This window comes from Schistocerca piceifrons, chromosome X (assembly GCF_021461385.2).
Source record: "Schistocerca piceifrons isolate TAMUIC-IGC-003096 chromosome X, iqSchPice1.1, whole genome shotgun sequence".
Classification (NCBI taxonomy): domain Eukaryota; kingdom Metazoa; phylum Arthropoda; class Insecta; order Orthoptera; family Acrididae; genus Schistocerca; species Schistocerca piceifrons.
This window is the reverse complement of record NC_060149.1, coordinates 742722600-742794688: the sequence shown is the minus strand read 5'-3', so window position 1 is coordinate 742794688 and position 72089 is coordinate 742722600. Positions and strand designations below refer to the sequence as shown.

General features: G+C 41.4%; 1 protein-coding gene across 1 annotated transcript; it reads right to left on the bottom strand.

Annotated features, from left to right (window-relative positions):
- Positions 1 to 16125: 16125 nt before the first annotated feature.
- On the bottom strand, positions 16126 to 55959 carry LOC124721839 (autophagy-related protein 101). The gene is made up of 5 exons (XM_047246967.1): positions 55558 to 55959; positions 50885 to 51046; positions 34880 to 35093; positions 16800 to 16966; positions 16126 to 16649 (listed from the first exon to the last, which is right to left on the bottom strand). The coding sequence occupies exons 1-5, from the start codon at positions 55585 to 55587 to the stop codon at positions 16566 to 16568; spliced, it is 657 nt and encodes a 218-aa protein (XP_047102923.1). The 5' UTR covers positions 55588 to 55959; the 3' UTR covers positions 16126 to 16565.
- Positions 55960 to 72089: the final 16130 nt, after the last annotated feature.

The following is a 72089-nucleotide window of genomic DNA, read 5'->3' as shown; positions in this document are numbered from 1 at the left end:
AGGCTACAATCCGACCTTTATCAAAATCAGAAACGCGATGGTACGCATTTCTTTTCCTAACACGAGACATCACAACAACGTTTCACCAGGCAACGCCGGTCAACTGCTGTTTGTGTATGAGAAATCGGTTGGAAACTTTCCTCATGTCGGCACACTGTAGGTGTCGCCACCGGTGCCAACCTTGTGTGAATGCTCTGAAAAGCTAATCATTTGCATATCACAGCATCTTCTTCTTGTCGGTTAAATTTCGCGTTGTAGCACGTCATCTTCGTGGTGTAGCAATTTTAATGGCCAGTAGTGTATTTGCATCAGCGATTCTGACATTAACTACAGCTTCCGACAACACGGCGTAACTGTAAGTTCTTCGTGATCGCGTGTATCTGTTTCCTATCAAGGATAATAATAGAGTTTATGTCGGCGGTTGGTTTATTGCTGTGTCCTTTGATGTTCGTGACAATCACAGATCACGAAGGATAAGTCCCAGCTTTAATCAGGTATCACACGATTTACTTTTCTTTCACATTTAACAGCTGCTCCGTTGTCTGGCTAAACCGTAAATGTTATTTTACTTCGTTCGAAATTCTGACTAGTACGTGAAGTCGGTACTGGAAAACTTTTAAAACTTCAGATCGGTTTGAAACAATCTAGTAGCGTTCAATAGGCTTACTACTCGTACTATTGCGACGTCTATAAGAGAGACTGAATTAACTAACACCACCATTGCAGTGTTACATTGTAGTCGCAGCGAACTTAACAGCTCGATGCGGCTACATCTCTCTTCTTGGATAAATGTTATCTCTGATCTATTTATGGTCTGGGCTTTAACCTTCGTAAAGAATATATTTTGAATTATTTATTTAAAGTTTCAGGCTTCGTTTCATCTGATAGTCTTTCATTTAGTCCTTTCTTTGTAATAAACGTTGTTAGTTACATAGTATTCCTGTTAGTCAAACTTGCAAAAGTGTTAATTTTGTTGTTAGTAGCTCCCGTCAATGTCAGGATAACTAATTTTGCTATTTCTTTTACTACCAATGGGCTTTCATTAGTGGTTCCATATCTGGGGTGTTGCACAATTCAGAGGCCAGCCGCTAGATTTGTTACCCGTAGTTTCGATTAGCATGCAAGTGTTACGGATATGCTTCGGGAGCTCAAATGGGAATCCCTCGGGGGGAAGAAGACTTTCATTTCAAAGAACACAACTGAGAAGGTTTAGAGAACCGGCGTTTGAAGCTGTCACCAACATACGTAAATTTCCCTTAGGGACCGCGAAGATACGAGAAATTAGGGCTCATGCGGAGGTACATAGACTGTCGTTTTCCCCTCGCTCAGTCTGCGTGTGGACCAGGCAAGGTAACGACTAGTTGTGGTACAGGGTGCTCTCTCTCACGCACTGTACGGTGGCTTGCGGAGTCTCCCTTATTTTGCGATCTTCCAAACCAAGATGTTCTTCTTTGTACTTTTTCGATGTCCTCCGCCAATCCTATCTTATGCTGATGTCACACTGCGCAGCAGTACTCCAAAGGAGGACGGACAAACGTATTGTAGGCAATCTTTTTAGTACCTGTTGCGTCTGCCAATAAAACCTGGTCTTTGGTTAGCTTTCCCCCAGGATATTATTTAAGTTATTTGTAACTGTAATCCCTAAGTATTTAGTTGAATTCACAACTTTTAGATTTTTGTGATTTATCATGTAACAAACTGAGCATATTCCTTTCAGTATTCTTGTCGATGACTTCACACTTTTCATTATTTACAATCCATTACCACTTATTGCATCATATATATATATCTTGTCTAACTCATTTTGCAATTGGTTTTGATCATATGATGACTTTACAAGACAGTAAATTACAGCATCATCTGCAGACAATGTAAGAGGGCTGCTTAGATTGTCTCCTAAATCGTTTATGTAGGTCAGGAACAGCAGAGGGCCTGTAGCAGTTCCTTGGGGAACGCCAGATGACAAAATGGTTCAAATGGCTCTGAGCACTATGGGACTTAACATCTGAGGTCATCAGTCCCCTAGAACTTAGAACTACCTAAACCTAACTAACCTAAGGACATCACACATATCCATGCCCCAGGCAGGATTCGAACCTGCGACCGCAGCGGTCGCGCGGTTCCAGATTGAAGCGCCTAGAACCGCTCGGCCACAGCGACCGGCGCCAGATGACACTTCAGTTTTACTCGATGACCGTCCATCAGTTACTACGAAATGTGATCTTTCTGACGGGAAATCATGAATCCAGTCGCACAACTGAGACAATACAAAATTGTTGAGGCTTTTGTGGCCACTTGTTGACAAACTGCCTATTGGCTTCTGTCTCGGGTTCTTCGGCCGACGGTCATCTAATGATTTTTCTGACGTTTCGCCAGCACGAGTGGCTGGCATTGTCAAAGCTTCACCCTCCATTGCCGGTGCAGAATCTCTCTGAATTTTCTGCCAGATTTGAAGACAGAGTTCCATTGTGGAAACTATTAAACGCTTCTCAAGTTGATGTCCATGCTAAGTTTCGATCTTCAGTAAAACTTTGCCAATCTTGGAGACTTTGCGTTATTTTAAATTTGGCATGGTTTTTTCGTTGATTTCACGACAGTGGTTTATCCTCTGTTGCGTACCATGGGGGATCAGCGCCATCTCGTAGTAATTTATTTATTATATATCTTTAAGTTGCTGTTGACACTATGTCACTGAATTTAAACCACATATGTTCTATGCTTACACAGTCAGGTTAGAAGAAGTGGAGACTGTACCTTAGGAAGGGTTCAAGCAAATTTAATCTGCTTTTTTTTTAAAAAAAATTGAGAAATTTTTCGCTTATTTTTGGTAGATTTGGATGTCACGGTATTCAGTCATGCTACAGTGATCTTGTCGCCACTAATCCCTGCATCCGTCATGAAACTGCCTATTTGATAAGCACTACTTGTTGCTAAGAGATCAAGTATGTTTTCACAACCATTTACACTCTGGGCGGGTTCCTGAACTAATTGTTCAAAACATTTTCGGATAAAATATACAGCACAATTTCGGACGATGTGTAATGCCTATTACAGACTTTAAACATGTATTTTCGCCAACATATCGAGGGTAGATTGAAATCACCACCAACTATAATTTTTTGAGTGGAGTGTCTATTTGAAATGAGACCCAAGTTTTCTTTGAACTTTTTAGCAGCTGTATCATCTGAGCCTTGGTGGAGAGGGGGGGGGGGGGGGGGATGGTTGGTAATAGGAATCGATTATTAATTTATTCCGCTGTCAAGTATAACCTCTAACCATACTAACTCACAGGAATTATCTACTTCAATTTCACCACAAGGTGAACTACTGCTGATGGCAATGAACACTCCACCATCAACTGTATTTAAACCATCCTTTGTAAAAATAACGATTTTAGCTTCAATGTTTTCTATTACTGCTTGTAGCTCTTGTTCTTTCTCAACACATCTATGACAGTTTATATTTACAATACTGATTGTTGCTAGATCTACCCTGGTTCTGTGTTTGCCCTGCATCCCTTTTAGACTGATACACACTCTGTGATTTCCCTGAGATCTTCTGAACTAAAATACCAACCAGAAGTCCCCTCCGCGCACCCCCCCCCCCCTACCCATCGGACACTTCTTGTGCATAGCAGACCCCTGGTCTATTAAGAGGAACCTTAAACCTTACATCCTCTGGTCCAAGTCGAGGAATCTGCAGCCTACACAGCAGTAGAATCGTCCAAACCTCTGATTCAGGGCCTCCAATCAGCTCTATACCAAAGGTCCACACAGTCAGTCCTGTTGCCAATGCTACATATGGTGAGCTCCACCTACATCTCACAAGCAAGACTAGCAGTCTTTACCACTCCAGATAATCAGCGAGAATCTCTTCCCATCCAAAGTGACAGACATCATTGGTACCAAAACGAGCCACCACCTGCAGTTGGCTGCATCTTGTGCTGTTCATTGCATCCGCACGCACCCATTCCACATCTTGAATGACTCCTCCCAATATGCACATGAAGTGCCCAATGGATTTATTCCCCTTCTCGGCAGCCATATCCCTATGGGTCCCATTACGTTCCTGAAGTTGGAGCTCCCAACTACCAGTAATCCTACTCTCTGTGACTTACCGGATCTTGCAGGCCTAGAGGCTTCCCCTGAAACAGAACAAGTGACTGCATCTGGCCCAGGATGTTTATCAGACACAGAGACTGCCTGAAAAATGTGTGTCAGATGAACTGGGGAGGCCCTTCGTCCAGACCCCTGGGAAGTCTTTCGTTGTCTGCCTCACCTTGGAATGGCCCCCCACTCGACTATGGGTGAATGATAAATCTCAGTGCAAGCAGGCCCAGGGCAGCCACCATAGTGGCCTTTCTGAAGATGTCAGAGTCATTGTTAGTACGCAACTCATTCAGTAATTACAGTTGATGCATCATGGACTCGTGAGAGGATTACAAAAAATTTATGCAGATCATCTGTCATAGCATGCCAATCAGATCATCTGATTACAGAATGTGGAAGATTTACTCCATACTAATTTCCCATAACAAGAGATCAACTGTATTTGCTTTGGGAATTATCGTGTATCGAATCTGAGGCGTGAAGTTCATTATGGTCACATGTGCCCTTCCTTGCGCTGCAACTTTCACAAACGTTAGTGTAGAAACATTATTGTTAGTAACAAATGTGATATGAATTTCGTCATTGTAGGCATTTAGCTGCAATCCTTTTCGTCTGTTTTAGGAGCAATGCATAAAGAATATGGTGATAGAAGTACGATTCTTAGTTGAGCTCAGAATGCTGTTGCCTAGCAAGGACGTGTAGTGTTTATATCAGCAGAACAGAATCCGGAGCCCAGTTTGGTCATCCTAATTTGTTTACCATGATTCTCCTAATTCATTTGAAGAGAATGTCAGCATGGTTCATTTGAAAACAGCATGGAGGAGAGCTAGAGGGGGCCATGGACCCCTTTTGCCTCCAGGTATGGGTGCCTCGCCAGTAGGAAATATAAAGTTTTGAGGCAGTTACAGAACACAGTTTTAATTGTTAGAGTGATGATTATGATGATTATCAGCAAACACACTGTGGAAGACATTAAGATGTATTCATGTTCAACAGACAGTTTGCCAATCCACTTGTAAATCAGTCTTCAAAATGTCAGTCTTGCTATGCATTTGCATGTGTCTGTTACAGTTTATAAATTGTGCTCATCTTTCAGAAGGAGCTATTGAGCCATTCTACAGATACTGACCAAATCTGAATGAAGGTTCTCACATATAGACCTGCAGAACAAAGAGTTTATGCAACAGACATACCCACCAACATTTGTTTTCATGAGGTGTGCACATATGAAGCAGGTAAGTAAAGTGACTGATTGGCTACATTTTGTTTACTGTCACTGTAGGTACAGGAAGAGTAAGGAAGACAGGGGCAAGCTGACAATGTTAAGGCTTAACATTTTTTTTTAGTTTATTTATGGAGCTTCCACATGTGCACTGTCGCATATAAGAGACCAACAAATATGCCACACAATGCTGTTGTCCCCCGGAAACATTGCAATAAAAGGCCACAACCACTCCTTCCATCACCCGAAATGCAAGAAGAAAAGAGCCAACTCCGACAGCTAAAAACCTATATGTAGCGTTGTCATCAGAAATAAACAACAGATCCCGTCAGAACTTTACCACACACCTAAATGAGACACACACTGTATCCAAGAACTATGCAGGAAAGAAGGGGCAATAAGACAAAAAATAGTGAGAATGATAGCAGCTGCATAAAATCGACATCCTACATACAGCAGTGCTACCTTCACAAAACCTGAGAGCCATAATATCAACCAACAGAATTGCCAGCAGCAGCAGCAGCAGCAAGTACAGCAACATAGAATTACTGACTACTGAGTATTGCACCTTTACTATAAAATCAGTATACAAGTCCCCTGGAGTGCTCAGACAGATTTTGCCACCAAACTTTGACAACCAGAAAACACAGTTCATTTCAGGAGACCTTAACTGCCACAGCACATCATTGGGCTACATAGATACAAATGAGATTGGACATATACTAGAACCAGAGCAATTGGCATACATAAATAATTTATCCCTTCCTCATGACCACAGGCAAGATCTGGAGGTGTGAATCTAACCCTAATAACTGTTTTGTAAGTGCAAAGATGGAAGACTAATGTTTCGAAAACATATACACACCCCTTCCTAAAGCACAACACCAGCTTATCATAATCCAAATATGTGCTGCTGTGTGAACAACAAAAATACCATGCCTCAGAAGGTTCAACTTTGAAAAAGCTGAATGGACCGAGTATGCCGCGGAACTAGATATCCCTACAGTAAAATAATCAACATTTTTTTCATGCAGTAGTGAACTCAAGCTACAATATCACTTTATCTGGAAGGTAGGGTGACTACTACCCACATATGACTTCTATACAGAAGAATGCTGAAGATTAGGTGGGTAGATCACATAACTAATGAGAAGGTATTGAATAGGATGGGGGAGAAGAGAAGTTTGTGGCACAACTTGACTAGAAGAAGGGATCGGTTGGTAGGACATGTTCTGAGGCATCAAGGGATCAAAATCATAGAGGGAGACCAAGAGATGAATACACTAAGCAGATTCAGAAGGATGTAGGTTGCAGTAGGTACTGGGAAATGATGAAGCTTGCACAGGATAGAGTAGCACGGAGAGCTGCATCAAACCAGTTTCAGGACTCATGGCAACAACAAGTGTGCATTCAGTACAGAAGATAAAATTTTTGCACATTTCTTCAATACATCTGTAGATACAGCTTTGATAATGTGCCATCTGTTCCCAATGTCTAATACATGTGGCATGATAGGCAAACTCCCATGTTATTGTTTTACGAACACTCTCACCTTTTTTTCTGCAAACCTCAGTTTCTTATTAGACGAGACAAAATTTGTGGTCACTGTAGCTTAGTCAGTTAGTAGCTAGTAATGGGGGTAACCAATCATGTACAAACCTGTACCAGTATCTTTGGTGAAAAATCAATTACCTTACTGACTGAAGCATAACAGTCACACATCCTCAAGCTTCTGCTGTCCATTGACAAAAATGTTATGCAAAATTTGGAAGCTACAAGGGGTACTGGTGGATGCGAATACACTAATCAGCCAGAACATTATGACTACCTACCTAATAGCCAGTATGTCCACCTTTGGCATGGACAGCAACGGCAACACATCATGGCAATGGAAGCAATGAGGCTTTGGTAGATCGCTGAAGGGAGTTGGTGCCACAACTGTACACACAAGTCATCTAATTCCTGTAAATTCTGGGGCGGGTGGTGTGAGCTCTGACGCCACATTCAATCACGTCCCAGATGTATTTGATGGGGTTCAGATCTGAGGAACTGCGGGGACAGCACATCAATTGGAACTTGGAACTCACCACTGTGTTCCTCAAACCACTCAATCACACCCCTGGTCTTGTATCATGGTACATAAACTTGCTGAAAAATGCCACTGCTGTCAATAAGCATGATCATCATGAAGGGATATATGTGGTCTGCAAACAGAGTACGATAATCCTTGGCTGCCATGATGCCTTGCACAATCCCCGCTGGACCCATGGATGCTCAAGTGAAAGTTTCCCAGAGCAGAACAGAGCTGCCACCACTTAGTCTCCGCCCCACAGTACGAGTGTCAAGGAGCTGTACCCCTGGGAGATGACAGGTTCACACCCTCCCATTGGCATGATAGACAAGGTATTGGGATTCATCAGACCATGCAACACATGGCCACAGCATGAACTTTCAGTGCTGATGCTCATGTGCCCATTTCAGTAATAGTTGCTGATGTTGTGGTGGTAATATTGGCACATGCATGGGTCGTTGACTGCGGAGGCTCATTGTTAGGAATGTTTGGTGCACTGTGTGTTCAGACACACTTGCATCTGCCCACCATTAAAGTTTGATGCTGGTTCCACTGCCTCTCTTGTTTTATCAGTCTTCCCAACCTACAGTGTCTGGCATCTCTAATGAGGGGTGGCCACCCAACCCCGTTATATGTCTGGACATGGTTTCACCTTGGTTTTGCCATAGTTTCACCATTTGTTGATGACACTTACCATAGTACTCCTCGCACACCCAACAACTCGTGCAATTTTGAAATGCTCTTGCCAAGCCTCCAGGCCATCATAATCTGCCCTCATTCAAATTCCGATAGATTGTGCACCTTCCCCATTCTAATCACGGCCAGCATCCCCATTCATACTACACGCACCATGTGTGTGTATGACTAGCAGTCATTCTTCACCAGGTGATGCTGCTATCACCCAGACAAGTTTATATCGACAGAAGATCGGTGTTCATAATGTTCTGGTTGATCAGTGTACACGTATATCACCATCCCACAAATGTACCGCAGGTGTGCAGTTCAAGACTTGTCTAGAAGAAAAAAAGCAGTCTCCCTTATTCTTCTGCATGTGTGAGGTCAGGGCTACCATCCTTCAAGCAATTGAAAACACCTGCAAACCATCTCTCTATAGAGCTCAATGGTGGAAGTCAGTGTATTGGTCAGTTTACAGTGTATCTGAGAGCTTCTGGAACATATGGATGAATTGCTGCACTCCAGGAACAGTTTGTCATATGACTTTTTTCATCACTTGTTGCAATCTAACCTTCAACACACTGTGTAATATAATCAGATTTCCAAAGTGATATGGGCACAAATTTAGATAAATGTTTCATCTTTGTATCTTCTGGAATTAGCACAACTAGAAGTCCTTCAGAGTCTCATGAATATTGTTACTCATCCAAACACAGTTCCTGGTATCAGTGGTATGCTTTTCTACTGTCTCCCAAAATTTTATACAAGACTTGGTAGGTACTCCATCTGAGTTTGGCGACTTCCCTGTTTTGCTGTCTGTCTTACTGATTCAAGAATCTCTTCCTTCGTGATGGGGGTGCATAGTGACCAATCATCATCTGAATTGAGCTTGTTTGTTACATCTCAAAAGGTAGAGGCTTTGAAAGTATTTATGTATTACTTTTAGGATGCCCTTCCTCAATTTATAGTTCTTCTACTATTCATTGATTCCTGCTTTTATTGTGTTTTAGAAGATGATAGAGGGATGTTGGTTCTTGCTCAATTTCACCGATTGCTTTCATTCTTACTTTCAGACTGTCCAGCTGTTGCAATTTGATACATAAAAATGTTAGCTGAACCTTATTAGTACTACATCTGCAACAGAGCTGGTCTGTACATCTACCATACAATTCACAGACACAAGAGTAGCAGATGTTTTTCATGTCTTATTTTACAGCTTGAAAAGCATATTAAAAATTTCCAGATCCTTGACTTTGCAAGTTTTGCATCTAGTTCAGTCCACTGATATTTCTACACTTGTTTTCGTACAGATGCACCATTCACTATTAAATTCATGTTATAATTCTCTGTCTAAGAGTATGCTGACATTCAGCTTCCATATCTCTCTTGCATGTTTCATTTCCTGTGGTTGCATTTTGATATATGTCATGTGACAGCATTGTTCAGAGGAGGCAAGAGAAGCTATTTCAGAATAAACTACTTTTGTTTTCAATGGCCCTGTTATATAAAATCTTTCCAGTCTTCTTATTGAAGCATTCACTATGTAGGTGCAATTTCATGTTGATTCATTTGTTGGTTTCCATGTGTCATGAAAGTCAGGGCTTTCAATGAGGGTCTAGTTATTCTGAAGTGTGTAAGTTTGAAGGTAATTTCCTGTGGGCACTCACACAATTACTTCCATCTTGAAAAATGTTTGTTATTTCTGTTTTATTTATTTATTTTTTATTATTATTACCTGAACAAGAGTGAGGGAAGGGGGAAAGGAATTTGCAGTGTATTTTGTGACAGATTTAAAATAGAAATTAAATATCTTCCAGTGAGTAAATTTACACTACTGCCACTGCAGCGGTGCTTCTCAGGCCTTCAAGAAACAGAAGAATTGTACAACCGAGTTACGGCATATAGTGCAACCATCTGAGGACAATTTATCATTGTTTTACCAAATGTCACTAGTTGAAATAAGGACAAATTGAGCAAGACTACGTGTCAACACAGTTTTTGGTAGCAGGCTTGAATGCCTGGTATCAGTGTTTTACTGTGCACCCTTACCGAGTGAAATGGAGCACAATGTGGAAATGAGTACAACTACCCTCTAGCAGTGCTAATAATTTCAGAAAACAGGGAAACTTACGAGCCGATGTCCAAGAAAGAGTTACTGGGTTGCCAACAGGAGAGTATCCTGGTTTGTCCATCCCTAGTAGTCTGGACAGACACAGAGACATATGAAGTACAATAATTTCTGGGGAAATCTGAAGCAACAGAATGTCAGAGGGTAGTGTTACCTGTCTATCCTCATTTTCAAAGGATAGGAATACAGTGGATATATTCGGTATACACACCAGAGACTGTAATTCTGAACTGCTGTTAAAAACACACAGGGTATGACTAAGACGGATGGAGTTAAAAGATAGTGAAATCCTAATGAATGAAATGGTTTGTGACATAGGTGAAACAATGTTCATCTACCAGCCCCAATTACGGTTATGATCAAGTTAACACATTGTTAGCTGTTTTGGCGAGAGAGACTCTTCTAGATACTGCCAGTCCAAAACCTAACATTTTTTAAATGATCCCTTACACCCAGATATCCCTCATTCATTAGATCAACTCAGACCAAAGAGTGTCATCAACAGACTTGTGATTTCACACACCTAAGTCTCTTCAGCTTGTGCTTGTTAGCTGGACAGCAAGACATTTGTTTTCACAATTATTTCCACATGTGTTCACACAGCCGCAGCAGTGGAGAGCTAAAGATAAATGCATTTTTTGCATCAATTGTGTTATTTGACTGTTCAGTCAAATTTACTCTTCACTTTGTCCACCTGCATGTTCAAAAGCAGAACACAATATTGCATATGTATTTATCTGTTGGCAGCTGCCGGCCAGTGTGGTCGAGTAGTTCTAGGCGCTTCAGTTTGGAACCGCGCAACTGCTACGGTCACAGGTTCGACTCCTGCCTCGGGCATAGGTGTGTGTGATGTTCTTAGGTTAGTTAGGTTAGTTAGGTTTAAGTAGTTCTAAGTTCTAGGGGACTGATGACCTCAGATGTTAAGTCCCTTAGTGCTCAGAGCCGTTTGAACCATTTTGTTGGCAGCCCATGTCACCAGGAAGTTACACTGACCTTATATGATCACAAGAATCACTGAGTTGTAAATTAAGTATGGGACCTATTTTCATTTGATAGATACATTATGTGGCCACAAACAGATAAGATGGGGTATGCTTCTGCAAATCCACTCTGGCTACCCTGATTCCATTCAATTTAATCCAACCATATATCCACTGTAACATTGTAGACAGTGGCATTGTTCTTTAGAATATTTGAGTGGTGAATCAATGATTTGCGAGTAAGGGGTTAATGGGCACGAGACACTACATCACAGTGTGCAATAAGTTGGGAATTTCAGTCTGTCGGGGACTGTTTCCAGATGGCCGAAGTGGTTGAGGTGACCACTACTGAGAAGCGATAAATCTGGGTTCGAGTCCTGATCCTGCACAAATTTTCAGCTTTCCCCATCACATTAACATAGTGCCCTGTGCGGCAGGAAGTCTTGAATTCACATCCATCCCTTCACTTTCTATCCCCATTCTCTATTTCATATACCTTGTGTTTATCAGGTGGAACTTCAAACAACAAATTATACATTATGGCAGACTGTAAAACAAAACCAGCATAAACAATAACAACTGTGTTTACTGAAGCATTATCACGCTAAAATATAAGGAAACTGTTGGTATTTTTTACTATTCTTTCACTAGCTACAGCACTGATATTCTTTTTGTAACATCATCCATTTTTCCTTCATTAATCAACCAATTACAAAGTAAGAACGCAGATGAACATACAATACTCCTCTGAAAGCTAAACTTCAGTGTTGTTTTCTACGAAAAGGAAGGAAATTTTCACTATAATTACTACTAAAAAGCTACACCATGAAGGGAAAGAGTGAGCATGTTCATTGTACGCGTGACTGCTCAGTAAGAAAGGCCATGGTACATAAATGCACACTACAATAGTCAAGAACAGACTGGCACCACTATGTCATTGAGCCACACACAAGAAAGGTTTTTTTTTAATTTTGAGAACTGAACATCCCAAGTGCAATGGAAAGGTAAGGATAAAAAAGTTAGCATTCCATTCTACAGGTCATGTTCAACTTCCTTACTTGTGGCTTTTATTAATATACAATCACCAACTTCCATCCCTCTCAAGGCAGTGTGTTTCTAGTTTCTTTGAAAGTTGTCTTCTTGTGAATCACAGCCCTTTTTTGCTTCAGACGGGCACATGGAGTGTGTTACTAACAGCTAACAGCTGGTGACAATTCACATTTGCAACCAATCATTGGCCCAGAAGCTAAATATGCACAAAAATGTTCCACTTTGTGTAGCAGAAGCGTGCTTTGCATATGTCAATCTGGGTGCCAATTTTCCAAATGTTAACAGGCATACCTAATCACCACAAAAGTGATGTGCCAAGTAACTTGTGTCCCTTAGGCACTACAAAATTCAACACTGCAAGACTTGGCTGTGGACACAAGATTACAAGCAACTTACAGTCTGTTCCCAGATGGATGAAACAGCACGAGTGTTACCAAGATTATCAAGTCTCTCTGTTGGATGGTTTATTTGGGAAGTAAAGGGACCAGACTACAGGGTTATCAGTCCCAAGTCTCTCAGTGATAAGCACTGTATACACCCTGTATGTGAGTGTCTTAAGTTCTATTTGTGCCAAGTACTTACCACGTATGAATCGATAAATCACTTTACATTGTAAAGAACAACTCGTGGGAAGTGTTGGGATTGTGAAACTTGAAGAGGATATTCCGAATGGGACATAACATGTAAATGACTGGAAAGAGCAACAGAACATGAATGGGATGTGGTTGTCTTACTCACAGTCAAGTCATGTCAAAGGTGCTTTATTTCAGTTTCTATAATAATATGCACACTACACATAGCTCACAATATTTGTCATGTGATATGGATGTCAGTAGACAGAAAGGTAGTCAGTTCTGTACGCAAGTCACAAACTCATGGTTTGAGCAAAGGAAGTGATATATACTAGGTGCAGAAATATAAGTTATAACCTTTCAGACTAAAAGAAGTGAATTTCTGAAATGTCGAAGTTGGTGCTCTTGTTATGAAATGAATTAGTGATACCATAGTGAATAATTAACATGAAAGCTGTGGGATTCCAAGTGAGTGACGTCTGCTGATCAACAGCAAAGACTTGAAATTGCTCATAGTACCAAAACTGGATTGATCCTGTTTGGCAACATATAGTCTCTCTGGTGACGCACATTATCTGTTTCACGGGCCAGGTGGATATCAATGTGTTGTTGTTGTTGTTGTTGTTGTTGTTGTTGTCTTCAGTCCTGAGACTGGTTTGATGCAGCTCTCCATGCTACTCTATCCTGTTCAAGCTTCTTCATCTCCCAGTACCTACTGCAACGTACATCTTTCTGAATCTGTTTAGTGTATTAATCTCTTGGTCTCCTCCTGCGATTTTTACCCTCTTACCAGCCATAATCTAGTCACCAGATTGCTGTATTATACTCCTGTGATGCTTTGTCCTCATAAGCATAATCTGTCTGTCTCCAGCACACCATGGCAGTCCTGAAAAACACTAACCATCACCTTTCTTGGTGAATCCACATATTTCAATTGCTTGATTTGCTCCTTTGCCATGTGTCATAGTGACACATTCATATGTGGTGATTAACAACTAAAGACATCATCTGCATTTGCCCGACAGAGCTGCAACATTTTTGGGCTTTTTGGATGCTTGAGAGTAGTCACAGAATCCACAGGGCACCAACTTTTGTGATGTTAAAAATGTCATGTACAATGTTGAAAACTGATGCATGACTGATTTTGGTTTTTTCTACTATTGCCTCAGTTGTGATGCATCAGTCTTCAAGCACCTGGGCCTTGACTTTTCTTGGGGTCCTGGTTCTTCACAAAAAGATGGGCTGCCTCTTTGTTCATCATCGGTCAGATTTGTCTGAAAACACTGGAAGTATCTGTTCCAACTAATCATTGCATCATACGATAGAGCACTTTTGCTGGACAATTCCCTGTCTCAAAAAGGATTGTTGCAGCATTGTTTTCCTTCAAATGCAGAAAACAAACTACCACATGATACTCCAATTTATCAATAGATTGTGTCATTTTGTTTTAGCCCATCTAGCAGCAGCTATTGTGATGGGGCTTGGAAATTTTTATGGGTACCAGGACTGCAGACATCTACCTAAAAAAAAAAAGGTAGATTTTATTTTTCTGATGTGATAATTAAAACTTAATGACTGTCCTCTTATTCACACTTTCACAATGCCTACAGCAGTGGAGAAAGTGGATATGGTTTTGGTTGGTTGGTTGTATCGGGGAAGGAGACCAGACAGCGAGGTCATCGGTCTCATCGGATTAGGCAAGGATGGGGAAGGAAGTCGGCCGTGCCCTTTGAAAGGAACCATCCCGGCATTTGCCTGGAGCGATTTAGGGAAATCACGGAAAACCTAAATCAGGATGGCCGGACGCGGGATTGAACCGTCGTCCTCCCGGATATGGTTTTCATTATGGCAAATGTCACCAAACTGTTAAACTGCAGTTGTATGTGTATCAGCAGCCTGATAATGTCAAGTCCTCAGATTTGTCATTGCAAACATTACAAGAACTTCAAGATACTAAGTATGCAGAATAAAATACTCCAATGAAAAATAACAGCAACTGATGACAGAAATACATCTAACTTTTTAGCAGTGGTGACAAACAATCACATGTCACTTTTCAAATTCAGTTATAGAGCTCCAAAAAGTGTCTACGAAAAATGCAAGGTAGTGCAGTGTTTCTAAACAGGATTGTGTTTATGGGTGAAGTGTTGTTTACATACCATAGGCAAGTCATTCTTCGAAATATGCTCTATTGGTCAGTTTAAAATACACACAAGCAGAGAGAAGTCAATAAACAGTCTCCTTGGTCTGTCAATGTGTTATGTAAGCTTTTCAAGAATTTTATCACTGGTCCCAATTTCATTGATAGAGAGAACTGCACCACCCCTCCCCCCCCCCCCCCTTGTCCCCCCACATATTTAATCATTTGGGATATCCCTGTCCCCCCACATATTTAATCATTTGGGATATATCTCCTGCACCTGGTAAAACTTTATGAAGCCCCTTGGGCTCCAAATTCTGCAGGTCTTAATCCTATTAGAAAAATGTACAACTACCGCCATAGTCACAATCACTGTGTGTATCCTTTTTCACGAAACCTTCAAAAGTTGTGGAAAATAAGGTCCCATATATCCATAGACTTTAACCCCCCCACTCCTCCTCCACCTTGTGATGGAAACAACAGTTGCTCTGCATATTAGCAGTTGGCCTTAAAAATGTGACTTGACAATGTTTACAAAGTACTGGAGATGAGTGATGAAGTACTGTTGTCTACCAGTGGTAAACATGGCTTGAGAGACAGAGATCCATGTGCCTTGTCAACACTAAGGGCATTTTATATCTAAGTTACCAACTAAAAAGATGGCCAGAGGATAAAAGATTTGCTATTATGAATAGATACATCTTGTACCCCAATAATGAAGCTTATATTGCCTGCAACAGTGCTACAGTGATTGGTGTGTGTAACATGTGAACCAGAAGGTACTGAAGATTTCACATAATGATCAAAATTATGCCTAATGTTGTTTGCTCTACCTTCAGCTATTGGCTCAGACATTAACCTGTTAACCTGTCAAAATATGTTAGTTGATGGAATTTTTTGTGGGTGACAATTACAGAATGCACGTAGTACACAGAATACTGCAGCCCTCACATGACTGTGTATCAGTTTTCAACGGTGTCTCAGAAGAACAGACTACACATGGAATGTCATCCAGTGTAGCCAGCTGTACAGAGAAAGCAAATCAGTGCCACCTCTTCATGCCACTGTTAATTAAGGAAACGTGGGTGCGCACACACACCCACATGCGCACAAACACACTCACGCAGGAGGGGAGGCCTGGCACATGCACCTGTGCACGGAAATACACAAAGCTGAAATTATACATCATTCATTTATTCAAAACAACAATGACTTTCAGAGCTGCAACATTGTAGTCAAAACAAATCTGTCAATAAACACTCAAATTAAAAACATTTAAGGAGAAGACCACGAATCAAGCTCCAGTTATAAATAATTCACTGTCACATTATTAACAACAATGCTAAAACTAGTTTCTCAGACCAACCCACACACCAATTAGTGAGTGATTACAAAACAACAGGATTGTTGGAAGATGGCAGTTATCTTCATAGCCTCTGCTACTCAACATTCTCTCTTAAAATTTATAAATGGCAGGACAAATACTATGTACACGAACTGCGCACATCACCTCCCTGACAAAAATATTCTTCTCACAATCACTTTCTTCACACATAGAACCAAATGTTATCTTCAACACAGACATTTCTTGCATTGATATAGAACTTAAATTAATGACTTATAGTGAAAGAGTTTCCTTTATTAGCTTTTTCATTGTAGTACCAACTGATGTATTTGATGGCCCTGATGTTGTAAATGAGACCTGGAAAAAATATACAAAGAAAACATACATAATAAATATATCACCTTTTCAGAACAAAATTAATTCAAAGTTTCTACTTTGTTACTGACTGATACGTACATACAATTAATGCATGTGCACACAAATCCTGAAACTATGATCATTAATTACCTTGAACAAGTATGGCTGTACATCAGGGTATGTTGTGTCAAAAATCAAATCCAGCTCTGACTGATTGGGCATTTTGGGGACATACTCATGCCTATTCATAACTTCTGCTATGTACAATATTTTTTCTGTCAGCATGTCACCAACTTTTTCTCGGCAAACCTGACGCTCTGAAAGTGGAAAAAGAAAATTAAATAATGGACAGCATGAAAGCACATACAAACACATCTACTACACATAATTAACAAAAATGCAGTTTAGGCAATAAAATAGCCACTCAAATTTGAGAGTTACAAGATGGCCAGTTCCTTTCCTATGCCCTGCAAAAAATCTATTACACACTGGAGATGTTTATTCTGTGCACAGCACAGTCATACTTGTGAATCTAATAACACTAACAGACACATTCCTGTTCTGTTCTATGGTCAATGTGTATTCTCTCTCTCAGATGACCACCATGAAACTACACACACCAAAAAATGTTTTGCATCACCCCGGTTTCCAGAACTCCTGAAGATAGACATTGACTGGATATTGTATCACAGACACAGGCCCTTTGACTGTTCAGAGATGTCACTAAACCTGCCCAAAGATGTAAACAACAATGCATGAGCAACACCTATTAGAGGGAGGGGGTCCAACAGCAGATCAGTTCCTGTCATTCCACCAGGAAGGAGGAACATGGCTCGTGTTGTCTGTAGTTCAACCATGCCTAGACAGTCAATACCGCGATTCGATCATGCCTGCATTGTTACTTTGTGCCAGGAAGGGCTCTCAACAAGGGAAGTGTCAGGGGCGACTGAGTGAACCAAAGCAATGTTGTTCAGGCACGGAGGAGATACAGAGAGACAGGAACTGTCGATGACATGCCTCGCTCAGGCCGCACCAGGGCAGTGGATGCAGTGGATGACCGCTACCTACGGATTATGGCTTGGAAGAACTCCGACAGCAACACCACAATGTTGAATAATGCTTTTCATGCTGCCACAGGACGTCATGTTATAACTCAAACTGTGCGCAGTAGGCTGCATGATACACAACCTCACTCCCGAGGTCCATCTTTGCAACTATGACACCATGCAGCACGGCACAAATGGGCCCAACAACATGCCGAATGGATCGCTCAGGATTGGCATTACATTCTCTTCACCAATGAGTATCGCATATGCCTTCAACCAGACAATCGTCAGAGATGTGTTCAGAGGCAAGCTGGTCAGGCTGAATGCCTTAGACACATTGTCCAGCGAGTGGAGCAAGGTGGAGGTTTTGGGGTGGCATTATGTGGGGTCGACGTACGCTGCTGGTGGTCAAGGAAGGCACCGTAACTGCTGAACCATACGTGAATGCCACCGTCCGACCAATAGTGCAAGTATATCGGCAGCATATTGGCAAGGCATTCCTCTTCATGGACAACAATTTGCGCCCCCATCGTGCACATCTTGTTAATGACTTTCTTCAGGATAACATCACTTGACTAGAGGGGCCAGCATGTTCTTCGCGCATGAACCCTATCCAACATGCCTGGGATAGACTGAAAAGGGCTGTTTATGGATGACGTGACCCACCAACCACTCTGACAGATATACGCCAAATTGCCATTGAGGTGTGGGACAATCTGGACCAACAATGCCTTGATGAACTTGTGGGTAGTATGCCATGATGAATGTAGGCATGCATCAATGCAATAGGACTTGCTACTGGGTATTAGAGGTGCTGGTGTGTACAGCAATCTGGACCACCAACTCTGAAGGTCTCGCTGTATGGTGGTAGAACATGCAATGTGTGGTTTTCATGAGCAATAAAAAGGACAGAAATGATGTTTATGTTGATCTCTATTCCAATTTTTTGTAGAGGTTCCGGTACTCTCAGAACCGAGATGATGCAAAACTTTTTTTGATGTGTGTATTTTCCATACTGGCCAGTTAAAATGATGCCAATATCTTTAATATCTTATCCTGAACAGCTATTGCATCTTAAATTTTTGTTGGTATTTGTTCTCCATATGATTACTTCATTCTTATCTTCATTGTGGTTCTTTAAATATACAGTTATTTTAACTTAGTTCTGTATCAAAGTTCACTCTATTGGAACCATTATTAACCTCTGTTTTTCCACTAATGTCCTGCACTCTTATTATTCACTCAAAGGCCTCACCAATAAATAAATAAATATATTTTTGCAAACCTTTACTCCTTGCACTGGTTTGCTTTAATGTTATTATTTTGTATTATGTCCTCTGCTTGGCTACATCTTTTGCCTTTTCACAGTTCCTCCTCCTCCCATCATCATCATCATCATCATCATCATCATTTCAGAACATTTACTATATTTGATCTTTTACTCATCCTTTCACTCAACCACCACATTTTGTAAACACCTTAAGTTTTACGTTCATCTCCTTCCACAACTAATAGTTGGCTCATCTCCATCCCCTGGTTAAATACTTTTCCCCGAGATGAATTTTTAAACATATTCTGATTTGTCACTCAGTGGTGGTGGTGGTGGTGGTTAGTGTTTAACGTCCCGTCGACAACGAGGTCATTAGAGACGGAGCGCAAGCTCGGGTTAGGGAAGGAAATCGGCCGTGCCCTTTCAAAGGAACCATCTCGGCATTCGCCTGAAACGATTTAGGGAAATCACGGAAAACCTAAATCAGGATGGCCGGAGACGGGATTGAACCGTCGTCCTCCCGAATGCGAGTCCAGTGTGCTAACCACTGCGCCACCTCGCTCGGTTGTCACTCAGTGAATGTACATTTACTCTTCATATAATTCTATTCTTCCAGAGCTGCCTCTTTCTGCAAAGGCCAGCTTGTGCACTGTAGAGACATCAATTTATCCCTTCCCACTAACAAGCGCCCCCCCCTCCCCCCAATTCTGTTATTTACCTATAATTCCAAGCACTGCAGCCTTTGGTATCTTACTTCCTCTTTTTGTTCAAGGGATTTTTGTCTTTTTTTTAAAGTCAAGTTTCTAACTGATGTGTTGTTCATTCTGCTATATTATGTGGTTGTCTGCTTGCCTCAGAGATGAATGCTATTATTCATGAAGAACAGCAGTAGTACACAGTGATATGCACATTCATCTTTTAACTGTACTTTTGCTGCTGACATATTCCTAGTCACCACTTTTCTGAAGTTCAAATTTTTCTCCTCTTTCTTTTTGTAATTAACAGCATCTCCTTGTCCATAAATTGACATAACTATAAACTATTACCGAATTTTTTCATGAAGATTTTGTTTTGTCATTAACTGGTGGACACACACACACACACACACACACACACACACACACACACACACACACTCTCTCTCTCTCTCTCTCTCTCTATCTCTCTCTCTCTCTCTCTCTCTCTCTCTCTCTCTCTACAATGCTTGGTGAACCACTTTTTTGACAGCAGCACTTTCACTATGATTGTTGTACTATAGTTCAATTCTTTTATCTTGGCGGCTCGCGCATGCCCGCCCAGACGCTGGAGATTGCTGCGTTGCCAGTTGCACACGATGCACGCGCCAATAGAAGCAGCGCCATAGTATAGCATAGTTCGCAAGCTTACGTGTAGGGGGGAGCGCGCAGTTCATGAAGTAAAGCCACCACGGCCGCATTAACCCTTTCGCTGCTACAAAGACGTGCTCCCTGCATTCCGCGCTGTGGGCGATTTTGTCACTGCACTGCTCACCTGTGCAGACACATTGTGTTCTGACTGCTTTGACACTCTTTATCATTCGATTCCACAAAAACTATTTGGCTCAAAAATTAGATTTTTACCTATCTTCTTGACTGATACCTTCCCCCCATAAATGACTTAATTTTGTTTCGATGTTCAACGCAGTTATTATGCAGCATTAAATATAGTAAACATTTGCACGAAATTTTGAAGAGTTTGCAGAGGTAAAAGTCCGTAGAGTATACTTTCCGTATGGTCGATTTTAGTTGCCACAATGTTGAGAATGAAATGTGGACAAGATACCTATATATTTCATTTAATTGAAGTACCACATAAGTGTCATATGTAATATTGAGAAATATTCCACCTTTCGCAACCGTAACAGAAGTTTTACTTACACTGGGCACGTTTGGCTTTATTTTAAAGCACTTCAATCAATCAAAAGGAAGTAGACAAAATACATTAAACAAAACTGTGGACTTACAAAAACATTAGGACTTGAATATACCATCTGTCAGTGAAGTACTCAGAGTTATGTCAAATATAATTTTGTGTGTGGCACACACAAACAGCATTTATTTGCTAAAACACTGATGAGCCAACACAAGCGTTGAATATTGTGCTACCGCAGCACAAAACTACGAAAGGTGACTTGGCAATGGAGGACACAAAATACAGTCCTCTTATGATGCTTCAAAAGAGAGAAACGCGTCTGGTCTAAATAAGTCGCTTATTACAGTTGCAGAAGAGGGATATATTTCAATACCATTGGTAAAACTGCGACTGTGGAACAAAAACAAGAAATATAACATGAATACCATTGTGTATGTGCCATACCTTTCACCGATGGAAGTGCTTTAAAATAAAGCCAAACGCGCCGTGTGTATATAAAACTTTTATTACAGTCGCGAAAGACTGAATATTTCTCAATATTACATATGACACCTATGTGGTACTTAAATTAAATGAGATATTGTTATACAGTAAATATTATATGAAATTTAGGTATCTTGTCCACATTTCATTCTCAACATTGTGGCAACTAAAATCGACCATACGGAAAGTATACGCTATGGACTTTTACCTCTGCAAACTCTTCAAAATTTCGTGCAATGGTTTACTACATTTAATGCTGCACATCAAAACAAAATTAAGTCATTTATGGGGGGAAGGTATCAGGCAAGAAGACGTGTAAAAATCAAATTTTTTGGCCAAATAGTTTTTGTGAAATCGAATGATAAGTGTGTCAAAGCAGTGGGAACACCATGTGTCTGCACAGGCGAGAGGTGCAGTGATGACAAAATCGCGCACAGCGCGGAATGCGGGGAGCACGTGTCTGCAGCAGCGAAAAAGTTAATGAAGAGGCAAAGCACTAGAAATTTCATTCAAACGAATAAAATTCGTGAAGTAAGGCACTCCAATATTGTTTTTAAATAAAGAAAATATTAAGCCCCGCACAAGGTTTGAACTCATAACCTTTCACTTGGCAGCCTAACACCTTAACCATTCCGCTACCTCCGCTCATCGAACAGTGTAACTCCATAATGACTGTAACACCTCACGCAACTACTTATAAACACTGTTGGTATGACTATGAATTACTCACACTTCGTCGAAGTACAATAGGAAATAAATAATTACCGCTGTTCTTTATTGCGAAAAAGCAGTTCGTGAGATTGAAACAAACACCTTTCCTTGCTATCGCCTGAATTAGGAGCCTTATTGCTTGTTTGGTTTAATTAATTAATAGAATATGAAGAAATTGGTATAAAGAACGCTTTTTCCAAACTTTCTGTAAAAGAAAGTCTGCTATCAAGACATTGCTTTTGTTCTATTACTTTATTTATGACTGAACGTTTCTAAAACTGAAGACACTTGTCTGTGCTATGCACTGCTGTCGACATCTGGCAACGTCGTTCTCTGCTGATTGGCTGACTGTGTTTTGTGACGTCAGATGCGCAGAACGAACCTAAACTCGGCTGCCAAGATATATGACGCGCACTTTAGTGGACTACTGTGTTTTGACAAGTTGGTATACAGACTTTTCATGCAAAAACCAAGTATGCACATGCACAAGCACAGCAAATACAGCCCACTGGGTTATTTCTACAAGAATCAAATTTACTTCCCGTGTCTCCTTGCATCCTTGCACCCCCCCCCCCTGCCATATGTGGTATTCATCAATTCATTCCCCAACTCATGTCTAGTGTAGAGTTTTTTATCAGTGATTGTTCCCACTGACTTTCTTACACAGACACGAAAGTACTCTGCACTTTCTCATTTACATGTCACCTGCATAAAGTCCTGTTAAGGTTCTCCAGACTGCCACTACTCTAAAGATCATGTCCCACTGCATTTTGTTCAAGGCTGGTCATTTTATTCGTATGGGATTTGAGTGACAGTCCATTCTCTAAGTAAATAACTTAATATCAGGTTAACACTATGCATATTAATTATGTTTTCTGTAGTTAAATCACTGGGTTTTTGTTCAATGAAAGGTAGCTCTTTACGAACATGTGTATCATCTTACTAATGTCCATTTGCAGTCTGTGCATTTATCACTTAAGAGAGCTATGGTGTCATAACATTATCATTCCATACTGTCTCTTGAACTTTCTGATAGTAACATGATCAGCAGAAGTGGTAACTCCTGTTACACTTACAATGCCACTGAAGTGTAAGATGCAGATCTGTGGCTGTATCCTACAAGAATGTACCACAGCTAATTTTGAGGACAAACCTTAATGATATGCTGGATGATTACGGCAGATGATACAGAGCACTTTCAGTTTCTTTCTACAGTAAATTGTAAGGATACAGTATATACAAGACAGGATTCTTTAGTCACTGAGTCTGGCAAAGGATGATACCCATCTGCAATTGCTGATGCACTTCATGTATATCTGAAAATATACTCAAAATTGCACATGACAACAATCTGTTGCAACTAGAGTTTCACTCTATCGAAACTATGGTTCAGTAGTTTTGGTACACTACATAAATAGTGTAGTAAATGGTAAGGTTACTGGTAGTACCAGCAGGGAAATAAACAAAAGAACATGTAAGAGACAAGCTGGGAGCCAATTACCCCCTCCCCCCCCCCTCTCACTCTCTCTCTCTCTCTCTCTCTCTCTCTCTCTCTCTCTCTCTCTCTCTCTCTCTCCCCCCCCCCCCCCCCTTGCTTTGTTTGATATGCACATAATTTAGATCTCCCTTTATTCAGTGTTAGTCAGCTGAGTATTCTAAAACCTTACAGTAAGTTTTGTTTTTTTTTTTTTTTTTTTTTTGGTTTTAGGGCGCACAACTTCAATGGTCATTAGCGCCCAGACTACATTAGGAATGCACCGCGAGTCACAAGTTTAAAACAGCAACAAAACGGAAAACACGATAAAAGACAGACTGACAGGCATAGGATTAAAAAAAAGAAAACAGCATAATCAAATGTCCTTTGAGAGGGTTGTCAAATTGATAAAATGAAGAATGCGAGCAGCTGCTCGTGGGTCATCCGCTAAAATGGCTTCTACAGTACATGGCAGGCCAAGATCAAGACGCAGGGTGTTAAAATCCGGACAGGACGTTAAAATGTGGTGGACATCAGCAATTGCCCACATGGGCAGAACGGCGCCGGCGCAGCCGTCAGCAGATGGCGATGGCTGAACTGGCAGTGTCCAATTCTTAACCGGGCCAAAACTACCTCCTCCCACCGAGAAGGGCGTGAGGAGGACGTCCAAGCCACGGGAAGAGGTTTCAAGGCCCGAAGCTAGTTGTCTGTAAGTGCAGCCCAATCGGCATGTCACAGCGATAAAATGCGCCGACAAATGACCCTGCTACAATCTGACGAAGGGACACAACAAGAAGCTGTCCGAGGCTGGAGGACCGCAGCCTTGGCCGCGGCATCTGCAGCTTCGTTCCCAGGGATACCGACATGGCCAGGAACCCACTAAAAGCTAACCGGAGAACCGATGTCCACCAGCTGCTGAAGAGAGCGTTGGATCCGGTGCACGAAAGGGTGAACCGGGTAGGGATCACTGAGGCTCTGGATAGCGCTCAGGGAATCGGAGCAGATGACATATGCAGAATGTCGGTGGCGGCAGATGTAAAGAACTGCCTGGTAGAGGGCAAAGAGCTCAGCTGTGAAGACCGAACAATGGCCATGGAGCCGGTATTTGAAACTTTGTGCCCCGACAATAAAAGAACACCCGACCCCGTCATTGGTCTTAGAGCCATCTGTATAAATGAAGGTCATAATAATGAACTTCGAACGAAGTTCGACAAAACGGGAGTGGTAGACTGAACCGGGGGTAACCTCCTTCGGGAGCGAGCAGAGGTCAAGGTGGACGCGAACCTGAGCCTGGAGCCAAGGTGGCGTGTGGCTCTCGCCCACTCGAAAGGTTGCAGGGAGTGAAAAATTAAGGTGTTGAAGGAGGCGACGAAAGCGAACTCCAGGGGGTAGCAGGGCAGAGACATACAACCCGTATTGACTGTCGAGAGAGTCATCAAAAAAGGAACGATAAGATGGGTGGTCGGGCATTGCCAGTAGCCGACAGGCATACCGACAAAGCAGTATATCGCGCCGGTAGGTGAGTGGCAACTCACCAGCGTCAGCATGAAGACTCTCGACGGGACTAGTATAAAACGCTCCGATCGCAAGTCGTAAACCCCGATGTTGTATGGAGTTGAGGCGGCACAAGATGGATGGCCGTGCAGAGGAGTATACGAAGCTCCCATAATCCAGCTTGGAGCGGACGATCGACCGATATAGGGGAAGTAGAACGGTTCGATCCGCTCCCCACGACATACCACTGAGAACACGGAGGACATTTAGAGGACGGGTACAACGGGCAGCCAAATATGACACATGTGGAGACCAACTAAGTTTCCTGTCAAATGTAAGACCTAAAAATTTTGTTGTCTCCACAAATGGGAGAGCAACGGGACCGAGTCGTAAGGACGGTGGGAGAAACTCTTTGTAGCGCCAGAAGTTAATACAGACCGTCTTCTCGGCAGAAAAACGGAAGCCATTGGCGACACTCCAGGAGTAAAGACGGTCATGAGAACGCTGAAGACAGCGCTCCAGGAAACACGTACACTGTGCGCTGCAATAGATGGTAAAACCATCCACGAAAAGGGAGCCTGATACATCAGCTGGGAGGCAATCCATTATTGGATTGATCGCTATGGCGAAGAGAGCGACGCTCAAAACTGAGCCCTGTGGCACTCCACTCTCCTGGCGAAAGGTGTGTGACAGGACAGAACCCACACGTACCCTGAACTGTCGAAGCATTAAAAAGGAACGAATAAAAAGAGGGAGGCGACCGCGAAGGCCCCATGTATGCATGGTGCGGAGAATGTGCCCGCCCTCCAACAGGTGTCATAAGCCTTCTCCAAATCAAAGAACACAGCCGCGGTTGGGCGCTTCCGCAAGAAGTTATTCATAATGAAGGTCAACAAGATAACCAGATGGTCAACAGCAGAGTGGCGCCTACGAAATCCACATTGTACGTTGGTAAGTAGGCGTCGAGACTCGAGCAGCCAAACCAATCGAGAGTTAACCATTCGCTCCATCACTTTACAGACACAGCTGGTAAGCGAGATGGGTCGATAACTGGAAGGCAAGTGCTTGTCTTTCCCCGGCTTAGGAATCGGTACAACAATAGACTCGCGCCAGCATGCGGGAACATGTCCCTCAATCCAGATGCGATTATAAGTACGAAGAAGAAAACCTTTACCCGCAGGAGAAAGGTTCTTCAGCATCTGAATATGAATAGAATCAGGCCCTGGAGCGGAGGACCATGATCGGCCAAGTGCGTTTTCGAGTTCCCGCATGGTGAATGGGGCATTATAACTTTCACGATTCGAGGAGCGGAAGTTAGGTGGCCTAGCCTCCTCTGCCTGTTTGCGGGGGAGGAAGGCAGGGTGGTAATGAGCGGAGCTCGAAACCTCTGCGAAAAAGCGGCCGAAGGCATTGGAGACAGCCTCAGGGGCCACAAGGACGTCATTCGCGACCGTCAAGCCAGAAACTGGTGAGTGGACCTTAGTGCCAGATAGCCGGCGCAGGCTATCCCAGACAACAGAAGAAGGAGTAAAACTGTTGAAGGTGCTTGTGAAAGCAGCCCAGCTGGCTTTCTTGCTTTCTTTAATAATACGACAACACTGTGCACGTAATCGTTTATAATTGATACAATTCGCCACTGTAGGGTGGCGTTTAAAGGTGCGTAAAGCACGTCGACGAGCACGTAAAGCGTCTCTACATGCTGCGGTCCACCAGGGGACCGGTACGCGACGTGGAGAAGAAGTAGGGTGAGGGATGGAATATTCAGCAGCAGTGAGAATGACTTCCGTGAGGTGTGCGACCTGACTATCGCAGCTTGTGAAGGTTTCATCCTGAAAGGTCGCCCTGGAAGAGAAGAGCCCCCAGTCTGCTTTGGAGATGTTCCAACTAGATGAGCACGGAGAGGGGGTATGCTGCAGGAGATGGATAACACACGGGAAGTGGTCGCTCGAATATGTAACAGAAAGTGCATACCACTCAAACCGGCGTGCAAGTTGGGGAGTACATATAGAGAGGTCTAAATGGGAATAGGTGTGAGATGTGTCCAAAAGAAAAGTAGGGGCGCCAGTATTGAGGCAGACAAGATTGAGCTGGTTGAAAAGGTCTGCTAACAGGGAGCCCCTCGGGCAGGATGCTGGAGAGCCCCAAAGGGGATGGTGGGCATTGAAGTCTCCAGTTAACAAAAATGGTGCAGGTAGCTGAGCAATAAGTTGCATCATGTCTGCCCTGGTAACGGCAGACGACGATGGAGTGTAAACGGTACAAATGGAAAATGTAAGAGGGGGGAGAGTAATGCGGATGGCAACTGCCTGCAGGCCGGTGTGCAACGTGATGGGATCGTAGTAAATATCATCCCGGACCAGCAACATAACCCCTCCATGAGCTGGGATACCTACCACAGGGGGTAGGTCAAAACGCACAGAGGTGTAGTGTGCCAAGGCAATTTGATCGCATGGGCGTAGCTTCGTTTCCTGGAGGGTTACGACGAGCGGACGGTGCAAGCGGAGCAGCAACTTCAAGTCCTCTCGGTTGGAGCGAATGCTGCGAATATTCCAGTGAATAAGTGCCATAGTAAGAAAAAAAAGGGAAGATGAAAGAAGGGGTCACCTCGAAGGCCGCTGAGGGCCTGGCTTCGAGCGAGCACTGCCGCCGCTATCAGTAGGCGGACAGTCATCGTCCATTGGGTCTATAGGTTCATCGGCCATCTTGGGAAGATGGCCGGGAGGGGGAGCTTCCTCCACCGGTGAACGGCCAGATGTTCGGCTACCAGCGGTGCGCCCAGGCGAAACGGATGACGGCCTGGGGCGGCAACCGCTGGGTGGCGCAGGAGAAGAAACGCGCCACGGCGGAGAAGGAGAACTGTGCTTCCTATGAGCCTTCTTGGAAGGTCGTTTGGTGGAAGTATCAGTCGAAGGCTGGAAGGTCGTTTGGTGGAAGTATCAGTCGAAGGCTGGGAGGTCGAGGTACGTAGGAAGTCTGCACGGGACGGTTCCTTCTTGAAGGCCCGTGCATCTGGCTTCTGGGTCTTCGTCTTAGCAGAAGCTGATGAAGGGGCTGGTGTCTGTGGGGTGATGGGAGGAAGAGGAGACGTCGACCGCGCGATCGTAGCACTGGCCGAACGGACGACCGTGGTGTTGAAGGTCAGATCGCATGTCTGGGTTGCCACCTCCCTGGTAGTCCGAGGAGAGGCAAGGACAGTACTGTATTTCCACGCTGGGAGCAGCGTGGGCTTCCTACTAGCCAATAGCTTGCGAGCAGCCGAGGTGGACACTTTCTCTTTGACCCGAATTTCTTGGATACAGCGTTCTTCCTTATAGACAGGACAGTCGCGGGAGGATGCGGCATGGTCACCCTGACAGTTCACACAACAAGGAGACGGAGGTGGACAGTCACCCTCATGGGCATCCCTGCCACAAGTGACACATTTAGCCGCATTGGAACAAGACTGTCTAGTGTGATTGAAACGCTGACACTGGTAGCAGCGCGTAGGTGTCGGGACATAGGGGCGAACAGAAATAACCTCGTAGCCCGCCTTGATGCGCGATGGCAGCTTAACACTATCAAAGGTCAAGAAAAGTGTCCGGGTCGGTACAAGGTCATTGTTGACCTTTTTCATGACCCTATGGACAGCCGTCACGCCCTGCTCAGCAAGGAAAGATTGAATCTCCTCGTCAGTCAAGCCGTCGAGGGATCCAGTATAGACCACACCACGAGACGAATTCAAAGTTCGGTGAGCCTCCACCCGGACAGGGAACGTGTACAGGAGTGTGGCCCGAAGCAGTTTTTGTGCCTGAAAGGCACTCTCAGTTTCGAGTAATAAGGTACCGTTACGCAACCTAGTACAAGATTTGACAGATCCGGCTATGGCATCTACGCCCTTCTGGATAACGAAAGGGTTGACAGAGGAAAAATCCTTTCCGTCCTCAGATCGAGAAACGACGAGGAACTGTGGGGCAGGCGGTAGTACTTTTGTCACTGGTAGCTGGTCAAGTTTCCGTTTTTGGGCAGAAGTCGAGAGAGATGGAGTGAAATCCATTGCGGAGGAATCCCCCATGATTGCCAGCGTCTCCGATGGCGCGCTCCTTCCTTGTGGGGACCCTCTCAGAGGGCACTCCCGCCTTAGGTGAATGTTTACACCTCAGGTCACACCTCCCGAGAAACAGACGGAGGGACCAATCAGCATGGTCAGAAGGTATCAGCTCAGGCAATCACCCCTCCCCGGGCCTGGCCTTTACCAGGGGGTACGCGCATGCCTTACATGTCTACCCAGGGTGGGGAATTACGCGTTACCCCGTCACCGGCTACGCGTGCGAACGCGTGGGTCGGCCTTCAGGCGCGCACAGGGAGGAAGGAAGAAGAGGAAAAAGGAGAGAGAGAGAGAGAGAGAGAGAGAGAGAGAGAGAGAGAGAGAGAGAGAGAGAGAGAGAGAACAGACTGTCTCAAACGCCGAGGCGCAGACCAGAGAAGGCAAGGAGAAGAAGGCAATGAGAAGGCAAGGAGAAGAAGGCAATGAGAAGGCAAGGAGAAGAAGGCAATGAGAAGGCAAGGAGAAGAAGGCAATGAGAGGGCAAGGAGATTTTGCAGGGGAAAGAGTAAGGAAGACAGTGAGGTGGAGAAGAGCAAAGAAAGGGACCAACCAAAGGAAGGAAGAAACGAGAAGTGAAAAAGCAAAATGACCGCAAATAGAGGTCGTGGAACCGTCCGTCTCCGGACGCAGGCGTTAACTACCCCCTTGAGGGGGAGGGACTCCTTTTAGTCGCCTCTCACGACAGGCAGGAATACCTCGGGCCTATTCTAATCCCCGGACCCGCAGGGGGGAACAGTAAGTTTGTAGGTAATTAAAAAAAATTAGTTTATTGTGTATTTCCTGTGATTTTATGTAACCAAAGCAGTTACTTTTGATGCAAGTACAGTTTACATACACAAACAAAAATATATATATAATTATTGTTGTTATTTTGTACGCAATAGAAATTCTTCATCATGAGCAAGTATGCTATTATGAATCACAACTTATCAGTTAAGGTACTAATAAATTTTAAATGCCAATCTGTGAAAAAAAAAGCTGTGGTAGCTATTACAGAGTAAAGTGAAATGATCAACAGCAAACAGTATTTATCACATCATGATTTAAAGGAGAAGATGAAGTAATCACAAAGATTTCAAAAGGATCCATTTTACTGTACCAGACTAGCTGGTTTTATTTGAACAACCGCTCTGTTTCATTGACAACTGAGTACTTTTGCTTTCTTCAGGCATTGTCAAGCAATTTGGTGACAAAAATTATAACAAGTTATGGGCAGCTTTGAACAAACAAGAAATAACAAACATACATTCCCCAGTTACATTTACTACACACAAAATGTGTAATATGCTTCCATTTGTCAGAAACACTGGGCTGACTTACACAATGATGTGACAAGATGCTGACAAGAATTTCATGTAAAGTTTCAATACAATTGCAGACTGCAAATTATACATACAGCTCTCATTTCAACAACATTCTTTAACCAATATACCACCTGCATTATTTATAACATACATAGCCTTTATACAATGATTATTTTAGTTGTGTCATTGACTTGGCACAAGCCACAATAGATCATCATCTTCCCATTGCATTCTAACATTTACATTTTTAATCCATACAATGTATCACCTCGGAATATTCATGTTATAATGCCAAATATAGTATTTGAGAATTTTGTAATATATTCAAGTACTTCATAGTCTTGTATTTCAGTTATCTATCACTGAGCTATTTACAACATATGACAGTTCAAGAGTATCATTAGTATTCTCCTCCTATCAATGACATAGTATCAACTTTCTTATACAATCCTGAAGTTAGCTCAAAGAAAAGCCTTAGGGCATTATTGGCTGGTAGACAATGGCACCTTTATTCCATGAACTGTGACTGCTTTGCCTTCAATGTATCTGTCCAGTGTATGTGACTACAAGTTCATGTACAGTTCAGTGGCGTGTTTGTGTTGTCGTTGACAAACAGAGAAGACGAGTGTTAAACCAAGTGCCAGAGCTTTGACTAATACTTCTCTCTAATAGCATCAAGGAGGCCACTGAACTTAACATCACCAATCATGGCGTCACTTGATCTCATTCTACAAAACACTGCAGAGAGGTTTGGAAGAACACATGACATTGACACAAACGCCTGGTGATGAGAAACTGTATATCACCACCTCTCCTCCCTTGCCAGCCAAATAATGGTGATTTCTTCCATCACCAGGATTCAAACGCAGAAGCATTTGTTCACAACCTCAGCAACAAAGGTATGTAGCAGTTAGCTGCATTTTTTGCTTATAGCATTCCCGATCACACTGGTTTCATTTCAGCCACAATTCTGCACATGTATTCAATATGAATACATTTCTCATTTCTTTGGTTACCAAACAATGGAAAATATAGGATGGAACATAACAACTGTGTGTATGTGTGTGTGTGTGTGTGTGTGTGTGTGTGGGGGGGGGGGGGGGGGGGGGGGTTTCAATGAAGGCCTTGTTAACCGAAAGCTCACTTTCTAACAGTCTTTTTGTTATGCCTACCTGCGACTCAGTATCTCTGCTATACGGTGCGTACCAAGTATCCTTTCCATAATATTGTTTCTTTGGATATACATTTTCCAGGTGATTAACACTAAACTTGCTCATGTCAAGTGTCTATATAACCAAGCCCCCCCTCCCTTTTTACCAGCAGCCTTTTCAAACATATGGTAAGTATCGGAAAACTTTTCCATGTATGTTTGAAGACTGATTGTTTACCACAACCTAAATGATATTGTGAACCGCCTGTCAGCTGCACCACAACACTTTGTACATAAGACCCCTATTTTCTCTAAAGAATGCTCTTCTTCCAGCACTCCATCACAAAACCAATTAACGGTATTTTGTGGTTACCTGTGGTCAGTTGTATGGTGCACAATAAAGTGTTAATATCTGTATTAATTTCTTAAACTGATATGTTTTTGGCCTTCCCATTAAAGTACATTAATGTATTTGCATAAGAAACCATCCCAGAATTATCTCCTACAGATTCAGAAAAACCATGGAACACATGTCAGATTTCAAACCATACTACTCCAGTGTTTATGTCACTACATCACTTTGCTTTGTAGGAAAGCTGGAAGATTTTATTCAAATTCAGTACTTCACACAGCAATTAACTTCTCTATAACAAACAATGTAACTCTTATCTACTGTCTGAAATCATTTTATTTACTTCAATATAATTCATCCTTATGTGTAGCTGTCATCTTCTATCAAACCTAAAGAAAATGTACACGAGCCCATGTGTATTACACTGCTATTTCAAAAATAAACACTAAAATAAACTGATGAAATTGTAAAACAACAGTTCACTATCAATTGTATGGTTACTGAATAAGCTGCCTGCCTAAGCATCAGGAGGCTTCCAGCAGTTAAGACTGAATTACAGCCTTTACTTCATCTACTACACACATCACCGTTACTACTAGTGCTTAGCTGCAAGTACTCAATAAAATAACAAAACATCTTTTTTCATATCCATCAACCAAATATCGAAACCTAATTATTGGAATGTAGATATATGACCACATTTTTTTCCAATGGAATGTGCACAGAAATTTAAATTTTTTATGTCAGGCACACAAATTATAATCAGTTCCTATTCATGTCATGTACCTATCTGTTTATGTTTCACTGAACTTTATTGATTGGAAAGTGTATAAAAGAGGGTCACATATGGCAATCTCAAGGCTCATTATGAAATAGAAAAGACAACTGGCTGTGGAGAATCTGCAGATATTACAGTTTTAATGTACTTACTAACCAGAGAAAGTTGCTATCAAGATTATGAACAACTCTGGACTTGGGGATGACCTACCTACACATGCCAAGAATAGGAAGCACTGAAGAGACTTTTACATCATCATATACGTAAACAGCATGAAGTCGTCAAAGCAGATCAACAAAGTTGCTGAGGATGCGGGGGGCAGAGGGGGCCGTGGCAGGAGCAGCATCGTGCGCAAGGTGTTGGCAGCTGAGGTGGAGCCTGCAAAACATGCATCATGTGCTGAGGCTACAAGGGGCCAGCAACAGGCGCACAGATGGGGGCATGGACAGGTGCATGGGGAGCCCCTGCCTGCTGGCAGCCAAGAACATATATAATGTGTAAACCAGCTCCTGCAGATGCTTATAAACAGGGGGCTTCAATTGCCAACCGGAGGTGTGGGTGGTGTATGTCAAGCCGCCATAGATGTCCGAGTTGGAGGTGTACAGGATGGCGCCATCAGTAGATGGCAACCGTGTGGTGGCCGCGCACAAGAAACCGCTGTCGAGTGATGCCCGGAACTACAAGCACATCTGCACACTGAGCTGCTTGTCATCTAGTATTCCAGGCATACAAAATCTCTTCAAGATCTTTTACCAGTCAATGTCAACACACAGTTTTGCCTTTAGATTTTCATTATTATACTTTGTGAGAATGTTCCTAAGTATGAACCTTTGTCTTTTTAAGACACATTCATTTCCTGACATTAGAATCTGGTACCCCGCAAATGATAATGTTTTTATGCAATATACATTTGTGATTTTCCCACCCTTGCCTTATTTACTGTTACGATTCATTATTTCACTACCTCTAATGTTAAATTTGAGGGTTACTTCACAGCAGATCTCCATTGTTTCAATGTTCATTTAAAGTCATTGGCAGAAATCTAAAGGACAGCATACACACTTTACAGTAATTGCAGTCTGCTATTACTCATACTTTTGCTGAGCTAGTTCTCAAATTCAACATTACAGTAGAAACAATAATTACTCATAACTGTAATAGACCACACAGTTGTCTAAGTATCTGAACAATGTATAAATTTTCTGGACAAATTCTACAGTCTAGTTTTGATATGTACAGTTTTTATCAGAGTTCATTATATGGGTTAAATTACTTCTCATGTATCTCTCTTCGACCCAGTTACAAGCCTCCTCAAGATCTAAAATTAGAAACATAGAGGATAAATTAATCTGAAGCTGCTCCAATTATGTCATTATAAATATGGCATTTACAATAGATCCCCTTCCTCTTTTATAAATCGACAATTATTCTTCTCCAAGTGTCTCTTCTATTATTTTTAAAGCTTTCCAAAATGACTGTTTACGGGTAATGGAATTTTGTTAAAGTAAATCAGGCAGAGCTGACAGAGTTACATTAGGAAATGAGACACTAAAAGCGGCCAATGAGTTTTACTATATGGGCATTAAAGTAACTGACAATGGAAAAGTGGAGTGTATGTAAAATGCTGACTAACAATGGCAAAAAAAAGTTTCTGAAAGAGAGAGATTTGTTAACATTGAATATAAATTACAGTCAGACAACAACTTTTCTGGAGGTATTGGTTTGGATTGTAGCCTTGTACAGAAGTGAAAAATGGACAATAAGTAATTCAGACAACGGTGCTGCACCAGAATACTAAAAAGTTGATGGGCAGATTGAGTAACTATTGAGGAAGTAGTAAATCAAACTGGGGAAAAAAGAAATTTGTGGCTCACCTTGAATGAAAGACGGTAACAGTTGATAGGACACATCCTGAGACATCATGGAATCATCAATTTGGTAATTGAAGAAAGAAAGAAAGAGAGAAAGAGAGAGGGAGAAGTGGGGGGGGGGGGGCGCACATGCACCTGCAGGTGCAGGAGGGGGGAAAAGGGGGGAGGGGTAAGAAATGTAGAGAGAGACCGAATGTTGACTACAGTAAGCAGGTTCAAATGGATGTAGATTACAGTAGTTACACAGACATGAAGAGGTTTGCACAGGAGACAATAGCATGAGAACAACAACAACAAATATGACAAAGATATCCTATGCTCACCCTGTTCATTGTTAAGTTTTATAAGTTCTAGCCTTATAGTCCAAACTTCCCAAGGTATACACTCTGTCTGGAAAGGCCACCGATTCTTTTTCTTCTGGAAAAACTCTAACGAAATTTGTCCTGAGCTTGGGCCATCATTTCCACGCAGGGCTTCTGAAAACTCTGAAATTTCTCTCTTTAGAGTACGATCAAGGTTGTCAGACGAACAACAAACCTGAAAATTGAAAACTGATGTTAAACATGAATACAGACAGAAGATCAAAAAAATATAAAAACAAGAATGGTAATGTCTTTTTCATCTTTAATTAATAATACAGAGCATCTTTCCTGATTATATGCCTATTTCCCCATCTCAAACAACAGACAGGAATGATACCATATAAACCGAGCAAAGGCAAACATTTCTATTTTGCTCATTTTTAATACATTTATTTCCCACAAAAACTATTGCCCTGCATTTGTACTCACAGATGACCCAAACACATAAGCTATAAAATGATACAGAAACATATCTAGTCCATTTTAATACTTTAGTTGGCAGTTTTTCAGCCATCACATTACAAGCTCTGTAGTGAAATTTGAAACCAATAATGTACAGACAATACCCTAGTTGATTACAGTGCAATCTGAGTTACAACCTACAGTGTGCAGCATAAAACTAAAGTTCTTTCAATAAAATGCAGTGGAATGTCACTAGTAGTCAGAATGTGGTTACATCCTTACAAAACAAAGCCTGTGTAAATTTTTTGCAGAACTTTTGGTATCATGACAGTTAACCAATAAAGTTAGTCAACAACATTAAGACTATTTCAGTGTACCAATTATCTTTATTTGTTTTAACACACAGCAAAATTACTTCAAAAACAATTGTATTAGTACCACCCACAACTATAACAATTGCACCCAGCCACTCCTGCTCTTTAACAGTACTCTGTGGAATGAAGCAGCGAACTGCTGAAGTGTTTCCCTTGCCTGAAAATGAATAAACATAATAGCCAGCAAAACAACATGTTCATATGTCCAACTAAGCGAATAGTGCGAAATCTGAAGCACTGATAGCAGGGTGCATATCAAATATAAAACAGTAAGATCTTAGAAATTAAGTTGCATGATTAAATACCAATGGCAGGAAGAAGGGTTATTCTGAGGTATTCAAGATGTTAATCTGGAAGTTTACGAAGCAGCATAAAATAAATATCATAGAAGGATGCAAAGATTTCAGTGGGTGGCAAACTCAAGAACAGGCAGTTCTAATAATTATAAAGATCTTTCAAAATTGGAACAGAAAAGAACCTTGCAAAAAATTACAATTTGCCAATGATAAGTATCTCTCTGATAATGTTTAACTTCAAAAATCCTGTAAAATGGCAAAAAAATTCTCATAGTTGAAATAAATAACCATTGTCATCTGCTGCATATAGAATGAATTCTGTCTATCTTTGTGTTGAAGAACATGATGCCTTCCAAAGTTTACTGGCTTGTTTTTCTTCAGGATTATTATGATACATATATCCACACATCATAACTGGTTACAGAAACACATCATATCCATTAGTAATTTTAATACATTAACTCATGGCATGTTCCCATTTTCACAGCTTTTTGTTCGGAAATCAAGAATTATTGTACCCTTGGGTACCACCATATGGAGATGACTATGTGTAATTCCGAAACACTGTCACGTAATGAGCACAGAATGCTGTTAAACAATTTTAGTAACTGTACCAATGTTGAATTCTATGACAACAGAGGTGTGACACTGGGATCATCTTCCTAAAATACTTTAACTACCCAATTGCATAGCAACTTCAGCACACAACTGCTGAAAAGTCATCTAAGTTTGAAACAAATACCTATGACTGTATTATTTCTTTTGTTGTTTACAAAATGCCACAATACAGCATTGCTCCCAACTAAATTATACAAAAAGTGTTTTTAATAACGAAGTCATTTTCAGTGTCAACTCATCCTGCTTTTGCGAAAATAAATGATTCCCAAAAATAAGGAGAGAACTATGGGGGCTACCAATTTGATGCATCAAAAGATGCATATTCAGTTTACATTTTTAAAAAAGTTGGCTTCCAAACAAGGAAGCAATCAAATTTGAATTGACAGGTTTAGACAATGCATGTAGTGATAAGTGAGGTTATTTTTTTAATTCTTTGACTCATGTATAATGGATTAACACATGCCTAGGTCCTGCTCTCAGGTGCACTGAACATGTTAGGGTGTGCAGCCATGGAGACCCTGGTGTGTTCCTAATGCATTAGACATGCTTCCACTCGTGTACCTGTATGCTCTGGGCATGTTAAAACACAGAGCCATATAGCCACACTGAGTGTCAAATAGCTTTTCAACATTTGGCCTGCTCAGAGTCTGTGCACAACGATATTAATGTAAAAACTCATTGATTGTGATCACAGCAACAACTTTTGACAGAATCCTGAAGTAATAGTTCTGAGCCATGTCTATGAACTGCTATAACGTCCACCTGCTTCAACAAGAGATGAAAGTTCTTGAGAATCTGAAGTGTCTCGAAGTGCAAGCAAAATATTTGGGAAAAAAGTATGCTTTAGCAACAGGTTTGACTATAACAAATTCATCCATTTGTGCATGTGTTTGATGACTCAGCTTCAGACAAGTTCATATTATGACAATACTGCATCATCCTACTCTTTTTCCTGATATTTTATCAGAAAGTATGATGAAATTTGTAGCACACAAAGCCAATAGATTATATTTTCATACCAAGGCAAATACCAAAGTATCCCTGCATTTTAGATAGTCATGGTGGAAATATGGCATTTGAAGAAGTTATTTCCCCACTGCATTTGTCTGCTTATGATCCTTATGAAAAGCTGAAAATTAGTCTAGACACATTCTCTTAAAAACTGCAGTTTTCAATTTAATTACACCCATCTACATCTACATCCATACTCTGCAAGCCACCTGATGGTGCGTGGCGGAGGGTACCCTGAGTACCTCTATCGGTTCTCCCTTCTATTCCAGTCTCGTATTGTTCGTGGAAAGGATTGTCGGTATGCTTCAGTGTGGGCTCTAATCTCTCTGATTTTATCCTCATGGTCTCTTCGCGAGATATACGTAGGAGGGAGCAATATACTGCTTGACTCCTCGGTGAAGGTATGTTCTCGAAACTTTAACGAAAGCCCGTGCCGAGCTACTGAGCGTCTCTCCTGCGGAGTCTTCCACTGGAGTTTATCTATCATCTCCGTAACGCTTTCGCAATTACTAAATGATCCTGTAATGAAGCACGCTGCTCTCCGTTGGATCTTCTCTATCTCTTCTATCAACCCTATCTGGTACGGATCCCACACTGCTGAGCAGTATTCAAGCAGGGGGTGAACAAGCGTACTGTAACCTGCTTCCTTTGTTTTCGGATTGCATTTCCTTAGGATTCTTCCAATGAATCTCAGTCTGGCATCTGCTTTACCGATGATCAACTTTATATGATCATTCCATTTTAAATCATTCCTAATGCGTACTCCCAGATAATTTATGGAATTAACTGCTTCCAGTTGCTGACCTGCTATTTTGTAGCTAAATGATAAGGGATCTATCTTTCTATGTATTCACAGCACATTACACTTGTCTACATTGAGATTCAATTGCCATTCCCTGCACCATGCGTCACTTTGTTGCAGATCCTCCTGCATTTCAGTACAATTTTCCATTGTTACGACCTCTCGATACACCACAGCATCATCTGCAAAAAGCCTCAGTGAACTTCCGATGTCATCCACAAGGTCATTTACGTATATTGTGAATAGCAACGGTCCTATGACACTCCCCTGCGGCACACCTGAAATCACTCTTACTTCAGAAGACTTCTCTCCACTGAGAATGACATGCTGCGTTCTGTTATCTAGGAACTCTTCAATCCAATCACACAATTGGTCTGATAGTCCATATGCTCTTACTTTGTTCATTAAACGACTGTGGGGAACTGTATCGAACGCCTTGCGGAAGTCAAGAAACACGGCATCCACCTTTGAACCCGTGTCTATGGCCCTCTGAGTCTCGTGGATGAATAGCACGAGCTGGGTTTCACACGACCGTCTTTTTCGAAACCCATGCTGATTCCTACAGAGTAGATTTCTAGTCTCCAGAAAAGTCATTATACTCAAACATAATACGTGTCCCAGAGATCATGTTTAATTGATTTTGAGAATGCTTCATTTTAGTGACAACTCTTCCACAAATTAAGGAGACCTGCCATTCTACACTAGAATTTCACAATGTATTTCACCCATATAAAAAACACTGCAGCAATGAAAGCCTGTCATTGTTCAAAGGGCAATTATCTTTCAAACAGTACACATCATCCAAAAGTAGGTTTGGAATACAAAACATTTGTGCTGTACAACTGTTGGACAAGTTATATCATCGATCTGGCTTCCACAATTTGGATAAATTTGCCAACATAGTGGTAACACTCATGGAGCCATATTTCAAATGAGAACACTCACTTTAAGTTGACAATTGGTATTCAAACCTAAAGTTGGTCCCCTGACTTCCTAATTATGAGACAACCACATCTGGCACTTTTTGTATGAATGGGCATTACTGATGTAATGCTTGTCACAAAGTGGTATAATAAAAGTAATATTGTTACTGACTACCTGTAATACCACAAAAATGTGAGACAGCAGAAACCAACAGAAAGACTGGTGCAACAAATGGGAAACCATACTGTGTTGTAGTTTACAAATCAAGTATGGGGACAGTTGACCATATTGACACATTGCTATGTTCTCTCAAATTAGCGGGGATGTGACACACGAAGTTCTTTCCCCACATACAGGACCTGTGAGATTCACCTGCACACGCTCTCCACAAGGGTACAAACAGAGTGAAAATGGCCAATAGCATAGTTTCACGTGTCTCTACTACACAATGTGTTTAAGCTTATGCCACAGCACAAAAGAAAGGTGGTAGAAGAAAATACCTGGTGGTTATAATTAAACACAGTGTACTGAGTGGTGCAAGGTAGGCTGTATGTCTCACAAGTTGCTGAAACATCGTACATATGTTCATTAATCAGTGTGCTCATGGAGTGTGCTGAAAAAAATAATAGTTCCACTTTGCACCGGCTGGAGAAAATATGGCAATGTAAACAAGCACATGTGAAATGTTTGTGTTTTAAACAACAGTAGGCTGTTTGTCACTTGGCGACATTAGTTGATTTTTTTATGAAATGACTGTTGGTGTAAACAGTCAATAAGATTGAAGTTTTTATAAGAAACGCAATGGCTATTGAGAAGAAAAAACATGCACTGCAGGTAAAGTTTTATCAGAACAGCAGCAATAGTAGTAGGAATATCACTGACAGAAACAGCTGTGAAAATGCCCCATGTCAATAAATGGGATAAAGAATATGATCAAGAAATCTGGAGAAACAGTTGAATTGGGGAGATCACTAGGGAGAAGGAGGTGGCTCATTCCCATGGCAGTAGTTGAAGCTGCTACAGCTATAGCCAACCGCACAGCCCATGCCTCATTCTGCAGCCAGTGCTCAAGCTGTGTCACAGGAACTGGGAATTGTTTCCCCTTTGGTCAACAGATCAGAAGATTTTGTGGCACATTTTATACTGGTATGGCATTCAGAACATCTACCAAATGAAGTCCCAAGATAGGTTACAACACCATGACTTGGCCCTTCGTTCTTTTGGCACACAGGGAAGTGGATGACATGTGGCCAGGGAAGATTCTTTGTACAGGCAAGGCACATTTAGCTCTGTATGGTGCTGTGAATGCACAGAACTGAACTGTCACATGTGGGGATTTACTCCGCCACATGTTGTGCAAGAACATCCACTGCACTCAGCTTATGTGACTCTGTGGTGTAGTTTTGCAAGCTCAAGCATTCTCGGTCCATTTTTCTTCGAGAAGATGACACCTTGCATGCCTGTTAGGTGTACAGCAACATCTGCACACTATAAGGACCTCCTTGTGCAACACATGATTCCAGCTTTGCAAGAACACGACTGTGTTTAAACAGCTATTTTCATGCAAGATGGGGCCACATCATCTCCAGGCAGTTTCAACATATGTGGCCTTCCAGATCCCCTAACCTAAATCCATGTGACTTCTGGTTGTAGGGATCATGTCTAATAGGGGATGTATCCAAACTCTTCCAGATCTGAAAGACATCATATGATGACATATCGCTCTGACTAGACTGAATAATCTGCAAGCAACTGTAGACCGTGTAGTGTTATTAGTGCAGTATGCTGCTAAGCCAGGGACCATACTGAACACATTATAACTCGTGACCATATTCTAACAAAAGTGACAGAACCACCATTACCTTGTGTCTGATCGTTCCTCCCCTTTTCCTGCAACTACACCACATTCCAAATGCTTACAGCACCATATTTTCACATGGGGGTAGAAAATGGAACTACTATTTTTTCAGAATACTCCACAAGCACACTGGTTATTGAACATATGCATGTTGTTTCAGCATCCTACAATGTATACAGCCTGCACCACAGCACTCGGAACACCGTCAGTTTAATTAGAATCAGCTGGTGCTTTTATAAGAATCCTCTACCCTTTATTAGGATATATTTACTATATATTATTGAGAGTGAACACACAAAGAAAGATATGCCAATGTGTGGATGCACAGTTGCTTGAAACAAAGTGCAGTAAGAAATAAGGCCCAAATACAAAACATGCAATAATGAAAAACCAAACAAAAAGGTGCAGTCTTGCACCAAAAATAAAATAAATTTTTAAAACTGCCGGTACTGGACCAAAATAAAACGCATTCACTAGGTAGGCATGCAAAGGGTAGTCATGGTGAGGGACTGTTACATCAAATCGGCTGATGATGTAATTTGGCATGTATCCTACCTCCCTGACCTGTTTCACCGAGCGAGGTGGCGCAGTGGTTAGCACACTGGACTCGCATTCGGGAGGACGACGGTTCAATCCCGTCTCCGGCCATCCTGATTTAGGTTTTCCGTGATTTCCCTAAATCTTTTCAGGCAAATGCCGGGATGGTTCCTTTGAAAGGGCACGGCCGATTTCCTTCCCAATCCTTCCCTAACCCGAGCTTGCGCTCCGTCTCTAATGACCTCGTTGTCGACGGGACGTTAAACACTAACCACCACCACCCTGACCTGTTTCAAGCCACATTCATGTGTCTGTGAATGTTAGAGCAACTTGGTCGAGTACACATTTACAGAATACATTAATACGATGTTTCTGAATGCCGAAGCTCATGGTAATGGAAGAGCTGCTAGTCACCTTTACCAAGATCGTTTTCCACAACGTCTGACTCCATCATGTACTCTTTTTGCCACAATTTATGCAATAGCTTCAAGAAAGTGTACCTTCACCATCATCAGGCATGACTGTGATGCTATGAGAAGCCACCACACACCCAAACTGCAAGAGGCCGTACTGCATCACGTTGAAGAGAATCCGTCAACAAGTACACAAGCAATTTCTTTGGCAGTTAATAAGTGAGTGGAATTATAAAAAAAGTGATGTACTGAGTCACACCCGAGCAATTACTTGCAAAGTAGTTGTGTTACCAACATGATCTCAAATGGTTGTAGCATGGGAACAGTACATGCCTGGCAATGGTTCCATTTCAAAATATTCTCTACTCACCCCCCTCTAAAAGCCCTTTAAGTGTGTAACTGGAATTTCCGAGCACCCTGCATACACAGAAGGTGTAAGAAGGTATATTGGTATGACATAACTGGCTGCACACCACCCAGGAGAAATGTTCAACCATCTGTCTGCAAGTTATTTCCACTGGACACCACTTCGGTGACTTGTGCTCACTTAATCTACCCTGGAAATCCTACTGGGAAAAGGGCACCTAGAGTTTAAAATGGAATCTGAACCACATTTCACTCCTGGCGTATCTTGACATCATTTAGAGCTCGAGGCTAGCATAAAGGCAGACAGAAAAATTCTAGTGTCTGACATTATGGTCTCCAGGTTCGCCCTTTAACACTAGACCACCAAGCCCGACTTACATAAGACATAAAAGTTATTCAAATGCTTTAAAGAGTTCCCAACTTTGAAATTTCTCTCCAGATGAATTATTACAGTGACAAAAGTATCAACTTTGCAGATTGCAAACACAATCAGTTTGATTATAATTGCCTGTTTAATATATGCTGTACAAAAATTAAAAACACAGCATACATTACATAAAATCATCTCTCTCTTATGTGCAACTATTCTTCACAGACTCCAGCAAAAGGTGATCAGTAACCTTGATTATATCAGTTTGAAGGTTGTCTAGGGAGATTTTATTGGGTTTATGAGTTAGGAATGTAATGGTAAATTTTCACATAGTTAACTGGCACATAGAGGTCTTGTCTTGAAAGTGGTTTGTAGACAAACCATTGTCTAGTCATAGACCGACAGAAACAGTTCTATATTTCAGATTCTATGGTGTTAATTTCAAAGTTACAAAAAGAAGGAAAAAACCAAGCATCAGTGAGTCAAAGGATGTTCAGTTGCAGACAGCCAAACATTTCCAGTTCAGAAGAAGTGATCTGAAATTAAAGTAACCAGTTGATTAGTTACAACACAGGATGCAACATTCGTGCCTTGAGAACACTGTTTACACAGTTCGCTCATTACTGATAGACAATCAGTCAGCTTGTGAATATGCATACAGATTGCTATAGTCTAAGGACCAAATCACACACAAAATTATCCAACAGCTCTCATGAAACTGATGCAAATGGAGCAAAGTTCTTATTGTGCTTCGCAGAAAATGCCATTGTACTTGAGTGATATTACAGGAAGTCTATACATCCCTTTCTCCTGTAAATGAAGGACTTTTGACCAACAGAAAAACCCTAAACTAACGTGTGACCTGTTTCATTCTTCCATGGGTAATACAGACAGGACTACAAGGAGAAGACTGCATATTCAGAATGAGTTGTTTAGAAGGGACACAACCACTTAAATGAAATATATGACTCTTGTTGTTTTTATTGCTGGTTATTAAAATCCTGACAAAAGCTACTGGAAAGATTTACTTCATTACAAAAATAATTTTAATGAGCGTGCGAGTTTGTACAGCCAGTCAAGCTGAAGACAAACTTCGGAGTTAGAAACTAAATGAAAACTGATTTTCATCACACTTTAATCATCATGTAACTATATTCACAGACTGCATTTGAGACATTCATTTAATTGATTGTAAATATAATGTACTTGGATAGCTAAAAAATTGACTCACCAAGCAGCAGCAGGAGAAAACACACACAAATGTATTAAAGTTTGCAAGCTTCCGGAGTCAGTGGTTCCTCATTCTGGCGCAAGAGTTGAAGGGGAAGGAAGAGGTGTGAAGGAAGAGGACTGGTGCGGTTTATGAAAAGGGGTAGAGTTCAGAATAGTCACCCAGAACAATGGGTCACGGGAAACTTACTGGACAGGACGAGAAGGAAAGACTGTCGGAGACTGCATCAGATGATTTGAAAACCTGATAGCGTCTACCTGGAAGATAAAGTAATGTGCAGGACAGAGATTACTGCCAAAACATCATGCACGAGTTGGAGTGGAAAGCTAAGTGTATTTTACATTATAAGAGGTAGGAGTGGGGTGACAAAAAGTAGACAGGTCAGAAAGTGAAAGATATAGGAAACTGAAAGGAAGTGAAGAAATGAATAGTTACCATGAAGAAACACCAAGACCGAAAAAATTAACGTAAATTAAGCCCAGGTGGGTGGCGAGAATCAAGGACTTCTTGTACTGCCAGTTTCCACCTGCGGAGTTCTGGGAAAGTGGTGTCTGGGGAAGAACCCCGATGGCGGGTGTGGTGGAAACAGGCACCGAGGTTATGACTTATGTTGTACAGCATGCTCTGCAACATGACATTGTGTGTTGCCAGTATAAACCCTCTGCCTATGCCCATTCATATTAATTGATAACTTTGTGGTAGTCATGCCAATGTAAAAGGCTGAACAATGTTTAAATAACAGCTGGTATATGATGTGTCATTTCACAGGTGGCTCTCCCATTGATAGTGTGTGTTTTTATCAGTTACAGGCCTGGTATAGGTAGTGGCAGGGGGGTGCATAGGGCAAGAGGGCAAGGCTTACAGCGGGGACAGTCACAGACATAGGAGCAATAGGGTACAGAGATACATGCAGGAGGAATGTAGGGTCTAACAAGGATATTGTGGAGATTGGTAGGGTAACAAAAAGATGTTCTAGGTGTGATGGGCAAAATGTCAGACAGAATCGACCTCATTTCAGGGTACAGTTTAGGAAGTCATAACCTTGCTGAAGTAGCTGATTAATACACTGAAGACCAGTATATTACTGACAGACAAGTGGTGTAATCCTAAGTTGTTTTTTGGAGTGATGAGTAGTTCCAAGATTGGATGTGATGGACTGGAAAATCTGCTTCTGAACTAGGCTGGTGGAGTAATTATATCCAGTGCAGGCTGAGGTGAGAATGGTGGTGTATTAATGTGAAGAGTCTGCATCTGAACAAATATGTTTGCCTCAAATTCTAAGGCTGTGTGAGAGGGAATGTTTGACATGGAAACATTCCCTCCCATACAACTTGGCATTTGAGGCAAACATGTTTGTTCAGATGCAGACTCTTTACAGCTATACACCACCATTCTCACTTCAGCCTTCACTGGATGTAATTACACGATCAGCCTAATTCAAAAGCAGATTTTCCAGGTCATCACATCCAGTCCTAGCACTACTCATGCCAAAAAAAAAAACAACCTTCGGAGTACACCACTTGTCACTTCCAAGGGGAGGCCACAATGTTGGGATCATGGTTTTACTTCAGACTTTGTACACCTTTAGTAGGCAATTAAAACAACATAACATGCAAGCAGTAAGGGCACTACTCAGGCAATTCTGAGAAAATCACTAGAGAAGTTTTAAATGTATTATGTAATTGATGTAGCTGTGCGAAGATGCCAACCGTAAGAAGTCACTGTGGTCAAGTGGTTAGCCTTGGCGTGTTGGAAGAGGTTCGTAAACAAGACAACAGTTGGAGTCCTGATAACACTTTTTAATCTGTGTTTTTAGTATCACTCGTCACATTATTTAATTTACGTGACATCTAAGAGGTAATATAGTGGAAAAAACCACATGCATTTTCATGAAGTTTTAGTGAATTTACTATGTTATTTGCCTATTTACTGTATGTAATTAAATTTTCAAAGATGAAGGACAGACTTTGAGAGCCCATGTCAAACCTAAACAAATAATTATGCGAATAAAGGTTTCTTGAAATTACTGCAACCAGTCACTTTTGTTTTGTTCTTCATTTTTCTTTATTATTGCATTACCAGTTTCAAACCGCCTCGAGATTCATCATCAGAGGGTACATTTATTAATTGTCTGCAGTACTGTGGGATTTGTGTACAGTGATTAATACCCATTAGTTGGATATAGGTGAACACAGTAATCTGGAAAATATAATGAATGTTTGCCTGTGACGTTAATTGTACTGCAGTGCAATCCAACCAATGGTTATTAATCACTCTACATGACTTCCACATTGCTGCAGAAAATTAATAAATGTACCATCTGATGAATCGCTAGGCAGTTCGAATCCGGTAATGGAATAAAAAAAATTAAAGGAAAAAACAAACGGTGACTGGTTTCAATAATTACAAGACACCTTTATTCATCAGTCACAGTGTTCCTCATTCATAATGGATAAAAGTTTTAAATAATGCAAATGATGTTATTCATGATCAGTAATATAATGCAAATCATGTTATTCACGATCGGTAATATAATGAGTTACAATGTGCCAAATCACAAGAGTAATGCACAATTACTCATCGGACATGCTCACATCATCACACCTTACAGGATGCTACTTATCATGCAGACATGGAAAACAAATTGAAACTTCATGCAAATACACAGTGTCTTTTTTCATTATATTGCCTCTCAAATGCCATATAAATTAATATGACCAGTGATGAAAAAAAAAAAAGATTAATAAGCACGTTTGAGCAGGAATCTAACGGTTGCCTCATACAAGTTCATCTTTTAAGGTTCTAATGCTTATTACTTGACCACCATGAGCTGTGACAGCCAACATCTACACACATTAGCCATATAAAAGACGCGTAAAACTTCTCTTGCGATTTTCTTGGAATTGCCAGAGTAGTGCACTTCATTACTTGCACATTATGTTGCTTTAACGGCCAACTAAACATGTACAAAGTTTGAAGTAAATCAGTCATTCCGATGTCATGCCCCCCCCCCCCCCCCTGTCAGTATTATACTGGTCTTGAGTGTATTAATCAGCTATTTCATGAAGGTTGTGACTTCCTAAAACTGAGCCCTGAAATGAGGTTGATTCTGTCCAACATTTTGCCCATCACACCTAGAACACCTTTTTGTTGCTCTCCCAATATCCACAATATCCTTGTTAGATCTTTCATTCCTCCTGCACATATCTCTGTACCCTACGGCTTCTACGTCTGTGACAGCCCCCACTGTAAGCCTTGCCCTATACATCCTCGTGCCACTATCTATCCCCGTGCCACTATACCAGCCGCATAACTGGCAAAACATATACTATCAAAGGGAGAGCGGCCTCTGAAATGACATCGCATACCACCTCTTATTTAAACATTGTTCGGCCTTTTACATTAGCATGACTACCACAAAGTCATGAGTTAATATGAATGGGCATAGGTAGAGGGTATATACTAGTAACACAATACTCTGTTGCAGAGTATGCTGTACAACATAACATTCATAACCTCAGTGCCCGTTTCCACCACACCTGCCATCAGGGTTCTTCCCCCAAGACACCACTTTCTCAGAACTCCGCATGTGGGAACTGGCACTACAACATGACATTGGTTCCCGCTACCCATCTGGGCTTAATTTATGTTAGTTTCTTCAAAGTAACTATTCCTTTCTTCACTCCCTTTCAGTTTTCTATATCTTTCATTTTCCAACCTGTATTTTTTGCCACCTCCGCCTCCCACCTCTACCACATAAAATGCACTTAGCTTTCCACTCCAACTCATGTACGACGTTTTGGCATTAATCTCTGTCCTGCGCATTAACTTATCTTCCACCTTGAAACTCTCAGGACTTCAAACCATCCGATGCAGTCTCCAACAATCAGTCTTTCCTTCTCCTCCTGTCCGGTAAGTCTCCCCTGACCCAGAGTGCTGGGTGACTATCCTTAACTGTTCCCCTGTTCCTAAACCTCACCAGTCCTTTTCCTTCACCCCTCTTCTTTCCCCTTCAACCCTTGTGCAAGAATAAGAGCCACTGGCTCTGAAAGCTAGCAAATTTTAACACCCTTTTTTATATATAATAGAAGGAAACATTCCACGTGGGAAAAATTATATATAAAAAGAAAGATGAGGTGACTTACCAAACGAAAGCGCTGGCAGGTCGATAGACACACAAACAAACACAAACATACACACAAAATTCAAGCTTTCGCAACAAACTGTTGCCTCATCAGGAAAGAGGGAAGGAGAGGGGAAGACGAAAGGAAGTGGGTTTTAAGGGAGAGGGTAAACCTGTCCTTTTTTCCCCCTAAGGTAAGTCTTTCCGCTCCCGGGATTGGAATGACTCCTTACCCTCTCCCTTAAAACCCACTTCCTTTCGTCTTCCCCTCTCCTTCCCTCTTTCCTGATGAGGCAACAGTTTGTTGCGAAAGCTTGAATTTTGTGTGTATGTTTGTGTGTCTATTGACCTGCCAGCGCTTTCGTTCGGTAAGTCACCTCATCTTTGTTTTTTTATGTATATATATATATATATATATATATATATATATATATATATATATATATATATATATATATATATATATATATATGTGTGTGTGTGTGTGTGTGTGTGTGTGTGTGTGTGTGTGTCCTGCCACTGCTTGGTGAACAAACTTTTTTATCTGTCTAATTACCTTATATTTTCAAAAATTGATTATTTTTGTTGATTCATTTAACTGGTTGGTTAACTAGAGCTGTAAGCTGTTCATTCAATTTGCTTTGAGAGGTATGATGCTTTAACTCTAGGTTAATTCTAGTGCTGCAAGAGAGACGTATATTGCAGCATTAACTATTCAAAATGCCTAAAAGGAACGTATATCGCAGCAGTAACTATTCAAAATGCCTAAAAGGAACTAAGTTCATAAGATTGAATTGTTTTGCTTTAAAGACAAAGTAACAACAATATCTGACCAACAGTTTTAATCCCTCAGGACATACTACACTTCCACAAAGGTTTCTGCAAAGAACCTGGAAGGGGTGGTTCAATACTGGGAAGCATGTGGCACAGTTCTTTTTTACCCTTTCAGCATAGTGCAACTTTGACATTTGCCTTTACTTTGAGATACTGAGAATTAAAGAAAAAAGTTTCTGCTAATAAAAGATCAGACGTACAATGTTTCTGGGCAATCATATTGGTATATCAATGAAAAGAACAACTCACCAGGAATCTGCCGACCTATTTTCATTTGCTTATAAGCCACAAATTTCACAATATGAATGGTACTGTGAAAGCACACAGTTTTAAAAATGGGACTCTCCAAAGGTCAGAGGAAGACAAGGGCACACCACTGCCAATATGATTAGGACTAGTAAGGCACTAGACTGCTCAACCCAATCTTCAGTGTCAGTAAAGTTGCATCAACTCATTAAAAAATTTTTCTGCTTCGTGTGTTCTCTTTACACTATCCTATTTAACAATATTATTTCAAAGTTTCAGTTTAATCTCTGTTAAAGCTCTGTGAGAGGTATTCACCACAGTCGCACACGAAAGGACCAATCTATTAAAAATAGTGCTACCTTGTGTGACTTAACTGAACCAAGAACCCACGAGAAAGTTCCAGAAAACAATAAAGGCTTGTTTCTATAATCACTGAATAATTTCTGGTACTTCTATTTCAAAAGTTCATTCTGTATTCTTGTGTATTAAGAAATATCTTAAAAATCAATCTTTTGAGATTAGACCTTTCTGCAGTGTAATACATAAGCTGTCATCACGCCATTAATATCTCAGAAACTTATACTCACTTTTCAAAATCATTTTGTCCTATAAATAGTTAAGAGGCCACTACTAAATATATACAAATATCCGGAGAATAACAATACTTCTCTTAATCCTGAATAATCCACTTTTTTCCAACTGAAACCATTTCTAAACGACAAAGTTCATAATGCAATATAAGTATTCTAAGACAGTGGTTTAAGTAACTGCTTTCAAGAAAACAGGTACTTACAAAGTTTTAGAGGTGGTCAGAGGAAGTTTAAACATTTTTCTTTTGAAGTGCTCTGTGCAACAAGTACTATGTAAATGGAAAGATGACTTAGAATAATAAGCTGCAAGACAGGACAAAAATATGTGGGATAATTTATGAGAAAATTCTCATTTCAAAATCAATTCATACCAAAATTGCTGATAATTACATCTTCTTACTGCCGCCCCCCCCCCCCCCCCAAACACACACATATTACGTTATTGATGAAGTAGACTCCAGATGAAGGGTAAGTAAATGCTCTTTTGTTATCTACAGTACGCAACAGTATTTGTTGGCAACTGTTCAATAGTTGTCAAAACATTATTTGCAGTTTCTGCTACTAAGGAGTGTGTGTCACTTCAGTAAACATCCAAATTACATCGCCTATTTTAAATGTGAATGTTTTGTTATACATGATAGTGAACTGATAAAGGATACATTTCATAGCAAGATCCTTCTCAAGTCCAATTTGAAGTGGCACATACATATTACTTTCACAAAGAAGCTATGTCACTCTTGATTATATCTTACCCAGAAGCTGGAAATCAATACATTTTGATCATGAAAAATTTCAGCAGTTACTAACACCAGCTCTTTACCTTTCTTATCAAAGTGTCAAAATGTTGCTCCAATAGTGCTCAATTTATATTTCGTTTGCAAATAAATGTATGTTCCAACTGCAGATGGTATGAAATTGATAATGAAATAAAGTTCACAACAAATTACAAGTTCATTATTTCAAATACTTACATATGTAAAATCAATGAAATCACAGTCCACATCACAGTAGCCGACAGTGCCTACTGAGTAACTACCTTCTTGCTTATATCGAAATTTACCCAATGATCGGTGGAAAAGTACTGTGTGAAAAAGACTTGCTACAGCTTCATCAACTTGTCTGCCCTCTACAGTCTGCCAAAAGAAAATTAATCATTAATCTAGAGCCCATTATTTCCTCTTCATTGCCTATAAGAAGCACCAAAACCATTTCTCTACTTTACATGACTAATAAAAATACTGAATGAAAAACTAAAGTCTTTGCAGAACAAATCAATTTATATTTTACCTTCACATAGTGACAATTAAGAAACTACTACTAAGTTATAGCTAGAATTTGAGTATAAACATTGAATCTGGATTTTTTCTGTTGCGGATAACACACTTATCAGCATTACAAGATGTAAAATGAATAATTCAGTAAGCCACATCACAACAGTTAACAGTGCTAATGAAATTCTGAAGCCCCAGTTCCAAATATTAGCTCAGGACAGAGTTTTAATCTATCTGGGAGATTCAGCACGATGTATATTTGAGGCGAACTTGAAGATTCAGTCACTAAATATTAATCTGCTCATTGGTAATTATTTCTTTTCTTGTATGAACCTGGTTTAGTCCTTCATCTGGTATTCATTTAGCTCTATTCTTTGCACTTTATTAATCCAGTCTGTTGTCCTCAGTGGAGATTCTTCACATTTCCTAAACAACCTGAGATTGTCCACAATCAGGTATTAACTATTTCTCTATACTGATTTCTTCATATAACCTATTCATTTCTTCCACACAATTTTCACATTTTCTCAGTCCTTTTATTTCTGTTATTGTGATTGTTGAAGTAATGGAAAATTTGTTCAGTTACATATGTCTCTTCTGTTTACTTACATATTTTCCCCTCATTATGTAGCATCTGATTTCAACTCCAGACTGTTTCCATGTTCTCCATTCCCTCTACTTCCCCCACAATAAAATAATGTAGCAACGTATTCTGCTGCACATAGTGCTTGGAGTTTAAACCTTTTGATTTTATTGATCTGTCCAAAATAATTCTTCAGAGATATTAATGCATGTATACATGTTTTGCATGTATAAATTTTGAGCTTTACATTCTTCATAACTGTTGCCAAAAGAATCATTTTAATAATGGCTAAATTTATAGCAGTGGCAACAGTTGCTGTGACACCTGCAAGGGCAATGTATTTAATATTTTCCCATCTTAACTTTTGGTCCTCCATCAATCCTTGCAGCCTCAACATAAGACAACATTTGTAATACCCACACACTGCTTAATTTATGGGAGAAGAGAGGAAATCTCACACCAAAAAAATTGTTCAAATGGCTCTGAGCACTATGGAATCTCACTCCAGCCCATGGTCAATTTATTCAGTGCTAAGTATGCATATCCAATTAAGACTGTCTAAATCAGTGGTTCCAAACCTTCCTCAGAACCCCCCCCCCCCTCGAGTTCAGTCAGGCATTAGCTAGTAACCCCCCCCCCCCCAGCATCATCTCCAACTTTAGCACCTATCTAATCTGTAGAATGAAATGCTTTTCTTGGAACACTTATTTTTAAAGTGATGAAAGATGAATGAAATGATATTTAATAGATAGATAGAGAGAGAGAGAGAGAGAGAGAGAGAGAGAGAGAGAGAGAGAGAGAGAACAGCACCCCAGACTATATCCTTAATGAACAAACCGAGTTAGCTAACACCCCTATCCTGAAAAATTTCCAAAAATTATTTTCCACCCTCCATAGCAAATGATATTCTTACGCTTATCTGCAGATCAAGTAGCAAATTTATGTGTTACTACAATTCTCATGATGCTAAATGTAAATAAATAATGTAGCCTACTGTCTTACCTATACAGTACTAAAAAAAATGGATCAACTATATAATTAATGTAACAGTATTTACCACAAAGCTCACACTATCAATGTCTCCCTGTACTAGTGTAAAAGGTGTTTCAGTTGCTTAAGTGAATTTATGAACTTTTTCCAAACATGGGACATCTTCATGATGTCACAAAATACCATAGCATCTTTGTCACTCATATGTTTGTAAGCACTTTGTATTGCATCAAAACATGTGGTGTGTGCTAGAAATCTTTTCTGTGACAAATCTAAAAAGCTCAGCAAGAAAAATTTGTGTGTGCAACAATAAGAATGCAGTGGGAATGAATTCACATCTGTTGGACGAATGTAATGAAAACAAACACTCCAAACCGACATTTCACGTAAGTCACATCCAATGAAAATCTGTAATGCAACCATCTGTGTGGCATGCTTATAATTATGTTTTATTTATATTTTAGGACAATTAATACGTAAAAAAAATGTAATGAAAGAATGAAAAGCATCTGAAGATAAATCATAATGATTCAAAACCAGTAATAAAGGAACTGAAAATAAATTTGTGGCTGGTTGCTGCCTCAACACCATCAACATTAATGCTACTAATTGAGAAAAGTAATTATTGATAACTTATATAATCAATATTAAAGACTTACGAAATTGTAATATAGTAGTGATCTTTTGAAAATAATTTAGTTTTGTGACAAACAATTGAACCATTTAGCTTTTACCCCTCAGAAAATTATATTTTACTCCTCAGATGGTAATTACCCCGAGGTTGGGAACCATTGGTCTAAACCAGTCGTGGACTGGAGCAGCCTTAAGCGCCGTTCTTCTTCCACAATTGAAGCTGTGTCAAGAGAGTAACAATATTGTGGAAATCGGACTTCCATTTCTTTACCCATCAGTAAAGGATATGATTTGGTTTTATTGTGCTCTTTTCCCATCATCAGATCTTTCTCCCAAGAAACTGTAAAGGAGTGTCTTACCACAGTTCTTTTTAATTTACTACTGTTGAGATTTTTAGCAAGAAATTTGATTTTGAAGTTACCATTTGAAAGAGAGACTGTGGGATCAAGTTTGTCACATCATCCAATTTGAATTCATACTGTAGAGATGCTCTCTCCATGTGATTATGTTTTTCCATTTTTTTGTCAGCTTACAAAGATAATATGCTTGTCCTATTATCATGTAATGTCTTACTACTGGGATTATGCTGAAGTTTTTCTGAACACAAACATTTCCTTTTGAAGTTCTTCACTATTATTTACTAATCTAACAATGGAAACTTAATATTCCACTACAGCCATATTTGTCACTTAATGTGATGAGCCATATCTCACTATCATTTTTACCTCCAATTGTTTTCTTCTTTTGTGTTACACCATCCGTTTCATGTGTTAAATATTCTTTCTTAAATTTCTCAAATTTCATAATATCGTGTAGAAAACTCAAGTTAGACTTAGTGCACTATCACATTTCTGTACTTCTGCATCTTATTAATTGCTTTTGGCTTCTTCCAAACAAGGTGATACGGACTTTACATTTTCCTTTTGATGTGTCATTTTCTGTTATATGACAGGGGCTTAGGTATTGATACTTTTGCTTGCAGCATTGTTGCAAAACTCCTCTTCATAGACTCTGGTCCTGTCCTCTGATATATCCAGAAAATTCACATCAGATGCAAAAAGTAAAATGGTAACATCAGCTGCATAACAGGACTCTGCAAGTTTAACTGCTGACTTATGCAGATACATTCACATTTTTTTAAAAGGCACATATCTTAGAATGTGCCTATTTCTTATATAAAATATCTAAAAATTACCAATACGTGTGAAATGGGTATAAGTAGATCAAAATTCATGAAATCCTACAAGAGACCATTTCATCTAAAGCCTGATTTATCAATACTAATTATTCGATCCATATGGAAAAAGCTACATAAAATCCATTAAAAACTGCATATCCAAAAACATTATATAATGCAAAATTCATATACTACAAACTTTCAAAATAAGTGCGATACAGTGAATATAGCACATAGACCCACACTTTAGACAAGTACCCAACACATCCATAGAGTTAAATGAGGTTCTGGAAAAGCTGAGATAGGAGGACAGACTGAAGAGAGTATGAATAAATTTTGAGAAACATATGGTAGAGACTGTTCACGATATTTAAACATGATATTAACTGTCCATTGTGACAACGTAATCAAAAAGCACTGAATTACACTAAATAGCTACGAACTGAAACGCTTTCTTATTCAGTGTAAAATGTCCCTTCACAAAAGTTCATTCCGCAGAATACGAAAATTGATTCACGACTTTTTTTTTCTTATATTTTTGCGGAGGGGTGTTAGTAAATGCACGCAGAAACAATATTTTCATTTACCTTTCGTACCGCAACAAAAATAACATCACATTCCAAATTGCCACAACTACAGAAAATTGATTTTTTAAATGTAGAAGTTCAACTCATTACCTAACAGTAAACTCAACTTTCTCTAACCGCATGTTAAAATGGCTTTGTCGTTATGCAAACACGTCTAACATATTAATATATTCACCTGGGTTTACTGTCGTGATTCGAATGCAAGAGCAGATACGAAGTAAAAAGAAGACGTAATGACCGGCGCAATTAACACAACCGGTACTGAAAATAGGAACGCTCTTTCACAATATTTGTGCCACTGATACAAATTACTTTACACAAAGACGAATTAGCGCATCTACCCTTTTTAAATAGTTCTGTAGTACACTTCAAACTGAAAATGTTTGGTACCGTCGTTACTTACCAATTCAAAAGTCTGGGATCTTGCATTCATGTTCTATTTTTGAGAATTTTCGCAACTGATTATTCATGACTATTAATTTTTTTAGCTAGCCGTATTTCCACTTGCTAGCGTGGAACACTTTAAAACCTACTTTGCACTACAAGTGCACACAACAAGCGTTGGATTGTGTCAGCTGTTCTTTGTTTATGTGCAAGAATATAAAGTAGCTTATGTTTTTCTTCGAATATCTATAGCTTTCAGTTCACAACAATTACCGACACTTTCTTCAAACCTTCTTATCGTTTGGAAAAAACACACATGCCGACGGCTAGATACACTGCCACACAAATAGAAATGCATAATATTACTGACGCCGCCCCAGCAAGCTTTCACCACATATCCTCTCCCGGCCCCTCATGCGTTTCTACGTCATGCCAGAGACTCTCATGTATGAAATGAACTCAGTCGATAAGCCAAGCCACGTTATCGATATTTTTGTTCACAATATCGATGCCATTTCGCGTGAACTTGTTTAGGAGCATAAGAGAACCAAGTTCATTCTTTCAGATATTCGTAGTCAATGTTGTGTGGTCAGCAGAGAGTAAATGCATGACATACCAGTCAGTTCATTTTTTCCAGATAGGCGTGTAAGAAGACAAAAAGTGTCCGTATTCAAGACAGGCATCCGAAATTGGGGCTACCATCTTCTGCGCGAAATACAAATCTTCTACTAAGAATATCTGCAAAAAAGATTATTAGTTCAGAAAGTTTAACACCTGCTCAGCTTCGAGGTACCAGTAGCTAGAAGGAAAGAGGATTAGGGTTAAACGTCCCGTTAACGACAAGGTGAGTAGTGGCACAACCCAAGTTCGCATTTCATTACAGTTTTTCATAGGAAGCCACCCAGCATTCATCTAAAGTGATTTAGGAAAAACATTGAAAATCTAAGTCTAGGTAGCCAGGCGCAGATTCATATGTCGCTCCTCCCGAATTAGACTCCAGCGTTTTAATTTCGTGAGATATAGAGACGTTTGAATGCGTACGTTGAAGAAAGAATTTATTATGGGTAGGATCTGTCGCAGTCTCGTTGAAGAGACCGTACTGGTATTTTCTAGACCTGATTTATGGCTAGCATGGAAAACCTGCATCAGGGAGGGGATTTGAATCTACTCCTCACTCAAGAAGTCCAATGCATTCATCAATAACATTAATCGTCTATGCAACTCTATCGTAGTCATTAAACAAGTTTATCACAAACTGTTTAGAGCCTCTGAACGAGAGAATTCGATTTAGATTAAAAGAAAATTCTTACTCATCAATAGTCACTAGAAGCTGAGGCTGAAAGAGACACAAACGGACGAATGTAGTTCGTCCAAAGCCATTTAGTTCTCAGCTATTCGCACAAGGACAGTGTTTTACCGCTGTGCCATGCGCACACAACACATGAGTCATCTCAGTCTCTTCATTACTGAGCGAAGTGGAGGAGTAGTTAAATATTGGAATCCAATTCAGGAGTAGTGGGGCTCATATTCTCGACTCAACCATATTGATTAACCCTTTTGTGGATTCACTAAAGAAGGGCAGGCGGATGCTGGGACGGTTGCTTAAAGAAGGTCACAGCTCAACTCCTTCTTCATACTTGCCTAAACCATGTTTCTGCCTGATCTCTGATGCCACTGACGTCAACGGGACGATAATCTTTAGCAGTCTTCAGTACTCTCAAGTAATCAAAGGTCTAAGAATCCATGCCAATGCTCAGCAGAGAAAAGCTCAAAATATTTGAGATGAGGCTATTCCTTTCATAAACTGCACTACCTTACAACTCCCTAATGAATGAATTATTGTCAACTGCACAGCACGTCAACTAATATACTTGGTAATCTATCATCATTTTCTGATGCGATTTAGATATTGTTTATTAGCTTGTCTCTGATATTTATCTGCCCCTGTACTATACAGTGGTCTGTGGAGGAGGAGATAGTGTTTAACGTCTCGTTGACAACGAGATCATTAGAAACGGAGCTCAAGCTCGGATTGTGGACGGATGGAGAACGCAAGCGGTCACGCCCTTCTGAAGGAAGCATCCCAGCATTTGCCTGAAGTGATTTGGGGAAATCACGGAAAACCCAAATCGGGATGGCCGGACGCACGTTTGACCCATCGCCCTCCCGAATGGTGGTTCACGGAGTAACTATGCAGGTGTATTGTTTTTAACTACAGTCGCCACCTTGGTACATTTGTTTACTTCTGCCAAATTATACGTACATCTTCAGACTGCTGTTCATTTGTCTTCTTCGTCTTTCCCAGTATCTAAATACAAGCTAGTTGTCTGTCTCTCTCTCTCTCTCTTTTCAAAAACGATAGTTACACGTAAAAGTAGTAAAAACAGTCTCGATCGCACAATAATATATTAAAATATGACCGGTTTCAGCCTCTAATAGCAGGCCATCTTCAGATAATGAACCATCCGGCTGACGATGATGACGCTTGCAACAGCTGTGCTGACCTCAGTCGCAATACTGTTCACATGGTTTAACGTCGCACACAACCTCACGCCACGGTTGTTGCTACTCATAACGGGAAACCATTTTCTCTCGTTGCCTTAATTTTGCGTTAAAGTGGTGGCTTCCGTTTAAGGCTGTCCAAAGAAGGCAGGAAGGGAGGTTGGGGTTTAACGTCACGTCGACAACGTGGTCATTAGAGACGGAGCACAAGCCCGAATTGTATCAATGATGGGGAAGGAAATCGGTCGTGCCCTTTCAAACGAACCTGGCCGGCATTTATCTGGAGCTGTTTAGGGAAAACACGTAAAATATAAATCTGGATGCTCGGCACGGATTTGAACCGTCCTCCTCGCGAATCCGAGTCCAGTGTGGTAAACACAGTGCCACTTTGTTCGCTAGGGTGTCCAATTTATTGCACACTGCAGTGTGGAGTATTCTTCATAAAAAGTCATAAACGCATTTTTTAAAAAACTTTTTCTCCCTAACCGTAAAGGTAGAGTAGGCTGTCTGCGATATAATCCATTGCAGAGGCAGGGAATTTTCAGCCAGGCGAACTGGTAGATGGAGTCGCAATTGGGATTGTTTGGAAGGAGATTGCCAGCTGTGGGATTTGCCTTACATCTAACAGAAACTTCCCAAAAACTTGCTCACAACTGGCGCATCAAAACTTGATAGCCGAGTGTGTGTGAAAGTGTATATGGTTACGTGTATCCATACATATTATAAAAATGTATGTATTAGCATATGTATGTAAGTATCTATGTATATATGTTCCACATCGCCTCCTAAATCACTGGATCGATTTCAACCAAATTTAGTTCACATATCTTTTACTATCTATACAGAAACTGTGGGGGTAAGAACAACCCGCCTATCAAACGGGTGTGGGTAGGGTGAAAAACAAGCGTAGCTCACGAAGCGCAAATAGTCAGAATATATCCATCCAGTATTTGGGAATGAACACTTAGTGACTTGCAACAAACTTTACACATAATTTGAAATCTTTACGAGACTTTTTCTCACTGACACTTGCAACAAAACGTTGAAAGGAAAAAGGTTTTTGTTTACTATATTTTCGCTGTTCATGCAGTAAAACTACCGCATCACGCATTATCTTTTGGCTCAAAATGGCTTTGAGCACTATGGGACTTAACAGCTGAGCTCATCAGTCCCCTAGAACTTAGAACTACTTAAACCTAACTAATCTAAGGACATCACACACATCCATGCCCGAGGCAGGATTCGAACCTGCGACCGTAGCGGTCGCGCGGTTCCAGACTGAAGCGCCTAGAACCGCCCGGCCACTTCAGCCGGCCCATGATCTTTTAATCTATTATTGATTTACTAATAACTCTACTCGCAACACATTTTGCGCGCGGTATTCACATACGCTATCTAATGTACTTTCAAAAATATATCATTGCACGATCCACGATTCAGGAAATATGACGTCATAAACATCGGGCTGCGTGAAAACGAAACTGCAGGGTGTAATTCACTAGAGATCCTGGATCGATTTCAGCCAAACTTGGTATGTTCATTACTCACTGTCTGGAAAGAAATACCGCGGGGGCGAGAAGCAACAACTTCCTATTGTGCTGGAGATGATAATGTGGCATTGGACACAGAAAGGAGGAGAAATGGACAGACAGGGAGGAGGAAGGAGGGAGGGAAGAGGACACTGACTAAGAGAGGGTGAGGAGGAGGTTGACAGAGGGGAAGGAGCAGATGGTGAGAGAGAGAGAGGAGAGGAGGATATGGACAGAGAGGGGAGAGGAGCAGTGACAGAGTGAGGGGCAAAAGGAGTGAACAGAGTGGAGGGTAGGGGAGGTGGGCAGAGATAGAGGGAGGAGAATATAGTCAGACAGGGGGTGGAGGAGATGGATAGAGAATGGAGGAAGGAGGAGGGGGACTAGCTAAAAAGTAGAGTAAACAGATATCCAGGCAACGCTGGGTACTCGGCTAGTAGAGTATTATGTGATGTGTTGCTTGACACGTGTAGTGCACCTCAGGCGTTTCGATCGACGGCAGCTGTTGCACGTTTTCATAAAAAGAAGAAGAAAACTATGCACACAGACTTAAATAATACAATCACTATTCTAAACATCAGGCAAGTACACATGATGTTGCAGTCGCAAAATGAACATATATGGATGGTTTTCTATATTTCTGTTTTTTCATGTGACCTGGACACAGATCGAGCTGTCTTGAAGTTTGGAATACCGGCTATCTTTGGGGCTGTGTGAATCTTTACATTTGCAATTTTTGTGTGAGACAGAGATATTCGAAGCGGCAGTCATGTAAATAAAAAAGGGCAGTTTTATGCAGCAGTAGCCATGCTGTGGACCCATACTACATAAAAGCTTTTTTTTTTTTTTTTTTTTTTTTTAGTTAGTTAGAGACCACGTAGCTGGAATAGGATAAATAGGGACCGTGTCAGTATTGAAGACATTTGTTTGTAGCTCGGCGCAAGGGGGATTAAAGGAGGGAGAGGAGGGGGCGGAGGGCGATCGTCCCGCCCCCGATAGGTGACAGCAAATATAAAAAATAGTATTTTTTTTTTTACTCTGAGAAGTTAAGCACGCAAATTTAAAGACCTGGTCAGTAGACTTAGTCATTTACTTCCGTATTCCGCAAGGCATCATAGTTTGTGTGTCTGGGAGAATGTACTAGCTGTACCAGTCTCATGGTCGACTCTCAAATTGTGTGCACCAAACATTAGCACGATTTCCCGATCTGTCACAGCATAACGCGCTTTGCTTCGCCCATACGGCTCGAACTGCTTTGACACCGTTCTTGCAATTACTACTATTGCTATTCATGAAAAAGTCACACTTTTCACGAGACATCTCTGGCGTAACTGCTAGGGTCATTTTATTGCAATCAGTAATGGACAACTCTTCATAACTCTTGTGTGCCTTGCTGGAGTGCTCAGCCAAATATTAACTGTAGGTTTTTCCAAAAAGAGACTACTGACCGAAGTTTTGACCGATACTTTCTCACCTTAAAAAACAATGCGAGAAAATGTAGCTGCAGAATTCAGCTTGCTGTACGATCAAGCCAAGAGAACTGGCAGATATTATAGGAAGCACCATTCAAACACCCAGGATCACATCTCTACAAGTTAACAGGCCTGACACTGCTCCATGAAGTACGAAAAGTTATTTTAGGGTGAATGCCTTTATCCCTGTTCATGGCACAATAAACACTGACCAAGAAAACAGATTCTTGGTCGCTACATGTTGGCCCTCAACTACGTACCCTCAGACTCAGAGTTGAAATATTAAAAGTTTTGGCTGGTTTTGTTGTCTATGGGCTAGGATATGTAGTTGCCGCATTACAAGCCAAATGCTGCTGAGTCTACAGTATATGAGGCTTGTCCAGAAAGTAAGTTCCGATCAGTTGCGAAATGGAAACCACAGTGAAAACCCGATGAAGCTTTGCACAGATGTGTTGGGTACTGTGTCTAGTATGACCGTCGATCGCATCAAGACGCTCTTTTCAGCCGTGAGCGCACTGTGAGCGCGTAAAGGTGCCCAGAACAACGATGTCTCCCGCCAAGTAGGAGGGCCCACTGAGAGGCTTCGCCTTAATGAATGCAGCCCACCTAACACAACTGCTACGCACTTCCTTCTTCATGGCGATTCTCAGCTGCACTCTGCAGGGGCAGTGAAGACGCTCCTGCAGCCTTTTTGATGGGAAGTGTTCGATCAGCCACAACACAGCCCTAATTGGCTTGTCCTAAGTATCATCTCTGTTCACATGAAACGCTGGATATGAAGACAACACTTGGGCGCAGGCCACGCGCTATAGACCAGCGCAGAGAATTATCATGAAGCATAAGCGGCTGCCTTCTATAACGGTGGTGTTGGAAATTTGGTATAACGCTCCGAGAAATGTCTAAGTCGGAGAGGCGACTATGTTGAGAAGTATGTGGAAAGTGTAGCTAACTCTTGCAAATAAAATGTTTCTGATTTTCACTGTGGTTTCCACTTAGAGACCGATCGGAACTTACTTTCTGGACAACCCTCGTACAATATGAAAATACACATGAATCGAATAGTTGAAGGTTCCTATCACTCGTCAGTTGCGAATTTTGAATGTAACATTGAAATTTATAAATGAAAGATTGCCATTAAATAAAATCTGCAGGTACTATTCTTAACGACCTTAAATGATGAGTACAATAGCCGAAGTACCTATAAGAACGCCGTTTATTACTGCAAAACACTTATTGGTGTTGATGGTCCAGCAATTAAATTCAAATATAAGTTGAATAACAGGGAAACAATAGATTCCTACTTCACGTAATTCGTTATGAACAACAACATAGTTCGCGAGATATTCACTTCTAAACGCATACTACATCTTCAATGCAGAAGCCACAGAACTCTCACAAGTGCACAGGTCGGCACTACGAAATATTTCTATCTTCCGCGACTTCGCGCAAACTGCTCCACTCTCCAAGTATTTCCCGCGACCGTCCGTCATGCCTCCCCATCCAGCACTCCCCGTGTCATGTGCGACCCGATGCTCCTCCCCCACTTCTATACAGTCTCTCCATTCTTCGGTAGTCGCCTACCGCAGTAACGAGCGCTGTGATTGGCTATAGCGTTCCCACCATGTCTTCAAGCCGACACATACTCACAAACATATTGAAACACATACGAAATACTGGATTTACATCTAAATAACTTGAAATTAAACAAATATTCTTACGGTTGGACCATAAACACGCTCTAACACACATTATTAAATATACAAACAAATCAAATAAACATATATCAAAGGAATAGAAGCAAAAGTCTCTGTGCTTTCTAAAAAACAGTAAATATTTGACCAATTTCTTCATGAATAGTATATATCGGATATAAACGAAGACATAGATGAACAACTATATTTATAAGCATGTTGCTACCATTTTTTCGTGTAACTGTGGAGTACTTATGGCCTGATGCAATGAACAGTAATCGGCCACTTTGACCTCCAATAACTCATGTACTATTCAAGTTACAAGCTTTTAATTCATACCAATTTAGGTTTACACTAATAGCTTTCTAAAGACATGTCGATTGACAAAATCGGATGAACCGTTTAGATTTTGGAAATTCGTTGTTAGGTGTTACTTGTATAATTTACAGTCAGATACTAAACTTTAAACTAATAAAGATATTGAAAATCTGATTATACCATCAGAAGCGTCGTGCAAATAATGGTAATGTACATGTTTCTTTTTAAGGTATCGTGATTACTCTAGCTATTCTTAATTTCTAAATGAACTGTGAAATGTCTGCCATTATGGTTTCACAAAGTCCACCATCTTTGGTACTCCTGGCGTACAAATCTCCTTCATTGACACAAAGCACAGTCCTCGTCACAGCATCAACATGGATTTCCAGCCACACCGTCGGCCTGGACCACGCGCTGGGGTTACCCCTCTTGCTCCGGCTAATGTTCGGCACCATACGGTTGCTGACGAGCACCGGCTTGCCGGGCGGCCCGTGCGGCCACGCCAACTCTGAACTTAGAACATTTTCAGGGCGCCACAACTCGCCCATTGCCTCACAGCACACTTCTACCAAAAGTCTGCTCATCTTCAACAAGGTCCATGGAATCAGTGATTAGGAATGCGGAAACTGTGGCTACGTAGTACGACAAGGGAAATGGGGTGGATGAAGCTGACTGCATTTCTAATCTGAATGTAGAAATCAAACTGTCGGTGGCAAAATGGAAAAGAGGAGATGCAAACAAAACACTTCTACCAGGCTATGCAGTTGATTGTTTGCAGTTTTGCACTCCGCTGATTTTCTCTTCAATCAGATCTATAATACTGATCCTTTCTTCTCTTCCTGTGTCAACTGCAATAGTAGAAATAGAAGAAAAAAATAGTGTGAAAATTGATCAATAGATGGCGCTGTATGTGTCAGGATACGTAAATGGAAACACCTGTCATGTGTACGACCCACTGAAGTTGTATAAACACACCAGGTACACGGCTTTTCCTCCTTTCGCGTCTGCGACGTTCACCATGACTGTCTCAATGCAGGATCGCGCTCTGCTTGTAAAGCTGCATTACAAGAATGATGACTGTGCACACGTTGCTCTGCAGAAGTTTCGGACACTCAAGGGTTTGAAAAGAGGCGTTGGTCCGATAACTGCCGTGGGTCTGGAGAAAATGATTCAGAAATTCGAAAAGATGGGCTCTTTCCGCGTGCAACCTGGCAGAGGGAGGAAATGAATTGATTCGACGTCAGTGGAAGCAGTGGCCACAGCTACACAGGAGGAAACGAGTCGTGGTGTGCAAACGTGTAGTGCACGGAGAATTGCCCAAACATTGGGCATACCCGTGAGCACGGTGCGTAAAATCCTACCAAACATCCTTCTTTGCCATCCACCCAAAATTATTCTTGTGCACGATTTGCTTCCTGTTGATTTGCCAGTAAGAGAGACCTTTGCCTTAGAATTTCTTGCTCACACAGAAGTGGACAACGATTGTCCATGGAAGATTTTGTGGACAGACGAAGCCCACTTCCATCTGACAGGATATGTCAATACACAGAATTGTCGAATATGGGCAACAGAAAATCCACACGCAAATCAGCAGGCACCACTTCATCCTGAAAAGGTCACTGTTTGGCGCGGGCTTACGGCATCATTTATCACTGGGTCATATTTTTCTGAAGAGACACGTGCTTCTGGTCCTGTTACCTGTACCGTCACTGTTAAGCGCTATGAGTGTCTTTTGTGCAACCATGTCATTCCAACTCGCCAACATCGTGGATTTGTGGATGGTATCATTTTTATGTAAGATAGTGAACCTCCGCACATTGAAAATCCTGTTAAGCAGCTGCTGAAGCGCCATTTCGGAAATGCTAGAATTATCAGCTGCCATTACCTTACAGCCTGGCCGTCCCGATCACCTGATCTTAATCCGCGTGACTTCTGGCTGTGTGGCTATCTGAAAGATGTTGTGTTCAGTGTTCCGGTTGCAAACGTAGCTACATTGAAGTCACACACTGCGCTACACAGTCTGAACGTGATCCCAGAAACACTTCCACCAGCAGTGGAACATGCTGTTTCTCGATTTCAACTTGTTGCAGAAAACGGTGGACAGCATATTGAACATGTTTTGCACCAGTCACACAAAAATTAATAAGCCGATTTGATTTTGATTGATGCTTTTTATGCGGTTTTTGGCCTCAGGACGATATTAAAAACCTATTTTTCCCACCCGATGTGAGATGACCTTTCCGCGATGGATGGGCATAGACATACGTATTTAACTAACAGTATCACAGCGGTACACCCATGCACACTGAGTAGTACAGTTTGTTTAACGTCAAACGTACACCTTAGGCATTGTTGTATGAGTCACTTGTCTTTTGTAGTCGACCACTATTAAATTATGATGCTTGCTGCGCCATCTATCGCTACATTTTGTAACTATTTATTTTTCTTCTGCCACACGTTTCGCCCTTTCTCCGATAATATCCCGTTGCCGTTTGACGTCATTCTAACCAGTGGTGTTATTTCTACAGCTGCTTGAAAGTTTAACTTTAATTGTAATTACCCTGCACATCCTTTGGTCTTTTTTTCTTTCGTATAGACGAAGCTATAGAAAACGACTGTGAATGCTACACATTTCAAGAAATTTAAAACTTATTAGTTAAATAAAGCATATTTTTGCACCTCTTTGATATTTTTTAAGAAACAGGTTAAAATAGTAGTTTTAAAGAGTTTTCCTTATCTTTGAGGGGGAGGATACCCAGATTTTCTTTCTCTTCCAGGCAACTGCCCTACCTACAAAATTTCAGTAATACACCACTGCACTATGATAACCAAGGGCCTTCCAGTACAGACGATCCTACTGGGCTGCTTTCGAGCCAGCATGAGTGGCGCCCAAAAGAGAAAGCAGACTACATGTTGGGATGAGTCGGCTGGACATTTCCATTAGCCTTATTGATTGAGAAATCACATCATAATAACACCTCTTAGATGTCATGTTTGCAGTGCATATCTAATGGTGTTGTTGCACAGTGACTGGGTCATCTGTTGGTGTATATTAGGCATGGGCAACCTTTGGTGACTCATGGACCTGTGGACGAGCATTGTCCTATTGAAAAACGTCACCAAAATACTGTCGCATGAGAGGTAATTCATGAGGACGCAGGGTGCCCGTGATGTATCATTGTGCTGTCAGAGTTCCCTCAACCACTACAGGGCGTTACAAAAAGGTACGACCAAACTTTCAGGAAACGTTCCTCACACACAAATAAAGAAAATATGTTATGTGGACATGTGTCTGGAAACGCTTAATTTCCATGTTAGAGCTCATTTTAGTTTCGTCAGTATGTTCTGTACTTCCTCGATTCACCGCCAGTTGGCCCAATTGAAGGAAGGTAATATTGACTTCGGTGCTTGTGTTGACATGCGACTCGTTGTTCTACAGTACGTAGCATCAACAGGTTAGTGTTCATCACGAACGTGGTTTTGCAGTCAGTGTAATGTTTACAAATGCGGAGTTGGCACATGCCCATTTGATGTATGGATTAGCACGGGGCAATAGCCGTGGCGCGGTACGTTTGTACCGAGACAGATTTCCAGGACGAAGGTGTCACGACAGGAAGACGTTCGAAGCAATTGATCGGCGTCTTAGGGAGCACGGAACATTCCAGCCTATGACTCGCGACTGGGGAAGACCTAGAACGACGAGGACACCTGCAATGGACGAGGCAATTCTTCGTGCAGTGGACGATAACCCTAATGTCAGCGTCAGAGAAGTTGCTGTTGTACAAGGTAACGTTGACCACGTCACTGTATGGAGAGTGCTACGGGAGAACCAGTTGTTTCCGTACCATGTACAGCGTGTGCAGGCACTATCAGCAGCGGATTGGCCTCCACGGGTACACTTCTGCGAATGGTTCATCCAACAATGTGTCAATCCTCATTTCAGTGCAAATGTTCTCTTTACGGATGAGGCTTCATTCCAACGTGATCAAATTGTAAATTTTCACAATCAACATGTGTGGGCTGACGAGAATCCGCACGCAATTGTGCAATCACGTCATCAACACAGATTTTCTGTGAACGTTTGGGCAGGCATTGTTGGTGATGTCTTGATTGGGCCCCATGTTCTTCCACCTACGCTCAATGGAGCACGTTATCATGATTTCTTACGGGATACTCTACCTGTGCTGCTAGAACATGTGCCTTTACAAGTACGACACAACACGTGGTTGATGCACGATGGAGCTCCTGCACATTTCAGTCGAAGTGTTCGTACGCTTCTCAACAACACATTCGGTGACCGATGGATTGGTAGAGGCGGACCAATTCCATGGCCTCCACGCACTCCTGACCTCAACCCTCTTGACTTTCATTTATGGGGGCATTTGAAAGCTCTTGTCTACGCAACCCCGGTACCAAATGTAGAGACTCTTCGTGCTCGTATTGTGGATGGCTGTGATACAATACGCCATTCTCCATGGCTGCATCAGCGCATCAGGGATTCCATGCGACGAAGGGTGGATGCATGTATCCGCTAACGGAGGACATTTTGAACATTTCTGTAACAAAGTGTTTGAAGTCACGCTGGTAGGTTCTGTTGCTGTGTGTTTCCATTCCATGATTAATGTGATTTGAAGAGAAGTAATAAAATGAGCTCTAACATGGAAAGTAAGCATTTCCAGACACATATCCACATAACATATTTTCTTTCTTTGTGTGTGAGGAATGTTTCCTGAAAGTTTGGCCATACATTTTTGTAACAGCCTGTGTATGCCGTGACCTGAAGTCACGCCTCATGGCTCCCCAGACGATGACACCAGGAGTAATACTGCTGTATCTCTCTAAAATGGGACATCTCATCAGGGGGCCATTATAACCACCGACGATGGTCATCCAGGGTAGGATAGAAACGCACTTCATCATTTAAGACAGTGCGACGCCATTCATCAGCAGTTCCTGCTTCCAACTCGCAGCACCACACCAAATGCAACTGGTTGTGTTGTGGCATTAAGAGACATCCTACACAAGAGACAATAAATCCCTAGTGAGGTTGCTGATAGTCTCCAACCAGTGGTCCAGGATGAGACAGAATACTGAAAAGAGCTATGCTCGGATGGTAGGCGTAGATGTGAAGGGATTACGATGTTGTTTGTTGCACAGTACAGTAATCGTCTCTTGTGATGGTCAGATGTGGCCGACCAGAAACTGGGCAGCACGTATGACTGCCCTCACGTTCCCTTGCAGTCCAACATTGGGCCACCATCACGTCGAATTGGCCCAAAAATCTAGATATTGCATGATTCGACGAGCCAGCCAAACGGAAACCCAAAATGAGGCCCGTTTCTAACTTTGTTATGTGCTGAAGACTATCTCGCACGAGCACATTACATCTCCGTATCCTTGACAGTGATCGCTCAACACCTGATGCTGTTCACGCCCATTATGTACCAGACCAGGCCCTTTAACACCACTAAACAGACCAGAACTAATGCACTCTCGTGGCAATTGTATCTGTCACAGACAACTGGAACCCAAAATGAGGCCTCTTCTAACTTTGTTAGGTGCTGTACACTATTTCGCACGAGTACGTTGCATCTCCATATCCTTGACAGTGATCACTCAACACCTGATGCTGTTCACGCCCATTATGCAGGGTGTCCCATTCAAACCTCCCTGATTTCAAAGATCCAGGGAAAAAAAACACAGTAGTTACGACAATGAAAAATGCACCACATTGTAGAGCATCTCAAAGAATTTATTTATTTATCATCAATACACCTCTACATGTGCACGATTTGTAGCACGAAGAACGTCGAGTTTATATTCAATTTCTTGCCAAGTTCTTGGTAACATTTCCTCTGTTATTGTTTAATCTCATTAGTGATACGATGCCGCAATGTAGGAATATCGTCCACTTTGGTCGCATACACATGGTCCTTCATGAATCCCCACATGTAGAAATTAAGTTGCGTAATGTCGGGTGAACGTGGTGGCCAGGCAATGGTTCGTCCGCATCCGATCCAACGATTGGGAAAGTTCCTATCCAGGAACTTGTGAATAGCCGGTGGAGCTCCACCTTCTTGAAAAATGATGATGGGTTGCAAGTCTTGTATCTGAGGGTACACAAACTGCTCCAACATGTCCAGATACACTGACCCATTCACTGCATGTCCCGCAAAGAAGGACGGTCCAACAATCCTGTCGTGCATTAGCCCGCATCAGACGTTTAGTTTAGGGCTATCACGAACATGTTTAATGAGAATGTGCGGCTTTTGGGAACCCCAAATCCGAATATTTTGCCAATTAACCCTTCCTAATAGATGAAAGGTTGCCTCATCTGAGAATAAATATCTTTCCAGGAAGTTGGTATCCATATCAGTACGCTGCAGCATGTCTGCAGCAAATTTTTATAGGTATACTGTGTCATTTGGCGTCATATGTTGCATAATTTGCACTTTGTAAGCACACATACGAAGACGCTGGTGAACTACACGATGCAATGTTGATCGAGGTACATCAGGTTGCTTGACGAATTGACTTACATGGGTTTCTGAGAAACGTTTGTTTGATGTCCTCCACTGTCTCTTCTGAAACTCCGTAATGTGCACTGCCAGAATGTTTCAGAACACTTCCTGTTGCCAGAAACTTCCTATACCATTCCTTAATTGTTTTCACATCAGGTGGACCACATTCATACACACGACGATAATTTCTTTGCACAGTAATCGGCGATTTTGTTTCTGCAAACCACACTACTTCTTGCGCGTGCAACTGTGGAGTCGCCACTTTCACTTCATGCGACCATGCTGCAGTCTGGCGACGATACTTGGCACTTCTGACATGGGAGTATAAATTCTTTGAGATGCTCTAGTGTACAATGTGGTGCACTTTTCACTGTCGTATCTACTGTGGTTTTTCTCTCCTGGGTCCTTAAAATCAGGGAGGTTTGAATGGGACACCCTGTAGACCAGAGAAGGCCCTTTAACACCATTAAACAGACCAGAGCTGATGCTCTCTGGTGGCGATTGTATTTCTCACAGAGAATTGCACCTCTAACCATTTACATTCCCACCAACAGTGTGTATGTTATGAAATTGCACTGACATCCGACAGTGTCTTCCGGGTTCTTCACTTTTTTGGTCAGGCAGTATATTTGTACTTACTAAGACGATATTTCTTACTGAAGTCAATGGCACGTCGTAACCACAGGATCACAATTACCTTGCAATCTTCGTTTGAGGCCCCGTGTTTACTGGAACGTTTCTGCTTCTACTGTCGTATATTTTCACCTGAGTCAATTTTCATTGTTAATTATGATATACCTTATGTTGTACCGGACGAAAATACAGCCCCGGTAGAAATGTGGGTTCTTTGGTTTGCTCCAGGAGGAGACCGAATAGACATCATAGCACATAAATGTTAGTTCACTTTATTATGACATAGATAAGAAGAATTACTTAACTTTGTAAAATCCATTTCCACAGGAATGTCATGCGTATTTACAACTGTCTGTGAACATTCAGATATCACTTGATGTGGACAAAATACAAGTCTCTCACTCAGAGTATACTTAACAATAACTTTCACTTAGTGTTCTGCCTGATGCACTGATCACACAGATGGCCTACTAGAAGACGATGCTATCATCTTAGTTGACGATCGACGATCACGGGCTGAGGCGAGTAGTACTGTCCGGCGGCGTAGCGAAACCTTTCTGGGCGTGGCTATGCTGGTGTTGTTCATTCATCGGTGCGGCTTGCGGCTACTGTCTTTACTTGTGGTTGCATTGTGAGGTACCAACTTTGCTTTGGCATCACGCTCTTTGGACGACACCACGCCTTGTATAGCTAAATCAGAGGGCAGAGCCCACTCAAATTTGCTGCTGCCCACTTCGTAGAATATACATTGATGAGCCAAAACATTGTGACATCACCTGCTTAGTAGCTTCTTTGACCGTCTTTGGAACGAAATACATCACTGATTCTGCGTATCAGGTATCTGACAATTTCTTGATAGGTTTGTGAAGTATGTTGCATCAGATGTCTACGCACAGGTCATGTAACTCGGGTAAATAACGGACCGCTGATTTGCGTACTCGGTGATGACACCTGATAGCGACCCAGATGGGTTCCATAGGATTTACATCAGGCGAAATTCTGTAGCACGGCTCTGGCTCCGAGATACGGAGATGCTGAAAGAGAACATCTCCGTCGGGGAGGACATCAAGCATGAAGGGATGCAGATGGTTCGCAGCTGTCAGCGTGTCTTCGATTAGTATCACAGGTCCCATGCAAGCCCAGAAGAATGTCTCCAATAGCATCATACTGCTTCGATCAGCCTGCGCTAGTGGCGCGCTGCACGTTCACCTCGATGACGGCTTTTGTGGAGATGACTATCGGCCTAGTGTGCTAAAATTTGATTCACCCTAAGAGCCAACACGATTTCATTCATCGACGATCGAATTCTGATGGTCTCGTGCCCACTGCAGTGGAAATTGACTACGCCGTTGGGCCCACATGTGAACACATAGGGGTAGTCTGCAGCGAAGCTACATGTTGAAGAATGTACGATGAACAGTGTGTTTCAAAACAGCTCTTTGGGCAGAGATGCCACAGATCACCAACTATCCTACTTTACAGAGCAGGCAAGCCTCCGAACCGCAAATTCTGTGAACAGTCGTGGACGTCCAACCATTTAGTGCCTAGTGGTAGTTTTACTGACGTTCTACCTCTTTCCACACGTGCTCACGACAGTAGCACGTGGCCATTCGACCAGCTTCACTGTTTTCGAGATACTCGTTCACAATCTCTGTGTAATAATTATTTTCTCTTTGTCAAAGTTGCGTATCTCAGTGGATTTCTCCATTTGCAGCCCGTATCTTCGCTAGGATGATCTCCGGCCTGTCCGTGTCTGCTCCGCTTCCATACTTTTGCTACTTCGTCACGTGGCTGCAAAGCCACCAGGCGGCGTCCGACGTCGCAGTGGGCAGTGGTCATAATGTTTTGTCATATCAGTGTAGAACACACCCTATTAAAATGGGCT

Coding starts and splice junctions, on each gene's coding strand:
- LOC124721839 (XM_047246967.1), bottom strand. CDS start 55,587: ATGAATGCAAGATCCCAGACTTTTGAATTG. Junction 51,047..55,557: donor GATCCCAGACTTTTGAATTG/GTAAGTAACGAC, acceptor TTCTTTTGGCAG/ACTGTAGAGGGCAGACAAGT. Junction 35,094..50,884: donor ATTTCATTGATTTTACATAT/GTAAGTATTTGA, acceptor TTCAATTTTCAG/GTTTGTTGTTCGTCTGACAA.